The following is a 72,089-nucleotide window of genomic DNA, read 5'->3' on the forward strand; positions in this document are numbered from 1 at the left end:
TTTCCATGGTGATTGAACTTTCGTCCTACTTTGGAGGCATTTTTTGAATAGTGGTTAGCTTCAAGATGAGGCAAATTTGTCCTTAATCAGTTTTGGATGGCATGAAGCATTTTAAACTATGTTCCAATATTACCTGAATGTTTAATACGGGACAAATTTTAACGTGTCAAAATTCAAATAAGGATAAGCATGCGCGTTCCTTTCGATCCCTAAATGGGACAATTCTTTGTGACGCCACGCCTCAGTCGTCTCCACAGAAACTTTTGTCCCTGTAGCCAATGAGAAAGCCGATAACTCCGGGATAGAGGCTCTGTGCGGAACATTTTCAATATTTTATTGGTTTCCCTTGAAATATATGTTATTAAACGATATAGTATATAATCCGTTGAAGAATGTAGAGACCAAAGGCAGATCTCGCCGCTATAACCGGTCTATGATAGAACGGTTGCCGCGGTGACGGATTAACCAGAGTAGCCTTCAATATCACCATCATCAATGGCAATTACGTCTATAAAGATTTTTTTTGAAGAACAGTAAAACGGGAAATTCAATGACTGTACCAGCCAAATATACCGGCAAAGGAAAAGAAACCAAATAGGCCTAGGCTGTATCGAATTAGGACGCAACACGGAACTGAAACTGAACAGAACAGAAGCGAATTTGCCTTGACTCTAAAAATGAACTGAGCACAATTTAGAAAGGAATTAATAGAATCCGTGGCAGTTGCGTGGTGTTTGGGTGTCGTCATGTATCATTTCTCAAGAAGGATATGTTTCTGCTGGGATCACATTTATTTATGGACATGAGACGGTGTAGCCTATAGGCTACTACTCATTTAGCAACTGATTAGGTACGAAATTTAGTTAATTATAATTTTGGCCTGTACAATTTATGGTAAATACCTAATTAGTTTATAGCCTATTAATGTTTACGTTTTCCACATTAACATCGGCAATGTTCCCTTATGTAAGATAATAATAATTTAATCGAACTATCCGCAAATGCAGGTAATTTGTTCGGACTGGGTGCTTATTATTATGGTATAGCTATTATGTAGCCTATAATGTAAAGGTTCAGAGCATTCGGTTTTTCACATTGAGAAAACATATCTTTATTAAAAAACTATTGTCTTGTCTCAGATTTCATCCCACTCGAAGGCAGATGCACGAGGCAGGACAAAACAGCCACCTAGGAGAAGAAATTCGAATCTATAAATTCTTCAGCCTGTTTAATTACGTCGATGACAGGCAGTGAAAGCTGTTTTAGTGAAATACAATAGAAAAACAGAGGACGCATCTGCACGGATAACCTGACAGAACGGAAAAGCCTGAGGGAAGTGGTGGTCCTTTTAAAACCCCGTTATGCAGAGACGAGACAAAAAGGCAGTTATGCGATGAACTCAGAAGGTGAGACAGAAATCAATTCATACAAATTACGTACACATGACAAGAGTGAAGACGCTGGATCATGACATTGAGTTAATGCAACGTTTGCATATCATTTTTTATCCCAGTTGCATTTGGCATTAAGCCTCGTAAGATGATTTTTAAATCATTAATAACTAGCAAACAGGTGTCTACGGATTAATCGAATATCCAAATCACAAAAAGGTGAAGAGGACGACGTTAAGAAGCATTCCAGCACCCTGCTAAGGATAATGGAAGTAGATCGGGACATGTACCGGCAATTTCAGGACTGGTGTCTCAGGACATATGGGGATTCAGGGAAGACAAAGACCGTGACTCGTAAAAAATACGAAAGAATTGTCCAGCTCCTGAACGGGTCTGAGTCCAACTCATCAGACAATGCAAAGTTCAAATTTTGGGTAAAATCTAAAGGATTTCAGCTTGGCGTTCCAGATGATAACAGCGAAGAAAAACAAGTGCTCTACGTTCCAGTGAAAACAACGGTTAGTAAATTGATAGCGCTTTATCGAGTAAGAAAACGTGAAACTGTACCAGACTAAACCAGGCAATTCCCATTTAGGACGAGCTATCTAGAGTCTTGTGTGAACTCGTTTTCAAATGTAATTACCACATGAACGTTGGACTATGCATTTGTATTATATTATATAATATGATTAAATTACTCCAAAGGCTAGCAAAATGTAAGCGATGCATTAATTAAGAGGGGCGACAAAGCTTCCGTAAATGGATTAGCTTTTTATAGAGGAACGTCTAAATGATATTTGCTCGTTGATTCGGAAGCTAATGTTGGCTACATAATATGTTGTACTTGTGTCTTAAATGTTATAATGCAACATAACATAGTATTTTGATTATAACCAGCGTGTGGTTTTCAGTCCCACCATTGGTTTTTCTGCATGAAAATAATATTGACTCTTTAGATCCATAATGGGGACTGCAACAAAGGCGCCTTTATTACTACATTGAGTCTTTAGCGAAATAAACAAATCAACGAAGCATCTGAAATTTGTTCTTGGTCCAAAATAATTTGGTTGAAGCAGGTGTGCAATAGGCATAGCCTGCCCTACAGACACCAATAACTATTGGACATGATGGCGGAAGTCAAAGATAGAATTTTAAACAAAAATCACTCACATTTTGTACACGTTTGGGTATTACATGCCGCAGATAGCAGTGTTTTTGTTCCTGTACCTGTAGGCTATTCTGTTTTCAAAAGCTGATTTGTATTAGGCATTGTCAGCATCGATTGATAGCCTACTGCTCCACCTGCAGTGTCGCGTTTGATGACCCAAATTCTCTTTGGCTCGAAAGTTTACATAATTTCCCGAGCATTGTCCAAAACCGGAGTGAGGGAACTATACGAATCTGATTACTTTTACGCCGCTTTTTTCTTTTCTTTTTTATTATTATTTTTAATAAAGCCTGACATATGGGCATTTGGGGCTTACGATTGGTCAATCAGTTAGCTGTTCAGCTAAGCTACTCATAGGTTACCAGTCCTACAGTAGCCTATGTCTAGATAACGTCCTTCCAAAAAGTGTCACACAACAGGTTGAATGGTGGAACAATTAGTTTACATTTAACTGGTTCATGATCTGCCCACAAATTATAGGCAGGGTTATTTATATGTCATCAAAACATTTTCAACGAAGGCCTGATTTAACAGTTAGTTTTTATGCATTTACTAAATTCCCAAACCATTATGCTACACTGCCATAAAAAACACAAACATCAAGCTGTATTTTGAGGACATAAGGAGCAAATACATGTATAGAAAGGAAAGATTTATGGTTTGGTGTACAATTACGTTTTAAAATAAATGCCTAAATGGAGACAGATGTTGTAAATTTGGCTGAAAACTAGATGCAGCACAATTTTCTTGTATAAAAAAAAGTGTAACAATGCTAAATTGCATTGTCCACAGCAAATAAACAATTAAATGTGTTGCAAATGCATGGTGCTGTGAAATTTTTTGCAAATTTAAGGGTTAGAAAGTATCATCCACTAGAATTGAGGTATCATCAGAAGCTAGTGATGATATCATCAGAGTCCTTGGTAATAGCCCATTTGCCGAATATGATAATGGGGGCAGTCACACATAGATGGCCCTACAATAACGGCATATGTATAGCAATTACATAAAATCACATAACCATGTCCGAATATACACTACATGGCCAAAAGCATGTGGATACCTGACATCTCTTTCCAAAATTATGGGCATTAATATGGAGTTGATCCACCATTTGCTGCTATAACAGCCTCCACTCTTTTGGTAAGGCTGTATACTATATGTTGGAGCATTGCTGCCGGGATTTGCTTCCATTCAGCGAGAAGAGCATTAATGAGGTCTAGCACTGATTGGGCAATTCGGCCTGGCTCGCAGTTGGCTTTCCAATTGATCCCAGAGTTGTTGGATGGGGTTGAGGTCAGGGCTCTGGGCAGACCAGTCAAGTTTTTCTGCACTGATCTTGACAAAACCATTTATCTATGGATGTCACTGTGTGCCCAGGGGCATTGTCATGCAGTAACACGAAAGCGCCTTCCCCAAACTGTTGCCACAAAGTTGGAAGCACAGACCTATCTAAAATGTCATTGCATGAATATTTGCCTTCACTGCAATGAAGGGGCCTAGCCCAAACCATGAAAAAACAGCCTCAGACTATAACTGAACAGGTAATGTTGCTGCTGCTGCTGCTGATGCTTGGCTGCAGCTCTTGCTCGATTGCTTGTGTCTGACATGCAGTTCCTGTTAGTGGTGGAAAGAGCAAGGGTCTGGTGGTGTTTGGAAAAGTTTGATACAGGATTGGGCTTTCAAATGGATATTTAATATTAGTTTGAGTTTTTAAAAACCCATATTTATAAGTATGGTAAGATGATTTTGCTCCTAAAATTAAAATATTTTTTGCTGTCAGGGGACAGGGGAAATTTCCACTTTTTTCCTCCGTTAAGCACATGGCTAGCAAACTAGCCAGTTAGATAATTCGGTTACCTTCTGACTGACTAGTTTTTGTGGTTTTTCAACCCCCAGGAGCAAAATATCATTGTAGTTAGTTAGTTTTCTTTTATTGATATGTGCTAACATTGACTGTAGTTTATTATAATCTGATTCCAGGTAAATTTTGGTTGTATTCTTCTGAGATATAAATAAAATATTTCCTACTACAGTCATTGCTATTTTGTAAAAAGCTATCTTAAATGAGTTGATTATAACCAGAGGGATTCCGGGTAGTTACTGGGTTGTTCTTTTTTGTGTTATTTATTCAACGCTTAATGTTACATAGTTAAAAGTGCCTTATTTCCCTTATAGGGGAACATGAAAAGGGCCTTGCGGTAGGTGTGTGTGTCCGGCCACCAGCTTCGTACAGTAGTGTGAACTGCTCTTTGGAAACATAAAACAAGCTTGTCAGTAATATGAGTGTTATTATGGGTGACATCAATTACCTTGCTATTAATTTGGAATTGATTGAAAAAAGTGAGGAAGAATTTTTAGATGTTATAAATGACCTTTTTTGCCAGAGTATCAGTCAATCAGCCTACACGAGGGAAATCAATTCTGGATCTGGTGCTATGTAATGATCTGGACAGAATTTGTAGCATAGAGGCAATTGAGCCACTTGGGACTAGTGATGATTCTGCAGTTAGAATCGAAGTATTATGGCAAAAGCCCTCCTCTATGGCCAGAATTAAAAAATTTAGATGAGCCAATTTTAACAAGATGCAAGACAATTTAAGTAATATTGACTGGGTGCAACTTCTTAACTGCAAGACTGTGAATGAAAAGTGGGGTAGGTTCAAAAGGGTTATTCTTGAGGCCCAATGTATTCCAAAGGTAAAGAAAAGTAAGTTGAAGTAGTTTCCCATGTGGATGAACAAAGTCATACAGGAAAGTTTGAGGAAAAAACAAAACTGCTTAAGATACAAATGACAGCACCGAGAGTAATAAGGCTGAATATTGTATACGTTTCTTTCAATACTCTAGTAGGAAAAGAAAACAGGTGCATCAGAAAAGGAAGGAAAATTTCTTTTTAAAGGAGTACCATGGTGATTTTCACACTTTCTCGGTTTTATGTGCTATTTGCACAAGAGGCATTGAAGAAACACAATGAGCAAAGTATTAAATATGTCCGTTCTGTATTTTTGGAGAAATATGCGTTTTAAATTCATCGTCCTATTTTCAACCGGTTGAGAAAGTTGTCATTTTGCTACGTCACGAATACAGTAAGCACTCCCATTTCCAAGCCCCGTAAAGAAATCTGACAGGACACACCGTCCTGCTGTTCAGACAATGCAAGTATTTGACTTTCCAAATGTTAGCTAGCTAGGAGGTTTGCTTTCATAAGGCAATGTTATCGATAACGTTTGTAATCGATATACTTAGATTTCAAAACGGTATTTGATAAGGTACCACATGAGACTTGTTAGTAAAATGAAGACAGTAGGAATTAGAGGATATATTTCAGAGTGGATTTGGAACTGGATACAGGGTAGAACACAAAGAGCAGTAGTAGGAGGGATATTGACTGAACTGTTGGAAGTGGAGTCCTAGAAGGATTGGTGCTGGGACCACTGCTCTTCCTCATATATATCAATGACCTTGACAGGGACATAGAAAGTACATAAGTCAAATTTGCAGATGATACAATGCTGGGAGGCCCAGCTAATAGGTTGTAACCTACTAAAGTAATCCAAAAAATTGAAATAAAATCCAGAAGTGGGCAGAAACCTGGAAATGAAATTTAATATAGCCAAATGTAAAGTTCTGCATGTGGGAAATAAAAACATTAGACAGGACTACTTTAAGGGAGGAACAAAATTGGATCTGCTCAACATGAAAAATATTTGGCAGTAATGGTTGATCAAAGCCTTTCAGGTTCTAGGCACTGTGCTGTAGCACTAAAAAAATGGATGCTGTGATATATAGCCAAAAGTATTCACTATACATCCAAGAAAGTTATACCTATCATATACCATACATTTGTTAGACCACACTTGGAGTATTGTGTGCTGTTCTGGGGACCATACTACAAGAAATATAGAGAATCTCTGGAAAAGGTTCAAAGAAGAGCAACCAAATTGATTCCTGGCATGAAAGAGAAGAGCTATGAGGAAAGACCTAAGATGCTTAAGTTGGTCATAGCTATGTTTGATATTGTGTTATTATATATACGATATTTACACTTGTTGCACCATCTAAAAATATGACTAGGCGCAGCTAAGTCCAGCATAGACAATGCGTGTTCATGTTCACATATTGTATCGCGCGAATGCTGCAAGGTTCTGCACGTTGCTTGGCTACAATACTACTACTGCTTGATTTGTTCACATTAATCATATCCCCGAAAGTATTCTGAAGAGTTCCATTAGCATAAAATCTTATGAAATGTTTCAACACTATTCCGGTCAGAAACATGCTCTTATTGTGGTGAGAGCTCATCAGTCAATGCAAACAGCTCAACCCTGCTGAAACGAAAGCATTCAATCAACTCATATATTGAGAGGAATTGTCTTAATATTAATAATATTCTCTTGCTTCTGAAAGCATTCTGGTTGTGCAAACTATACATGAGATGTGCTGTATTCAGAGGTTGTTGTTTTTCATTTTTAATTTCTTCTGTCATCAACTGTAGAGATCTTCCTTGGTGTACTAGGCCCTTTGTGATTACTGAACTCACCAGTGCACTCTTTCTTCTTAATGAGGCTCCAAACTGTACATTTTGGTAAGCCTAAGTTATGACTTCCTCGACTTTCATTGGCACAACTCATGTTTTATTGGCAGGTCCTCATGTTGACAAACACAAATAAAATACTCCAAATTAATCAAAATAGGTGGACTAATCAGGAACATCTGTTCTGAAACATTATGACGTCCTGAAGTGGAAAATACCATGAAATAAAAGCAGAGACTGTGCACTTCAACCACATGCGAATTGTTTGATTACAAATCTAAAATTGTGGAGTACAGAGCCATCCATCCATTATCTATACCCGCTTATCCTGGGCAGGGTTGCATGGGGTGCTGGAGCCTATGCCAGTGTGCACTGGGTGAGAGGCAGGAATACACTCTGGACAGGCCACCATTCTATCACAGGGCACACACACCATTCAGTCGCACTCATACCTATGGGCAATTTAGGGTCTCCAATTAGCCTACCTGCATGTCTTTGGACTGTGGGAGGAAACCGGAGTACCCGGAGGAAACCCACGTGGACATGGGGAGAAAATGCAAACTCCACACAGAAAGGCCCAAGCTGAGATTTGAACCCACAACCTTTTTGCTGTGAGGCAACAGTGGTAACCACTGTAGAGCCAAATAAATAAAAAGTGTGTCTCTATCCCGAACATTATGGAGCTCATTGTATATACCTGCTATACCCACTGCTACTTCTGTTCTGGCCTTTCTTTACATGATTTCTCCACAATTTCAATTTGTGTTCAATTTCAGTAGTTTAATTTCTATAGTATTTAATTTAGTGCTCACCTTTATTTTATTAGCAAAAAATAAAGAAATTTACATTGATAAGATACAGTTGCTTTTGTTTTTATATCACTTTAAAGCATAGGTCAGTATAACTCAGTCATATTTTAGCAGTTCTTCCATAATTCATAAAAACCCCATAAAAGTTGTTAGTCTTGTTGAGGGCTTTAACAATAACTCAGGCACATGACATGGCATTGATTGGCCCTCATGGTGGCTCTATATAACAATGTCATTATTTATTTTATTTTATACATATTTTAAAAGTCTATTCAATCATACTATAACCTGTATGAATATTTAACCTGTAACCCATTAGAATAAGATCTGACCATTGGTATCCATGTTTTAATGGTTCCCGTTTGCCATCAGAGGGCAGCAAAGAACTCATCTAGTGGTTGTTCTGAATCTTCTGGATTATATAATTATTGTCTTCAACTATTCCTTATTTGGCTGTGTATTTAATTTGTCCCAGTTCTTCCCTTCCTATGGAGTCTCCAGCCTTGTGTTTGCTTGCCTGTGGTTGCTAGTACAGGTTGTCATTTGTTTTTCCAATTTCAGTCCTTTTGTAGTTTTCCTTGTGTCCATGCTTATTTTTGTACCTATTTTTATTTCAGTAGCTGCACTTATTTTTGTTTATTAAGACACCACTTTACTATTTATCCTGCATCCTGTGCTTGTTCTCTCTGCATTTTGGTCCACATCTTGGTCCTCATGTACCTCATCATTCTGCACAACTTTGCTAATTACATCCAGAATACTGCTTTTTAAGTAAATCTCCCGTCAACATTTGTATTGGCATTCACATTTCATTGACGTATACTTTGAATGCTTATCTTACTCAATAATGAAATGGACGATAGCTGTGCTAAGTGCTGTCATGCGTCAAGGGGAGCACTGTCGAGCTGCCTGGCAAATGTTTAACTTTTTGTGCAGCTCAACCAAACAGAGATTAACATTTGAGAACACTGTGTGCAGAGAAATGTACCTTTAATCTACACACTTATCCTATTTCCTATGTGGAGTCATCTCACATTGATATCCATAATTCCTAAGAGAACAGATTGACCAGTGATTCAGCTCCCCTAGAATTGAAGTTATGCTACAAGTATTTATCATTCCCACATTCTGTGTGTAGCATTTTTCTGCAGTGTTGTTGTGTCAGAGTTGTTTCATGGCATAGGCTCAGTTACAAGGTGGCAAAAATGCTACGTTATGCTACCATAAACCTGATTGCTTGATTTGTACTACCATGAACCACAAAATCTGTTTAATTTCTTCAGAATATCAGGAGGCATTCTTAAACACAATATGTGCTACGGTAAATGAGCATAGTTGAACCACACCCAGAACCAACCTCAACCAAACAGGGCCCTGCCCTGCTTGCAGTTGACATGCTTCCTTGCCACAGCGGATCTTCCTGTATGAGGGCTCCTGCTCATACAGTCTCAGCATTGCAGCAGCATGTGCCATGCTGCCCTGTCCTGTGGGGCCTGCAGAGACTACTGTGCCTGTCTGTCATGTGGTTGCCTCTAACCTTACCTAGAGGGTCTTCCAAATACCACTGCAGCTGCAATAGGAAGGGGCTGCATTTTCACTCGTTTTCATTAGGCCTGTTATAAATGCACAATTTGATGTGCCTTTAGGGAGGATTAAGGACTTTTTGAGGGATTAGAATGGACACAGACATGCTGTATAATTGTTGTTAATGGTTTATTTTTCACTGCTGCCCAGCTTGTTCTTTAGCACCTGCAGGGGTAAGTTTTTGGTTTCTTTTTATTTGCAATACACAAATAAAGGAATAAAATAGCCAATTCTTCATCCTGTTTTGATGTGTCCTGCATAATCATCACCCTCTACTTAGGCATTAAAAGTAGCAGTGTACAGTAAATGAACCACAAGATATTGCAGTGCAGAGTGTGCGTGACAGATCAAGTGTTGCCCGAGGCGGCCGCTTACCCTCTCCTTGGGACTGTGTGGTTGCTCTGGAGCAAGGGGCTGGGAATTCTATCTGGGTTGCCATGGAGACAATTTATTATGCTTGCCTGTGGTCGGTGTTCCATACCAACAGCTTCACAAGTAAAAAGGGGGGGGGGGCACAAAAGAGGATTACAGGCTGTGTAGCAACACCATACACATTAGGTTGAAAATGTTGTAATTATTCCGCAATTCTTGCTCACTCTGATTATACACAGTTAAATAGCCAATGCAAATCATTAGAGAAAGCGGACAATGTTTACTGACTGTTTTCCAGAATACTGCTGCAATAAACTAGAGCAGCTGGTAAATATATGTTGAGAACAATGGTGTCACAGCACAGGCAGAATAATGATGTATTAAAACATGAATGTTAATATTTTTAAATATTCAAGAGTAACAGAACAGCTTACTGAATATTAATGCCTTCAATTGAAAAGGAAAGCATGGTTCAGCCAACTGGCTCAGAAATTTCAGAATGCTGTCCGGAATTCTGACCCATAACAAGTTTGCAGTCTATAGAAAATCTCCCACTTGATTCTATACCAGGCTTGACCAACGGGTTAAGGAAATGGCCATATGTTTTCTAGTCAATTTCAAATTAGTATTCTGGAGGAAAATATTTCCAGTTAAACATGTAAGGTCAAATGCTACTTGTCAGTAATTATAAATTCGATTGATGTTTATGCACAGGTATTCACATCAATGTCAATACATGAAAGAGGAGACAGAAAAGAAACTGACTATGATCACATTTAACTACACCTTTCAGAGACTTTAACTTTCTCTTCCTTAAAAACAGAATAGACTGTGAAGGTTGCAAATTTATGTACATGTTCCTGCTGTGGACAGCTTGATTTATTTATTCATTTTTTGCCTACATTCAGGAAATATCCACACGTTGTGTTTTTAGTTAAGATGAGGCTATAGGATTCAAAGGTATTTGCATATTGCCTTCATCAGTGTACAGTAGTTCGCTGAAGGCTTATTTATATGCTTACTCCAATAGTGTTAATGAGTAGTTTAGTCATGGCAGCAACCAAAAAGTAATTGGATTCTACTCTTCTTGCATCCTTTGGGCAAAAAAAACAAACAAAAAAAACAGTGGTGTGTTAATCTATTGCCTTCTTCAGTGAAGACTGCCTCAGCATATAGAACCATTTCTTACGACACAACAACATACAATAGCCCTACAGACGAGCACATCACTTGCTGTAGCATAACAAAGGAAGGGAGAGTATTGTAATGTAGTCTAACACAATGAAGGTCCAACTTGGGTGGCTGATTACAGGAATGAAAATAAGATAAGTCTGATCCAAATGACAGGTGGTGCTGGTGTGGTTGAGGGCGAGTGCTCTGCTCTGTGACGTCTGGTTTTTCACTAGCTACATAAATGTACATTCCTTTTTATTTTACAGGATGGTGTAGGGATGGATGAAAAAGTGTCCTTGAGACAAGTTGCTGTGGTGGAGGATTTCTTTGACATCATTTACTCCATGCATGTTGAGCGCGGAACCAATGGGGAGAAAATACGGAAACACGCAGGGCAGAAAAGAACATACAAAGCGGTGAGTAGCCTGTACTGGTTCAGGATAACAGGTAACACACTTACTGAATTTGGTCATGTGGTTGAGTTCCAGCTTATGGGACCCTAGAATATATTGCATTATGCCAGATTGTGACCAGTGCAATTGCATTTAATGACACGGTTTGTGCACAGCTACTGTACAAAAGCAGGATGTACAATCAGTTGCAAAACAAGCCTCACAGTTTCAATATTCAATTTCCTTGTTAATTGATTCAGCCTAAGCTACTGGTGCACCCATTTGTCAGAATAAATTAGCATTTTAATAGAAGAATTTTCAGAGAGGCAAATTGCTGAGCTGAAAATTTATCTCAGATTCTCTGAGGGAGGAGAACGCTGTAAACACTCAGAAAAGGAGCCGTTGTTCTTAAAATGCAGGTTAAACATACATTTTCAGAATAAAAGACAAAGATAGATGTAAATACTAATACTAATAATTACCTAATAATTTTGTGTTTAAAACATTTGCATTGCTTAACTAGCAACAACAGGCCTTAGCTAGCAACATGTGCAGCGAACATAATTTACCGGAGTTCTTGGTAGAAACAATGGACAAAACGCGACCAAATTGCTCTCTCAGGTCAAAAATAAGGTCACTAATAATAGAGTTTCTTATTAGTAAGGAATAAAATGACTTAACCAAAGTTTCTTGTTTTTAACGATTATTTATTTTTAGGTTTACCCACGTTTTCTTGTCCAGGTTTATTCACACTGGACTAGTCATTTTTCTGTCTTTGTGCTTAATCAGAGAGTGGATGTATATAACATATATAGAGTATATAACAGGCCTTAGTATATCTGGCCCTTGGTGGCTAATGAAAAATGGAAATATCCTCTGGGATATAAGCATAAAATGCATGGCCCTGGCTATCCAGTTCCAGCATCTCAGAAATTCAAATAATTTAATGATAAATTTACTACTACTACTACCACTACTACTACTACTAGTACTAGTACTAGTACTACCACTACCACTATGACCACCACCACTACTTAGTGGTAGTTCAAATGGCCAATAAACTATTTTACTGCCAACAGGGCACTTGATGACTCTATGTTTAACCTTTAAAAGATCATACCCTTTTCCCTGTTTGTGGGGAATTCTTTGCAGGGCCTTTTTATTTTCTTTTGTTTTTAATACCCTACCATGGAATTGAAACCGTATGCAATGTCTTTTTCTAGATTTCAGAGACCTATGCATTTCTACCACGAGAAGCAGTTACAAGGTTTTTGATGAGCTGTTCTGAATGCCAGAAGAGAATGCATTTGAGCCAAGAAGGTGGAGAACATAAAGGTGAGTTTCCAAGATCAGTGTACAGTATTAGCATATCTCATTCCTTCTTAATTTTGAATTTATACTTGTTAGTCACTTAAATTCATGCACAGCGGCAGTCTGTATGTACTTACATATATTTTATTGCATCAGGCAAGTTCTTTAGTCCTGGATGTGTGGATATTATGCTTATGATAATTTATTTATGATAATGTATAGATGGCTGGATCTTCACATAGAATACAGTTTCAGGAAGAACATTTCTTTACAATGAAAATATTTTTGTTGAATAATGATTTACCCTGAAGCCTTGTGCCAATTGTCAAAAATCATCTGAATCTATAGCTATTAGGACCTGGTTTAAAATTGGAAAAATTTGTTTTGGTTTTTATACGAAATGACCAAACTGTGGTGTCGGTTAGCCCATCATAACATCCATAGTGTTATTAACATTATTTTCAATGCCTTCATCAAATGTTAAAAATGGCATTTATTTCCAAGAGTGGAGCTGTCTTTGAATTCAGTCTTTAAAAATATTTATAGTAATCCAACTGAATGTTAAGTTACTAGAAGTATTCCCGGTTCCCTTACTAAAGAGACACTCTACAGCAGGGGTGCCCAATACGTCTATTGCGATCGACCAATCGATCACAGAGGACATGCTGGTATATCATGTGTTATTTTTTTTTAAAATACATCACTTAAAATGCTAATTCTTCCAGTTTTCATCCCTCTTTTGTATGGCTTCTGCCTGACAGACAGCTATACTTGATTGATGTGAAATGTGGCCAATCTGCTGCTGTTGAGAACTTTGTGACATTCATGATATAGATACAATTGTGCACTCAAGATTTCACAGTATGGTCACGTAAATGTCCAATATTACGTGATAGCAGCACGATAACTTTACCAGTGCATTTTATATGGGGCAGGGCAGTTGTGGTGACATGATAAATCTGGTCCATTTAAGGCAGGGAATTTCGCTGTCTATCCGATGGATAATGGTGTGAATCTAAACCTGGGAATTTGTCCAGACATGACACTGGTCTAATGATTTTACTTGAATGCCCATACAGGTTTCTATACAATCTGGCTTATATTTTTTTACGTGATAGTAACTGATAATGCGAATGTCACGGGGCAATCGTGGTGATGATGTGATATGGTCCATTTTAGGTTTCACTTTCAATATCCAATGGATAATGGTGTTTTTAATCTAGACTGGGATTTTTCCTTGTTCAGATATGATGCTGGTCTACCACTTAATGCAGGTAGCCTACAACTGTACAGTACATGATTTTGGAAATACGAATATACACAAGCAAAACAAGTTTTTCTGGGGGAAATGTGAAGGGTGGGGAGTTGATTTGATTGACCTCAAGGAAGAGGAGGGGGAGAAATGCATGCTGCTGCATGAAAGGACATTGATTGAAGGGGAACGAAAAATTTAAAGACATTTGATTGACATACACAAACGCTGATACTCAATGACGTAAAATCACAATTAAAATATTCCAGGAAGTGTAGGAAAAAAAAGATTTGGAGTGAAAATACACAAGTATTAGAATTAAATTATTTTTTTGAATATGTACTTTTAGACCAGTGGCGGACTGGGAACAAAAATCACAGGCCAAATATTTGTCTCAATTAACACACCAAAATAATGAACGTCAATTAACGTCACCTAATATCATGTGTATTAAAAAACAGCAGCAAATATTGGGACTGTTGACAAATGCTATCAATTATTTATAATCAGATTACTGTAAAATTTCTGAAATCCTATGGGGCATTTTGTAAGGGTCAATAAGGTGCAGGTTTTAAGTTATTAGCTTATATACTGAATATAAAGACTATTTATTTAAGAACAATGACATAAGACTATTTTTTAGTATTGTAACATTCTGTCGTTTCAGAAAATGGAAAGCCACCTACTTTAGTCACCAGCATAATTGACTACAACATGCCAATTACCATGGCCTACATGAAGCACATGAAGCTGCAGCTGTTGAATTCCCATAATGATGAGGTAAAGATCTTGAAGTTTGATTAAGGGGCCTGCTACCCTAGGCCCCCTGCTGTTGTTGTTTGTATTTTTTCCTAACACTTACAAAAAGTGTAACACACTTGGTGCTTTGTTGAAAATTAAAACTTTGTTGGATTCGGGGGACATGGCAGTAGGCCATACACCAAGGACAAAATTTATTTGACTCTTTGGTGACTTATCATAGCTAGTACATTGTATGATGTTAAAAATGAGAGCTGTGCAGGCCACATACTACTCATTTTCTTATGAGTAATTGTTACTCATTAATACGACAGCACACATCTAAAAGGTGAGTACCAGCACTCAATAAGTATTCTCCAGTATAGGTTTTATTCCTTTAAAGAAAAGGTATTCAGGTAAAAGTAGCCCTGCTAAAAATTACTTGAATAAAGCCTTGATCACCCTGACACAAAGTCTATGGTCAAATTAAGTGAATATTACAAAATGCCCCCTACTATTTCTACTATAACACCAAATGGGGGGCAGTTCACAGTAGCAGTTTCTGAGAGCCCAGCTGTTTTTGATGCTTCCAATGACTTCCACTCAAATTTAAATGACAAAAACTGTGTGGAAGGTTGTTAGTAGTAATACCAGTTTAGTTAAATGTAAATTTTAATAGCTGTGTCTCCCTCACTAGATAAGTAGTTAATGCTAGCTAGCCTGCACCAACATTGGCACTTCTGGTATAAGACCGGACACCCATGCACTTGACAAATAACCAACAAACAAAGTCAGATTGTTGTAATTGCATACAATCATATTCTGTGTTAAGATGCATAATAATAATTTTTTTAAAAAGGCAAGTAAAAATGTTGTTCTTACTTATGTGAATTGGCCAGCCTGTCAGTACCACCATGTTGACTACTTGATGTAGAGCCTCAGCACAGTTATTCCACATATCTTGCAAAGCTCCCTAAATTTCATACTTCTGTGTGGTCAGGATCATGGAACAACACTGCCCACTCCAACTATCAATACAGTACAAAAAAAATGTTATTTTTAAAAAATTGTGTCATGACATGACACAATCCAGCAAGAACAGAACTTTTTACAGAATACTGGTGATGAGAGAAAATGAGGGAATGGAAACAAAGGTGTTAAGCCAGGCAAGAAGAAAAGTATGGTTGATATCATTGACAGTCCCCTCATAGGAGATTTGATATGGATGTTCTCCAAATCAATGTGAACACATTTCAATACATTATCGGACAAAAATACCACGTTTGTCTCATTTTTGTTGCTTATCTAAACAACACATCAACATAATAAAGAAATAAGTATGTGATTCGGAGAAATCAATTTGCAATATGTGCAGTTCTACAGCCAGTTTGAAATGAAATATTTTATTAACTTCATGTGCAGATACACAGTCTACAATGTTAGGGTCGAATACCTTGATTTGAATTCTGTTTGAATACTGCAAGCATGGACTTAAATGTTTTCCATAAACAGTTTGTCTCTGTGTTGATCTTTTTAAAAACATGCGTCTGACGCTTGAGAAACCATAACACAAAGCCTATAAATAGCTCAACATTTATTGTAGGCATGGGGTAGGTTATGTATGAACAAGGGTGTAGGGCTGTATCTCGGTGATACAGCTCGGCGCAAAGTAGCAGTAACCCAAACACAAGTGTCTTTACTAGTTTCAGACCAATGCAGTTGTCATTTTCCAATCTAGCACCCATGTTGTTTCAACAGTAAATGAAAATGAGGGTGGTACCCTCTGAAACCCCACAAACAAATATTCTTCATTTACCTTAGAAATAACTTAGAAATTCACTTAGAAACAATCAAACTTCTTGGTTTTAACCTTGCTGTGAGCTCTGACCAGTGCTCAGCTGCCAAGCTGCAGTAAGGCAGGCCTGTAAGTAGTATGTAGGCTTCTGTAATTTGCTGTGGCTGCATGAAATTAGGCAGAGCCTCCCAGCACCCCTTTTATTAGTTATCAAAGTTTATTGGAATTTCACAGGGAAGTGGAAGGGAGGGAAAGGAGGGAACTCATGTCTTTCACCAACAGTCTCACCCTCAGATACACACACACACACACACACACACGTACGCGAGCAGACAGTACTTTCTCTACAATATCAATTGATTTTACAGTTGACTGTGCAGACTTCTCACCTTAGACCTCACCCCACTGGTCCAGCTCATAGCGTCGAAGAGGTACACAAACAGTGTGAGCCTACAAGGAGGAAAATTTAATTAAAAAGGAATTATTTACAAAAATATAAAATCAAATCAACGATTTACAAAAAAATAATGCCCTTTTATCACAATCACAGTGCAGTGTCCTTTATGCAAGAATTTGCTGATAAACAAGCAAAGCTTCGATAAACATAAATAATATATTTATTTTGATTATTAGATTTTGGAAAATCCCTCCCATTGATTCCCAATAATTTGCACTTTGAGCTCCCCCTCTTGGTCATTCTGAGTGGCACATCTTCCCTTTAGAGGATTATTATTGTGTCATCCACTGCAGTGATCTTCTGTGGTCAACCAGGTTGTTTGCTATTGCTGACCTCACCAGTGTGTTCTTGCTTCTTAATGTATGGAACAGGTACATTGATTTTGACACATGCAGTGTTTTGGGTATGTCTATAATCGATTTATTCAGAATTTTCAGCCTCATGATGACCTGCTTTTCTGCAGTTGACACTTCTTTGGTCCTCATGTTGAGAGACAATGCCAAAATGCTCCAAATGCAAGTGCCTTGGAATCAATACTAGGTCTTTTGTTAGCTTTCTTGTGGATGAACTAATGATGCAACAACACATAGTTAGCCAAGAAACAGTTGAGCAGCCAACTGTCCAATTACTTTTAGCTATAATTCCTTCAGGGATTATGCAATATGCATGTAAATATCCTCAAATTAAAGCTGACAGCCTGCACATATTCATTGTTTCATTTCAAATCCAATGTGCTGGAGTACAGAGGCAAAACACAAATTCTGTCACTGTTCAGATACTTACGGGCCACAATCGGATATCACTCCCAGCAATCACAGAGCAGAAAGGATTTTTAAAGCATAATAAAGTATTTTGTAGTCCAAGGTTTTATGTAGAAGAAGATGGGGTAGATTATAAAATGGCCAATTTCTATTTGAATTAAATGGGGTTTGTAGTAGAAGGTGAGAGTGAAAATAAGAAACTAGATGCTGAATTTAACCTTAGCTGTCACGCTAGCACAATAGCTTTCTGTCTAGCCACTGCTGTACAGTACAGTGAGGTTACAATGCTACCTAGTGATCCCCTGTCTTGCCCAGTCATGCATAGGTAACTGTTAATATGTTAATAAGGTCCTGGGGCTTATAGCTTATAGTAATTTTAACAAACTACTGTTATTATACTATTCATTGCAATATGATTTTTTTCGAAATATATTTTACACCTCTTGAAGTACAGATGCAATGATTTATGCATATTTCTGTGTAAGTAAAAACTATCCATTATCTATACCAGCTTATCCTGGGCACGGTCGCAGGGAAGTAAAAACTATGCAAAAATAAAAATAAAGACATTATACTCTGCAACTTCACAATCTCCCAGAATGCATTTCTGTCTTGCATGTGGCAACATTAAAGCCATACATTGCAGTCTGGGAAAATGTGGCAGTTAGGAAAAGAAAATAATTGATCACTCTTCTCTTGGAAAAATGCAAAAAATATGGGCAGCCATCAAAGTGAACAAGCTCAACAACACCATTGTAATAGTTTGATGAATAATCATCCTTTGAATAAGTTTAGGATTTGGATTTTCCATGTTAGCTTATAACGGTGAGCCACACACCACAGCAAAAAAAATTTTTTGTCTGTGCAGAATAGTTAATACAATTCTGAAGTTGAAACAGAATCAACATTTCACATTTAATTTCAGCAAATATACTTTCATATTCGATTTCACTTCCAAATAAGAGGTTTAGATAAACAAGACTTATTTGAAATAAATTAAACTTGTATCTTGATATACCCCATAGATGCCGTTGAGAAGCTACTGACATGGAGAAAAAAAACTCTAAAAACCTTGACAGTGAAGCAGGTGCGTAAAATACTATCAGAACAGATAGGAATGATGGCTAATATTACGAAAATGACCCAGGTTGAAAAAAACAGAACAAAAACAAACAAAAAAAATTATCCTACAAGTACAGGAAATAATGAAATTAAATACATAGACATGGTATTTAGGATCTGTAAGTTAATATGCATCTTATCATAAAGAAACAATGATAAAACTGGGCAAAATAAGTGAGACTCCCAAAGCAATGTTTTCAATCTCCCACCCTCTCACTCACTGTTCATATTTGAATCTAATGAACTCCCCCCCCCCCCCATTTTTTTTCCTGCCCGCTTCCTCACTGTTGCCTCTTCAGCAAGCCCATTCCCAGTGAAAAATGCAGAACCATATAAGAACCTTGCCTTCAGACGTTTCATGAGCGAGCATTGTTTTCTTAGAAGGTTTTGATTTCTGTATAATTGGCTTTAAACAGCATGTTCTTTCTGGCCAGGCTTCCATTGCTGAGCAAGCAGATTCTTCTGATCACACCCTCATTTCTGAGCAAACATCTATTTCTCAGCAAACCTCTATTTCTCAGCATAGTCCTAATTCCAAGCAAGACACTTTTTTGGAGTTTTTTTAGCCTTAAATTCATCAAACATATCTACATTAGTAAAATGTAACAACAATTAACTTCCTGATACAAATTTGTGTTCATGTGTTTCTTATGCTTTGTGGGATGCTGATTGAAAAACAAGAACAGAACAATATGAACATGCTCATTTCTTATTTGGAAAGAAATTTAAAAAATGTGTGAAAATATTGGATGGCTCTGCACTGTAGCAGAGCATACAGCAGAGGGAGCCCTGTGGTACACTCTAGTGTGGGAGCTGTGTACTGTTGGCAATATGTAATTTGTTAGCAACTTCCTCATTCATGTATTTAACACCTTTGGATGAAACAAGGAGTGTATATTTGTTCAAGAACATAGGCAAATGTGGTTAGACCAGGAATGTATCAGTTTAAATGTATCATTTGTGACCAATTTTAGCAGCTTTATATGGTTTTTATGGCATAATGGTGTCAAACATGGACATGTATATATGCTTACGGTAAATCTGCAGATGATATAAGATAGCTTGTGGTTATTTTTATCTTTTATGAAAAGAAAAAATAAATGTCTGCAAAGTTCCATGGCAACATGCTGATGAGACAATCAAGCTTGTGATTCTCACTTCACCACTGGCATATTTTTTTTAGGACAGCTCTGTGGATAGCCATGAATTTGACATGAGTGACTCTACAAGGATGTCAGCGATGAACTCTGACCTGGGCTCCAATGGGGAGGACAGGATGAACAGTCCACAGACTCGGCAGTTGCATAAGGATGGTAAGCAGGAAGTAATCCTTTTTAGTACAGAGATACTCCTACCAGGGGTAGAACAAAACACAACCATGTTTTATAATAACTTTGACATGTCCTCTTCATGACATGGATGGCCGTATATTTTACAATTGTTCTATTGATATAGTTGCAATCTTGGTTCTCAGTGGGGTCTGGATGCTGTTGGTGTGGAAATCGATGCTATAATGCTGGATCAGCCTGATGCTGCTGGGCTTCAGTCTTGGCGGTAGAAGGTAGCAAAGAAAACACAGCCTTCCTGGTGTTAACCACATGAGAATTATTTAATTACAAATCTAAAATTGTGGAGTACAGAGCCAAATCAAGAAAAAAATAACATTTTTTGTCCCAAACACTATGGAGCTCACAATATAAGAACAAGTGAACAGTCCTCAGCTACCCCTAGACTGGGTTCTAGGAAGATGCATGGGCAGCATGTATGTCCCAAGGGTATTAATACCAACTGGAAAGAGCATGAAATTGCCATGGAGACAGGAGTCCCTTGGATTCCACTGCAGGGCGCAGTAGCAGTGAAAGCAGCATCACAAGACTGATCGCTTTAGTGATGTTGCATCTTTACTTGCAAGCTAGATAAATAATTACAAATGTTTCAGGACAAAATTGTTTAAGTTTACACCTGAGCTTACAGAACATCTGGGGAAAGCCACATACATTTTGAAATGGGAATCACCAGAAAGCAGGCAGCCTCATTAGATATCACAGAGATAAACAACACTACTAACCATCTCTGAGCCTGTCAGATAATGTACTGGCAGTAGGAAAACCAGGGCATTGATCCTTGTTCCTATTTTGTGTTCTTTGTAGTTCTTCAGCCTCAATGGGCTGTTTCCATGACAACCACCACCTCCTTGTTTCATATAGGGAAGATTAGTTCTTATTGTGTAACAAGGAGAATTTAAAGGAAGTTAGGCTAATCCCTGAGTGCACTTCCAGAGGAAGGTTGAACAGTGCCAGCGGAGTGCTGTGGCTGTACTGATTGTAGTGGCCTGCCACAGACAGTGTCAGCTTCAGCTGAATGGATAATTGCATGAGTTGCTGCTCTTCTCCTTTCTGAGGACCACCTTGTCCTCTTCCGTTACCGAACATCCAATAAGACCAACATGAAAAGTTAGAGAAGTTTAACTGCTTTAACCAGACCCTAATACAGCATTGTCAGCATTGGGTCAAGGTAGCTTTTTAGGATTGTACTTTTTCTGGTTCCGCAGTACAATTGGGAAAATTCAGAGAGATTAGCCTTTTGCAAATGTATGAATGACTATTTATATTGTTTCACTTGAATTGTGAATTGCATATATTGGGAATTATTAAGTATATGTTGTAAAAAAAACATAACCCTGCTTTTCAAATGTGTTTTTTGGACAATAATTTACCAGTTGCTTGGTAATATGGCTTGGCAACCATGTTGTGGTAAATAGGAGTTCTTTCAGTTAAAAGCTGTTTCTCGAAAGTCGGCACTTGTGTAGCCTTAAAACTTGCAGATAAGGTCAGCATATCATCTAATTCTATTAAAAAGTAGCACAAACAATACCTACAAAGGGATTCTAAACATGGCAACTGCAATTTCTAGTGTAGATCTTTATTTGTGATTTTTTGCATGAATCAAATCCCATGTTTTGTGGCCACTGTCCTGACCACCTCAGTTACATATGCATGAATGCTGACTTAAAACTAGATGCTGAGAGCTCTTATACCAGCATTAAGGAAGCAATTGAAGACACCTGACTAAGCAGAAACACCTGTGACGCCATTTGTCCCCAACATTATAATAGCCTGAAATGGGGGACTATTAAAAAGTGCTGTAATTTCACCATGGTGAAACCGAAATGTATAAAAGCACCCTTTGTCACAAACTGAGCTGTGCCGGAAGAGACGCCTGGCTAAACACTGTGCACAAATTTGTTAGGCAGTCTTAACATCTTGCCGGCATAGATTGTAAAACGTGTTTGTGTTACTGAGTGTTTGGGGAAGGAGTGCGTGGGATACGCTACCTGCATGTATGCAGACATATATTTTTTACATTACGTAATTAGGCTATATTAAGCTGTGCATTAAATTGTTTTAACGCTTTTGTTTTAATGAGGGAAAAATACGAAACTTACGCTTACGCTTGGATCAGCTGGAAACTAGAAAACGAAGTGCGGCCAGTACCAAACGGGGATTTGAGTTTGCCAGGAGGCGCAACCACTTATTAGAATGAAATAGGAGGATTTGCATCCTAATGTTTCGTATAGCTGGTGAAGTGAAATACCGTCTTATTTTCTGTTATGTGTTTATTGTCTTGTTTAATGTATAATATAGTAGTGTTGTATGTTCTGTTAAAATTGTTGCGTTTGTACTTTTACGTCCTTTATGTATTAATTTATTAAATGGGTTGTTGGTTTGTCTGGAGGGAGGGGCTACAGCTATTTAAGGGCTTGGTAGAGCCCTTCATGGGGATAGTACCTGCTGTAAATAAACCACTGGTGCTCCTCAACTGAGTCTTTGTTGTTTTTAAAAAGCCACCAGCTGCCGGTGCATCCTAACACTCTTAAATAAAAACTGAGAATGTGTGCTTGAATTGTTTTATTTCAAATCTAAAATTGTGGAGTACAGAGCCAAATCAAGAAAAAATGTCTTTGTCCTAAACATTAGGTCTTTGACTTTCAGCAAGTGCCCCACAGACATGTCATTAATAAAAACCTTAACCCTTGGTTTTGGTTATTTATATTTTTTATTTTTTATTTATAAATTTATTATGTTTTATACAAATCTTACATTTTCTGAAAACAATGAAATTATAACATACAATGTCTAATATCAAAGTAATAATATTTTGCTCTGTTGTTTGCACAGTTGTGCATACCTTCTGTCTGGAAAAAATTTAAAGAAAATCATGTTTGATTTCTTTAACAGATGACTCCATAGTTGACACAATCACTGGCAGTGAAAGCATGACTTGCATCCCAGCAATGGAAAAAGCAGACCACTGTCAGGAACATCCTAACAACAACTGCAGACCAGCGATGGACCAGCACAAGCAGCCTTTGAGTCACCATGACTGCCCCTTAGTGGCCACATGCTATACAGATGGCCATATTGCCAATGGAAGCAGCAAATTTAAGGTTATTTCTGTCGATGGCCAGGAGAATAAGACAACAGAAAATGGTAGTAAGGTAAGAGGCAAATCTGCTACCACAACACTTATATAATCAGGCTCATTTTAAAATGGAGAAATTACAAGTACTTTTATCTTTTTGACCTGCTTTGAGTAATCAGCATGGCCTAACAGATTGTGTGCAAGAGACAGTGGAGCAGTTAGTAGTGCTGTGCGTGCAGTTCATGGTCAGATATAGTAGTGCTCAGGTAATCAAAGTCTGAAATAAACAATGATTGGGACTAATCTGTCAGAGACAAAAAACAGAATTGAGTAGAATTGACTCAAATGTCATCCCAGACTTGACAGATGCATTTTTGAGTTCAAATTTTAAATAGGCATATAATAAATTGTGGAGAAATTTCCACAAACAACTTTGGCAGAAGTACATGTTGCAGGCTGCTGACTTACATAAAGAAAAGATAATTTCAGTTGAGTCAGATGGCACACACATATATATTATTTTAACACTGCTGCTGGATTCCAGAATCTGGCAAGTTCTGTTCTTTCAAACAAATTCATTACAAATTATTGGCAAATGAATAAGGCACTGCATGGTCGGACACTCAGGGATTCTGGGACAGAGGCAAAAAACTTGTTCAAAATTTTGTGCAGATGGTGAAATAAAACTTGTTTGTTCAGTTGATGCAGAATGATGCAGTGAACAAGTGTACATTAAGCACCACCAAAGAGTGTAAAAGAACAGCTGATCATGATCAAATTTAATCACAAAGTTTAAACCTTGTATTTTTCTTTCTTTTGATTTCATGTTTTAGCCTTTCATTTTTATAAGCCACTGCAAACTATGTCATTGATATGATTAGGATTATTTAACCATTTCTATTCAGGTAATAGCATTTTTTAAAAATCTATTGCTTAGAAAAAGCCTTTCCGCCTAACACTAATAAAAAATTCACCAGTTTTATGCATTGAAAGCAGCATGTGACAGTGTTAAAACATTGCTGTCAATCATCTGTGCTTAATTAGTGGAAATTGTGGTAGATTACTGGGGAGTTGAAATGTTTTCCTTGACTGACAAGAAGAAAGCTGCCCTAGATAAACTGGTGCCCCTATCAATGACTGATGAGTACTGACTGAAACCACCTTTACAATTGAACAGCAGTGCAGTGTCAGTAAAAATAGAGGAAGCATCCAATTGGAACACACCATGTGTTGACCATGTGTTTTTCAGTCTCCCACACACAGCCACTCTAGCTGTGACTTTGAGAAGTACGAGAATGGAGGAGAGCTGGCACCATCTCTCAACCAAAGAGTAGATGATGATGACTGTGAAGACCATGGCAACCAAGATGACTGTGATAAATCCATGGAGGCTGAGGGCCTGCAGGCAGAACAGCTTAAGATCTTCAATGTAAGTCAATCCAACAAACCAGCTGTATAATATGTATATGTCATTTTAACTTTGTATTATGATTCAATTGAATCAACCAAAAATAACATGGTTCCTGCCTCTTGCCCAATGCACACTGGGATAGGCTTGGGCACCCCTGCGACCCTGCCCAGGATAAGCGGGTGTAGATAATGGATGGAAAAATAACATGGTTCTCAAATTATATATTTATTTTCCAAAAACTGGTCATGGGTCCATCCACAAATATTCACACCACAGTTTTCAATACTTTATACACTTTCCCTTCGTTGGGGAGCTAAGTCACATTCAGTTTTTTTTTAGGGTTATAGGTGTATAAGGTTTGGACATATATGGGGGATCATTGTGGGGGAACTTTGAGCATTCTTCCATAGAGAAACTGTCAAGAGCCTTCAGTCTGCCCTCTTCAATTCAAAACACAAATTTCTGATGGAGCTCAGACTGAGATGACCAGAGTTATTTTGTGTTCATTTAACCACTTATCGGTTGATTTTGTGATATGCTTGGGATCACTGTCATGCTGAAAGATCCTCTGCAGCCAAGTTTGAGGTTCCTAGCAGAGGGAACCAGGACAATTATTTATCAGCATTGCATAAGCACCATTTCTGCCAGTTACTACACCACATGTAAGATTTTATTTTTTAAAAATACATTGGTGATTGTTCTGTCCTTACAGCTACAGCCAGTTCCTTCACATCCATCATCTGTGGCTGCAGAAAACATCCTGGTCACTGCTTGTGAGAGTGAAAGCAAGAAGATGCGACTCCAGGGACCACAGGTACTAACACCCGATGATCATGTGGTCAGTTTTTCTTGTTTTCTTGAAATAATTATATTTGATGAAGTATTTTAGATACTTTTCAATGTTTATGGCAGATGTATGAATCTGTGTGATACTTACCAAAAAGGTCAAAAGTTTGTTTTTGGATGATGTAATACACTGTGTTCACAAGACAGCAATATTTCAATTTCTCACAATCAGGGAGGGTTGAGTAAATGTTGCAGTATGCATTCACATGTTTGGAGAGGTCAGGTGATACACCTGAATGCATTGCATCTGCCAAGCAGGCATTGCACTTGCATCAATTTAATGATGTGTGACACGCCCTGAGATCTTCTGGGAGAAGATTTTATGGTGTGATGATACTATCATTGAGATTTTCATCCTAAAAGCAAATCGCTAGGTTGGTGCAAACCAAAAACTGTCCCTACCAACAATTGCAGATTTTTTGGCCTGTAAAAATGATCAGCCCTTTCAGACATTCTGCATTTCAGATAAGAATCATATGAAGAAGCCACCTGAAGGTGAAGAATGTCACACAGCTAATATGAATCTCAAGATGCAATACAAATTGGTTAATGGCTGAATGAACCATTTTGCACGTTTAATTTTCTCCCTTCTATGTATTGTCTCCATAGGATGAAGAGTTTTCTAATGAAAAACACAGTACAGAAGAAAAAGCCCCAGCTGATACCACTACACAGGAGGTGCTGTATATCAATGGTAATGGAACCTACTGTTGCCATAATTACAGCGGGTTAGGGGGAGGACCAATGAACCTCACTGAAGCTGCTTGCAGTGGTGAGTTCACTTATAGCATGGCATGAATCTTGGCAGCTTGGGATCAGCTTAACCCTTTTGGGGTTTGGGGGCACATTCAACTAATGAATGTCCATTTTTTCTAATTTCTATTTGGTTCTTTATGTCAGTTTTTGCTGTACTTGTTCAAAATAAGGATTTGGTTTTAAACCATTTGAGCGTAAAAGGCTGGTAAAAAGGAAGACAATGGCTGTCAAATTACATGACTTCAATCTTTTAAAGGAAGCCTCCTTTGTAAAAAACCATGAACTCATGAGATGAAGTAAGAACATGGAAGAATTATAAGGCTCAGTAAGATTTGAATTAAAGAACACATTGTATTTAACTGATTTAAAATTTTTAACAGTGAAATGAATACATTTTTAAAACTGTGAATTAATGACATTTTAATTATTCACTTAAAATTTTGAATTTGTTTGGTGTGAATTCAAATGTGAAAAAATTCAGGTTCTGAAAATACACATCTCAGAAATTTATCTCCAAGTTTCAATGCCCCAAGTTGAGTTTGAAAAATATATTCCATTAGTAAAAATCTCTCCAAACATGCACCGAGCGTCAGGGTTACTCAGGAAAAGGAGTAGAATGTGGATCCAATCGAATATACCTGTAACCAATCATCATCAGTCTCGTCAATGAATGAAAATTCCAGTTGAAAACCTGAGAGGTGAGCCACTTGCAGCAGACACATACAGCAACTCTCTACCAAGCGAGGCATAAATGGTGAAATCTACCAGTTGTATTAGTTGTATCTATCCATGTATCATACTCCTTTCTAACTAGTCTGTTTTCTAACACTTTTTCTAACTTCTCTAACTAGACATACGTTTTTATTGTACGTCAGTCGATTGCTAGAATGATATATTTATAAATTGTATAATGAGTAAGTCAGCAAATACCATTTTTAAGTGAGTTAGCTAGCTAGCTAACCAGACCCGCATTCAGAATAGTTACAAAAGTGCATGACTCGTGGATAGATAATACAATTGGCTGCATTCACCATTTATGCCTCGCATGGAAGACAGTTACTGTATAGTGTCTGCTGCAGGTGATGTAGGTTTCAGGTTATCAACTGGAATTTCCATTCGTTGCTATTTTTCACAGAGATTGATGGTGATTAAGGCTGGCTGTTAGTGACTTCCCCTGGTATGCCATTTCTGCGATTTCCCGTGTTTTTTGTGCTTTCTAGGATTTTTCAGCAGTGTGGGATGGTAACTGTCAACCTTAAAGGGTTAAGCCTTTTAACCATATTAGCAAATGCTGTGAGAAACAAAGTGTGACTGTGCACACACATTCTGGAATGTGCCGGGGCCAAGATTCCTATCTTTGTGTGTTGTTGCAGTTAGATGTTTGACGGTCACTGTGAACAGCGTTGGTGCTCCTTCTGCAGTTACGGTAACAGCAGTGACAACAGGCATTGTATCAAAGACTCAAACCTTGCAGTGTACAACATATTGTACTGAAGCAAACTTGAAATAAATAAAAATGGACACCCTGCAGCCCAGTTATATTATTTGAGTACGCTCTAATTGAGAACATTGTTACAACATTCTTTTAAAGGCAAAAAGGCATACTCTTTCTTTCAGCGATGGACTGAAGAGGTTAAACAGGCTATCAATGATTTTTACTCCTATTTGTTCTGAGCTTTAGACAACCGAGTAAATCATTAAAAAAAGATAAAATGTCCATTTGTAATATACTTACATTACTTTGACTTTCAGTATATCCAATAATTGTGTCTTTATGATTCTTTTGTCCATATAAATGTTTTTGTAATACAAAATTCCTCTTTTCATATTCATGATAAAGTAGTTTGCAAGGTCAGTAGCTATTTTCAAGTGTCTGCTTAGAACATGGCTAGCATAGCTGATCACCAATGTTCTCTTTAGTCCTTTTGTCATCAGATGTTTGGTTATCTGAACAGTTATAGGTTTGTTTTTTTAAGTCAATCAAGTTATAGGATTAATTAAACAAGACTGTAACCTTTCAAATGAGCCATAATTGGTGTCTATGAGTCTGGCAAATAATCTAGGTGCGTATCTGCCTCCCCCACCTTGTGTGTAGAGGGCTGACAAGCAGAGAGTGTGCACAGACTGAAGCCAGCTAGTTCTCAAAACATGGTATTGTGCTATAAAATATTGTTATAATTATGGCAGGTCAGAGAAAAAGGTTGTACACTGTGACAGAAGAAATTGAAGAGGATCTGAATTAGAGGCTTTATTTTCAGATTTGGAAAGTGCAGACTCGCTTGAAGAGGGTGCTCTAGACAGAAAGATAGGCCCGCTGTTGGGCATGTAAGTATATTGAAAAGGTTAATTTAGTGTTCTCCTTGTTATTTCATCTTACTCCACATCAATTTCCTGTATGCTACTCCCCCTGCACCTTTTCAGCAAGACCGGCTTGGCTAGTAAATTTACAGAGCTGCTTGTGCTTTTTGTGTCAACAGCTCCAACATTTTTTGAGATATTTATACCAAAACAATCAGTTTCCGATTGATTAACAGTGTTCAGATTCTGAACAACACACTTGCAGCTGACATCACTGTCAGCCACTGCAGCTGCCACAGATACAGATCATCATATACCGTAAATAATTCCTCACATATTTCCTACATTTTGATACTTTGTTCTGATGGTACTCTTGTGCCGGTCAAATAATGCCATGATCCGTATGTCTGCTGTGTGTTAGCACAAAGTTAAAAGGCTTTATTTAAGAGTAGTGCAAACCAGGAGGAAATGGCATTTTTAAGTGCTTGTGGTTATGAGGTTAAACTTCAAGCACTTGTTGCTACAGCGCATTTTATTTCAATCATTTCCCACTGCTGGGCATGAGATATTTTAATTTAATAATGAATATTTTTTTGAAAGCACTGCTGATTTTTGTGACCACTTTATGACTTTAGTCAATATTTTCCATGAGAAACACCCAGCTTTAAAGGATAAGTCCAACATAATTTCATTTTTTACACATTGTCAACATATTTAAAAACTGAAACCTACAATGCCATAGAATGACATTGTTGTCCAAATAACTATTAAAACAAGTCAAAGAGAGTGTTGCTTTGCTCAGCATAATACATCATGACGATGGACCTGGCCTTTTAATGAAACAGCTTTATGAAGTGACAGGTGATTTTTCGATATGCGGATAGTAATTTGGTGCGGCACGCATATAGTCCCCGTCAGAATGATCAAGTTCCTCAGTTTTGATGTAAATTTGGTAAAAACTACACTGGCCATGTTTTTCGTGATAATAGCGTTTCATTTTCACTTTCTGAGCTAAGCTTTTAGCATACAACTTGAATGAATAGTTTCCTGGTTTAATGCTAAATTGGGTAGGAGAATGTCAGTCTGTATTGAGAGTCAGACAGAAAAATTGTAGGTTTTTTCATAGGATGTATTGACAATACAAAGAAATTTAATTAAGTGGTACTTATTCTTATGCATTCTTATACAGGCAGGATCGATTGCATCCACATTCTATTCCTTTTCCTGAGTAACCCGAATGCTCTGTGCATGTTTGCGAACTGAATTGTTGCAAACTGAATTTTCAAAACTGAGTATGGGGCGTTGGAAAAATGAAACCTGAATTTTTAGGAGCCTGGTTTTTTTTAAAGATTTGATTTTGGGATGCTAAATTTTCGAGATGTGAATTTTGTGAACCTGGATTTAAAAGTGAATAAATTTAAATGTGTTGAATTCACAGTTAAAAATTCAAATGTATTAATTTCACAGTTTAAAATTTTAAATCAGTTAAATTCAATGTGTTCCTAAATAAAAAAAATTTTGAATCTTATTTTCTAACATATAAGAATCTCATTTGGGTCCCATTTCAGGATTGCATTTTTTTATGGCTATTTTTTTAAAAATAACAAAATAACAGTATGATCAAAACAATAATGGCGGTAACCCTAGGTCAAAGTTTAAAACTCTACATATTCTGATACAGCAGTTCTGTGCAGGCAACTCTCAGTGCAACTGTTTTCAGCATTGATGAGTCAATCACAGTCTCATACTTGGGTGTGCCTGTTTAAGCAGTTGCGCACTGTGACTAAACCAAACTGGAGTGAAATAAATCTTATATCTTCTTCTTGTGGGTGCCTGGAGAGTAATTAGTTCAATGTGAAGGAATTTTGGAGCTTAAAAGTAATATCCAAAATAATTTAATTTGGCCGAGGTAAATTCATAGTTTTGAATGGACTTCAATGGGGAAATTTGCACCAGAGGCTTACTAAAGTGCAATATCTCGAGTTACCACTGGAGTTTATGAGCTTCACGGAGAATGCCAATCCCTGGTCCCCTGATGCAACGGCACCCAAAACGACCTGTTCAGCTTGAAGGGTAAGAAACTCACTGGATTTATATATTTTTTTATAGGGGCAGTTCACCTCTAATGTATGTAAGCTAAAAATGTAACCGCTGATCAGTTTTATGTATTATATACCCTTATTTAAAAATTGCGTATTCAAAAACCACCTGTGAACACCCAGCACATGAAGAATAACACATGTGAACAATAAAAATAATCTCACTTAAAATGAGGGCGGTAACCTATGTTATTTTCAAGTAACATGTTTTGTTTTCACATGAAAAAATTCATAATTTATAAATTTATAGTTTGACAGGACATATTTATTCTGAAAAAAAAGTTTGGAGTGGATTGAACAAATCAGTAAAGTTTTACATGCATTTTCCAAAAAGTGGGCCCAATGTCCCAAAAACCTCTCCAAATGGCACCAAACCTCCAAATTGGAATATTGTCCATATCCTTTTTCCATTGAGGGTGGTACCCTCTGGAACCCCACAAAACAAATATTCTTTATTTACCCATTCCCTCTTTTTGACTGAGCCAAACCAATGGAGAGCTTCTAAGTACAAAATGTGTTCATAATTGTTAGTTATCACAAAAACTAAATTCACTTGCAAACAATCAAACCACTTGGTTTTACCTTGCTGTAATAACCAGTAATAACCATATGAAATTTGTCATACAACAATATACAGTATGTTGTCATTACTAGCTATGATAGTTTTATATACCTCATAACAGTGAGTGTTTTCATGTTTGATTAGATTCGATTCTGCTGCTACTCACCTGATCTACAAACTTCCCAGACTTAGCCATGTCACCCTCCTCCTCATCTTCCTTCCCTGGCAGTCGATATTGACTCAAATCGAATTCAAAACCTTAGTGCTAGCCTGTCAGCCAGATAAAGGGTTATGTTGCTTGTCTGTTCTGGCCCCACAAGCTTTGTGGTCAGGACAGCAGTAACCATGCCCATCTTCCAATGCAGAGTATTTTGGATTTACTTTTTCAATAGTACTGCTATAGGTATAGCTGTGTAAAAAATAGATTAGCTGTGTAGTTTTGTTTACTGTTGTTTACAATTAATTGTGGGTTATTTGTCTAACTTTACTTTTATTCATTACAAGCGGGCCTTCTGTGTCTCTCCATTATATTTTATTCCTGGCACTAAAACAGACAATCACTTTTCTAAGTCGCTCTGGAAAATAGTGCCTCAGTAATTGTAATGTAATTTAATTAGTACAGAAGCGCTGAAGTCTCTGTTGCAACAAAAGTATTACTGGTGTGATCCTTTCTGCAGGGCCCACAGATCTCAGCATGAAGAAACAACTGACACCCAGCCCTGGCTCATCCAGCAATGGCAGCCTTCAACCCCAGCTCAACTCCACTGAAATGAATACGGTCAGGCAGCTCATAGCTGGCTACCGGGAATCTGCAGCCTTCCTGCTCCGCTCAGCCGACGAACTTGAGAGTCTCATATTACAGCAAAACTGATGACTTTGGAAAAGAGGAATGACCTTCCGCATTTTCTGTTAGTGTCACTCGGTGCTTGATTATCTTGTCACTGTTTTTGCATAGTTTAATTTGTCTACCATAGCTAGCTGCTGGTTGGAAAAAAGAGTGTCTTGCCATGGGCTGTTTTGAACCGTTCAAACACATGGCAATCCATCAGGTAGGGTTAACATGTTTGACCATGATGCACTTCAAAAAGGTGTGGTATGCATGTGCAATATTTCTGAAGGGTGCTTTTGTGTTTTTTTCATTATGCCCTGATTTGCTAACCTTTTCCAATTGTTTGTGGTGCAATACTGGTGTAACAATATTTTCTATTGATTTATTTAATTTAAAAAAAAATTTTTTTTTTTTTTTTTAAGGAAATTACAGATTTACTGTCAGGGGGACCATTAACTATGTTGGATATTTTTGTAAAATTTGTTTTACAAAGGAAATTGCAAGGAGAAATTAACACTATTTAATACAAATACAATCATGTATTAACTACAGAGAACTATACTGATTTGTCTATTTTTAGTCCCATCTAATTTAATCTTTTGGAAAGAAAGGTGCAGAGAGATTTGGAAATTTTAAAAATTAACAATAATAACACTCCAGTAACCCAAACACTTACCAAGTGTTTCGATCTGAGATGCATTCTATGTCTATTAAAAACTTAACTACATACTTATTGATGTAGACTGAAACGATCAAAGGGGAGATTTACATACCAAGGAACTTAAAATATTTGAAATTACAAGTGTTCGAATCAACAAAAATAACAATTTATTAGGTCAGCTGATAACTGCAATCAGTTCCTCAGTTGCTGAACAAATGTAACTAATTGCATTCCCAGATTACTTTGGTAAAGTTAACAAACATGACTACTTTTGGAAACTGCCTGTTGACATTTTTTCCCGAAGCAGTGGTAAAGAAAACACTTTGAAGCACAAAAACCTGAAACTGGAAGAGGGGTTCCAGTCCCCTATTTTCATCTTCGGAACAGCTGCTGCTGAATTTAGACATATCATATTTATAGCTATGTATGTGTATATTTGTGAATGCATGTGTGCATGTGTGCTGTATTAAGCTGCATCTGTGGGCTTATTGAGATGAGCTCATTTATGTGCAATCTAGGATGAACCACTCTTTTCAATCACACAGGTGCAAATATTAGATCAAAAAGGGGTAATTAAGAGTTCTTAAAAAGCACTTACGTTCTTCAAGTCAGACTTGGGTCCTGTATCTATTTGACTACCAATCCATCCTTAAGGCTACATTCCTTACAGTGAAGGTTTTATATATATATATGGGTGTATCCTTAAAGACCCTGTGTAATCAAAATCAATATATTTTTTTAAATACAACTTAGGAAATAAATGTATCCATAGTTTGAAATGAAGCACCTGTTTATCCTAAAAGCAAAAAAAAAAAGTTCTTATACTGCCCACTGCTGGAGAACTTGGTATTGGTCATTGAATACCTTGTTTCTGACATCACTCAGTAGCTTTGGAAAACTAGCTCACTGTTTGAATATGTTCATGTGTTTGTTTATCGCTTTACCAGTACTGACTGTACCATAAGTACTGATTGCACCATACAGCATCATGGCTTGTTGTAAAAGTGACTGCATGGGCATGACAGTGTAAAAGTACGATATGGCTGCACACTGTGCAGGGAGGAACGCGTCATTGCTCGCTTTTGAGTATCTAGCTAGGTTAGCAGGCTAATGTTGTGCTGTATCAATACAGGGTGACCAACAAAATAACATCATCATCTATGTCATGATAGATGATATGGCAGGTTTTGTTCCTGGCTCAAAATAGGGCTTAAGTGGTGACTTTGCACAACAGCAACTTTAGTCAATCTGACTTTACTGCTACTGTCGATTCAATGTGTTGTATCCCCATATTTAGCTACATTTAGAGTGTAAAGTTCTGGAAACTCTTCAAGAGACCACCATAATGCACTGAGATGTAGACTATAAAAAATGAAACACGCAGAAATTTTTTTAATTTGAACAATTTAAATATTTATTGAAGGGTTACACTTTATAAGTGCCAGAATTGGAGGACATTACAGCCTATACTGAAGGATTAACACATTGTAAGGGGTCATTCTACAGGTATTACAGCTACTGTAATGCTTACAGCATTCGTTTTTGTTGTTGGTGCCTTGCAATAACACAAAAGGCTTTTCAGAATGTTATTTCTCAATTAAATCTGCACATACAGGCAAAAACGGTGTATATTAATGGTAATAGAGTAGAATACACTTAATTGCATAACAGATTATTGCATAATTTGGATATTTGCATAGAACTTCCAAATCCTGAACCAATTCCCATTCATTCCATTCACAGAAAATACCCTTTATATTATGACTTCATTATCAGAAAAAATGATGACTCGGTTGCCAGATATCAATAGTTTGCTAACCTAGATAGATAGCTACTCTGACAGTGAGACTTTGAAACCATTCAGATTTGCCAAACTGACAGCATCAGTTCCCACTTCTGTGGCACTTGCCTATCAGTTGCAGTACAGTTTTTTGTGTTGTGCAAGCTGCCAAACTAAAGACTAGTGTAAGTCCATTTGCTGACTGTTTAGCAAAAGCGAACTTTTTAATATTCACTACAGAAGGAACATGCTCCCTCAGTTCTCCAGCTGTCCTGTTCGGGGAAAAAAAGTGATCTAAGATCAAATGGAATTTTTAACATTATTTTCCTGTTTTAAACTTATAAAGGTGAGTATACATATTTTTCTAATAGCTGGGTGATCACTTTAAAAGTTAAAAGGTGATTGCACAGGGTATTAAAGGTTAAAGGGATAGTTCACTTTTTTTTCTTCAGTTTTTCAGTTGTATTTTTTATTTCTTGGCCCAGTTTTTTAAAATCTGTAATGAGGTATAACCTGCTGGCTTTACAACGACTGATTTTTTGGGCATTTGGGGGTTTGTTGTCTGAAGCAAAAAAATATACTTCAAGTAATTGTAAAGCAGTATGTTCAGCTGGACACATGAAGAGATTATTTTTATGTCGTGTTTATTTAATTACAAACAAAAATATCAGTTTTTGTTCATGTTCATTATGTTTTTATGTTATGTTCACTTGTTTGAATAATAAATAAATAAAACCTCTGCACATACACAGGCATACACATATTTTATACCGAAAACCTCTGGAGAATTAACGTCACTGTACAAACAGATTTGGAGTTGCTTTAAGATTTTTTCTTTAGACCTCAAACCTAAAGCCTTTTACCTCAAACCTCAAGTGCCCCTGCAGACATTGTAAAGCTGGCAAGTCATCAGAAACTTCTATGAATATATAAAATATCCTTCATTGCATACAAAAAACTATGGACCAATTAAAAACATACAATGGAAATAATATTAAAAACCAATAAAGTGAATTATCCTTTTAAGTCCATTGACAGCACACTAAACCCACTAAGTAGAGTTTTATTTTTATTATAGGAAGTAAACATTTTATGAATGCTAGGTTGCTCTCTTTGTAGACTTTGTAGAAAAAGTATAGATGTTTTACATGAGGTACAATGTGTTGAATCACAGAATAGTGACTGAGGAGGAATACAAATGCAACAATTTTAACGTGTTTACTGTTAAAACATCCATGTCCTCTCACTCACACATTTGAGACATTTGTGTGAAAGTATATATTTTTGCAGTGTGATTAATACTGCTTTATTTTGATAACAGTGTATGTATTTTCCTTGCTTGTGGTGTCATATACATTGTGTGAACAGGATGTAAAAAATAATGAATGTTGTAAGAATGCAGTTGACAATCTGAACACTTTGCACTGTATATTTTTAAAAGTTTTAAAACTGCAATTTCATGCTGACTGTTTTTACTACTTCTTGAAAACTGCTGTTTCCAAGCAAAATTTTGTTCATACATGTTGCAATTTGATGAAGTTCTGTTTTGTAGATTTTTTGGGCTGTGAGCATAATTTTGTAATACCATTTCAGTATTTATTGATACTAAATTTGAGTTGAGTATTAAGATGTAAGGTGTTGTGACAGTACTTTTGTTCTGCTTTTTGTGATGCAAAAGGTATGTTTTGAGAGCTTGATTTTAAAGTGATGCTAAATTGATTGTGCATATCAAATTTGCCTTATTACATGTTAAGAGCTATTCAATTTTTGTACAAATGTTTTTATGCTTTATATGACTAAATTTACTGTTTCCATTTATTCATACCTGACAATGATTGTGGGTACGTGCACTTACTATTGTTGTATTACACGTGTATTGCTCATACATTTTATAGTGTTTTCTTACATTTGTTGTTGTAATACTGTTGAACCCATTAAAATTAAGAAGATTCATGTGCTTGATTTAAAATACTCCTCTGAATACAAAAAAGTTTCAAGAAACTTGTCCCAAACCCATCCACATTGGGTGGTGTTGTTACTCATTGGTATGGGTCCATGAAGCCTTCATCCTGCTAATCTCAACCCAGGTATTAAATGGGTGGCTGTGTGTATAATGGGTTCGATTCCTGGGTATGACACTGCCACTGTACCCTTGAGCATACATACTTCAGCATATATCGATGCTGATGCTGTGTGTAAAAAAGTTTCTTAAGGCACTGGATTAGTCCTTCAATGTAATGTACATGCAATATACAAGTGCTTCCTATTTACAGTTATCCAGATCAATTTATACATTGAAATATGAAATCCTTAGTCTAACTAAAAATGTTTTCAACATTGAACATTTTTATTCCCAGATTTTTACTATGAATTCATGACAAATATCTACTTAATTGCTCATGTGATATTGACATATTTCATTCAGAGATGGAATAGATTGCAAATAAATCTTCCCTTATTTTTTTATAGATGTGTTCTTTGATATTTACTCTGAATAGTGTTAATTATATTGAGGATGTAAAAGACCAAATATTACCATTCAAATCATCAGACCACAAATCCAAATTCAGAATGTATGGGTTTAATGAGGGGGATTGTTTGATGCCTCCATTAGCCTAACTTCAAAATAACATATGCCAGGCTGTGTGTGACTTCTAGTCTTTGTCTTCTAAGGGTTTTAATGTCTTTAATTTTTAAGATGACTAGCTGTTTATTCACACGTGGCCATGTTCATAAAAATCACTTAAATGTCTTAGTTTAGCTAGTCAAGATTGAGGCCTACTCCTGATGCATGTACAAACACAGTTGGCAATAACTGAAATATCCTGAACTATAAATACCATCTGCATCCCTCACTTTACATGCAACACTCATACATACACACATGATGAAGGCCCCTACATGCAAGTTACTCACTGTGTGTACGGTCCTGCCGACCTTGAAATGGCCCCACACTTGCTGGCTTACAATAATGGTCTCCAACCCAGGTATGTGATCGCAATAATCTGTTGCACCCACCCCCCTGCCCCTGGTTGTCGATCTGCACCAAAAATAAGTAAGTTTTGATGGATTTTAATGAATCAATCACGGAAACAGGCAGCCCATCAGCCAATCACAGTGCTCGTGATACACATTAACAAAGAGAAACAAACACTCACAGGATGTCAAAAAATATTTTTGAATCAGGTGCTGAGAAAAGAAGGAAGCTTCAGGATGAGGCTCGGGCAATACAAGTAAGAAATGTTACCAATTTGTCAATAAATGTAATTGATTTGGTTTGAATGCTGTAGATAGAATTGCTGGCTTTCAATCAAACAGGGCTGTTATAGCTAGCTATAAGGAGCACCAGCTGTTCTTAATTTGGTTGAGTTGTAACATAAGTGTTCATAAGTTTATGAAGGTATAATAATAAATAAAACAGATAATTTCACATAACACTACGTAGAGCCTATGCTATAAAACAGGATCAAAGAGTTAGCCAGAACATTAAGTACAGAAACAAAGCAATGTCAAGATATAGCCTAATACAGGGGTGCAACAAATTCTTTTTTATTCACAATTTCTAAACATGTGAATATGAATTTTTCATATTCACATTTATAAACAGACAATTATACCAAGAAACATAATCATTTACACTACACTAGAGAAAGGGGCGTGTGGGTCAAGAAGGTCATTTTGCTGTTGATGTGTCGTTTAGAGAAGTAATGAAAAACGTCAATGAATGAACAAGTATGAAAAGTGTCAGATAATTTATTGAAATGTCTAGATATGGAGAATATCCATATCAGCTATTGCATCAGGGAATGTGAACCGTACTGTTCTCCATGCCTGGCTTAATGCCTTTGTCTGTTCTCCGCCATTCTCTCTATAAAAATGCCTGCTCTTGCCAGATTTTTATGATACCTAAATATTGCACAAGTTCGTGACCGTGTTTGAAATAATGGAGTCAACTGTATAAATCAGTTATTCAAATCGTGGTTGCCCCACAGAAGCAGTACTTTCTTTTTATTAGAACTTAAGCAGTAAAATAAACTGACCTGAACAAACAATAATAAACCTAGATTTTTTTCTTTAGTTGCTAGCTTGGTAGAGAGTAATATTACCTTTTCTTCAGGCAGTGGAGTAACACTCTGTGTGTTTTCAGTAGGAGTGCAAATCTGTGACTGGTGTTGTCTGATGCCTGCCCATGGACTGTAAGTACCCGCCTGTTGTAGTCTTTAGTAAAGCGGGTACCAGGAGCATGCTGGGTAGTTTGGGGCTATATCTCTGCACTGGCATGATATGACAGGGTGAGCAGTTTGTCTTTGAACAGAGGGAGACTGAAAATATGGTGCAATGCTGCCATCTGCAGTTATACAGTGAACTATAAATTACCCGTGTACATGTGAACCTCAGAACAATCCCATTTGGTAAAAATAAAGTTTTGGATTTGATCTAGAATGTAAACCAGACTTGCTACTGATTGAAACAAAACTTTCCCATTCATGCATTATAATTGCAGATATATAACTAAAGATTTTCACAGTATATCTTTCCATTTTTAAAATTCTATCCCATTTCCATCATGTAGAAGTATTTCCTCAATCTAGAGACCTTTTCTAAACTACACAGAACCATATTAGCAGATAGGAGATCATGAAGTATTTTATCTTCGTTTGTATGTATGTATGTACATTATTTATTTTACAATCAGTACTTGTACATTTTGTAAAGTGAACTTGACAACCAAGTATGAACATGTTTTTGTTATTTGACACTTTGATGTGATGCAAAGTTTGAATGATACGGGTGTTTGATAACCTTTAAATAAATTTAAAAAAAATTTTTTTAAATTGTTTTGTGTTTACTCAGTTTCCCTAATATACATTTTTTTCTAAAGACCTGAAACCATTCAGTGCGACAAATATGCAATAATAGAGGAAATCAGGTTCACTTTGTCCAATATTATATCTTGTCAAAGATATTGTCATATTTTTCTTTTTGTTAAAATTACAAGATCTGAAACCATTCGTTGTGACAAATATGCTAATAATAGAGAAATTCAGGAAGGGGGCAAATATTTTTTCACATCACTATATATTTCCTTGCTTGGCCTGTCTGTTTTACCAGCTGGTTTCATTTCTCAGACAGTCACCTGTCCAACCTATTTAATTATTTGCTCTGATAGATCCCTCATTACATTTATGTTACCATTCATTCCGTCTTAATTACACCGGGCCAGCCAGCGAATGATGGGCTTCACCTCTATAGCCAGGTTCCTCCAGAGATTTGCTTCCCATTGGGGAGTTTGGGGATCATGTTGCTATTCGAGTATTTTTCTTCACACTGTTTTTTGTGGATGCAGGGATTTTGCTCATTTTTTATTTCTGTTTCTGATTCCATCTTTGTGATGGTGTCTCTGTACAAACGACTACACAAATAAAACTGATTTGAATTCCACTGCCTTTTACATCAGACATAGATGAACATGCAATTTAGTGAAGCTTGCAATAAACACAGGCTACTTAACTTATGGCCTAGTTAATTGAGCAGTTGGCTTAATTTGAACTTTTTGCCAGTGCCATATTTAACTTGGAAATGCGTGCATGCAGACCAATCAAGTAGGCTAGCCTATTCAGACTAAAATTATTGAAAATAAAAAGGCATGTGTTTACAGCTAAAGATAAAGTATGTGATGATGCTGTAGGCCTATTTGACTTTGGAAGAGGATATAGCTACCCATGTCTTGGAAAGAGATTCAACTTACCTTCAGAGATGAAACAAACACATTTACAAATGGCTGGAAAACAAGTTGTTCATCAGATCTGTGTATCAGATTTGGTTCTTCCACAAAATATGCTATTATTTAAACTGTAGGGCTTAATTAAATCATTTTCCATCCCTAATAAATATTCTTTCTTTGTTAGAAGCTCTGTATAAAAGCACCTTTCAATGTTATGTAATGGGAGTGAATTCTTAGGAATGCCTGTTTGTTTTTTCAAACAGGCATTTTAAAATATAAAAATAAAGGTTTAGTATGAAAAGTTAAAAATAAACAAACATAAAATTCTATTTTCTGTAGCCTTTCTTTAAAAAGCCTCCCATGTGCAAGTCAAACAAATGGTAGCGTGTTCAAAAGTCTGGAGCATAAAAATAAAAAGCTACCTCTCCCCTATCTTTTATTTTCATTTTAACAGAGTAGGTTTTCATTCTTTCAGCATTTACATTCTGCTTTATGGTAGTTTATTTGCAGAAGATTCAAATTTGTGCTTCTTCCTGGTGTGATGCTTAGAGAAGACCTCCATTATTTTTACTGGAGCAAGGGAATCTAGGTTTGTTCTCAGTGTGCAGTTGAAGAAATCAACGGGTTTATCACAGGAGGGCAGATCAATTGAGTTCTTACAAATTAATTGTGGAATAGTGCAATTTTTTATGACAGAATAGGTTGTGAATCCGAAAAAAGCAAATAGTCTCAAAATTATGTTTACTTCACCAATGGAATAAGGAAACATGGAAACTGCAGTGCATGAAGGTGCTTTTCATGGTTACCAACTGAAAAGTACAATGTCATGCATACATAAATGATATTGCTGCTATTTCAAGTCATTTGTCAAAAATACTAATCTTGCTCAATCTGAAGTGGCTGAATTTACTGTGATTAAGGGTAAGGAAAAACCAATGACAATTTCTACAAACCTTTTATTTTAATAGATTAGTTTTAGAATGATAGTTAATCCTAATTACTTCGTAGAGGAAGACATTAATTCATAAATGAGTTCAGGTGTTGTGGCGCAGAGTCACATTTGATGCAGATAGCCATTAATACATAGGGGGAATGGTTTCATTCTACTGGTGAACAAAGTTCAGAATTGCATCCATCAGCTAAAATGCTATGGGAATACCAATAGCTTTTCAAAAGATCAGATGAGCTTAGAGTGGTATTCTAGTACCATGCAATTACATATTTAACCTGAGAAATGTGTAGTTTAATATAATTCACAACTTTTGCTTAAAATTTTCTGAGGAAGATGTATATCATTATACATCCAATGCTGAAGGAGATTCCTGCCCTCCTATAAGAGCATATATAATAGCATGCAGTGATACTTCTGCTCAGTGAACATAGTCTTGCGGGTTCTCTCTACTCAATGTCTCAGAGAACTGGAGTTACATCAATAACATATGGTTCTCTTTGATAATCTCATGTTCAAGATCCACCTATGGGGGAGACAATGCCTGCCACATTGGCGACTGACATATGATACTGCAGCCTTGTGTCACATGGTGTCCCCGTAGATGGGGAAGAAATTCTCAGAGAGCTACCCATATAGTTAGGAGCTCCAGATAATTGATGTGAGCTGAGACCATTTGAGATGGCCACGTCCCATTCATCATACATCCATCCTGAGCGACCCCCCACCCAGAGAGGAATGCATCTGTCATTACAACTTTCCCCTGAGAACAGTCCGGAGACAGGTTACTTGAGCATAAAAGTCTGTGTTTTCCCAATGAAGCAGAGCTGCAGTGCGTAACCCTGACATTGCGAGATCTGGGGCTGAAGTGGATGGATGAACCCGACCTCATAAAGCCCCTCATTCTCAACTGCCCCTGTGGCAGGACCAGTGAGGCACATGCCTTTAGCCCCTGTCTCATGGGGTATGTGCAGTACTGTACTCTCATGCCCAGTTAGAACCAAGAGAGGCATCTCCTGAGGGATAAAATGCTAAACAGTTGCTAACTCCAGGCCTAAGAACGTTACACTCTGGGAGGGGGAGACATTGCTCTTGTGGGGGTTTACTCTAAAACTGAGAGAAGACAGTTGGGCAATAACTCATTGTGTATCTTGCACATAGCTCATAGGGGCGACATAGCTCAGGAGGTAAGACCGATTGTCTGGCAGTCGGAGGGTTGCCGGTTCAAACCCCACCTTGGCCGTGTCGAAGCGTCCTTGAGCAAGACGCCTAACCCCTAACCCCTAACTGCTCTGGCGAATGAGAGGCATCAATTGTAAAGCGCTTTGGATAAAAGCGCTATATAAATGCAGTCCATTTACCATTTACACAAGTCTGACTTTCAAATTGGCAATGATAAGTCAATCATCCAAGTAAGTCAATATTCTGACAGAAAAGTTTGCAAGAGCATGTGATCAATGCTCACACAGACTATCTTCAAGTAAGAGAACAGCAGATTTGTGCATGAGAAAAGTATCTTTGATAGTGTTCGTATAGTTTTGTGCAAGAGCAGGGTAAATTTGATGTCGCATACATTTTTTCATTCAAGAAATGGAAGTCTGTGTGAGAGCTGAAGGAATCATGCTCTCGCATTTAATTACTCTGCTCTTGACAATTGGCAGTAAAATAACGCTATTTCCCTGGTATGGGATCATAATAATCAGATGGATTTATAATCAGCAAATTATGGCAAAAGGCAGCCAATCACCCAATCACTGTACTCATGGCACACACAAGAGAAATGAACATGTGAAGGATGGTGTCCAAAAGACAAATCAGGTGCTGAGAAAAAAAGATGGAAAAAACTTCAGGATGAGGCTTGGGCTATGTATGCAAGTAAGCAATGTTACCAATGTTGAATTTTTCAATAAATGTAATTAACTTGGTTTGGGTCAGATTGACTTTTTGGCTGTCCAACAAACAGGGCCTTTAGCTAGCTTTAGGGAGTATCAGCTGTTCTCAAATTTTGTCTAGTTGTAACATAAAGGATTGAAAAGGTGAAGTTTACTTGTAAATAAAAAACCCTACACTGTTATTATATATAGCCTAGGATACAAAGCAGGACCACACCGTTAACCAGACAACGTCCAAAAACATCAGGAAAAAACTACATTCTGAAGTACATATTCAAATCAATACCGAAATATAGCCTAATCCATAGGTGTAGGTTCCATTTCAACATTAGGAGAGACACAATGCAAGACCACCTAAACTTGTGTAGTCTTATGCCAAGTCTCACTAGCATACTAGCTAGTCTAGCAATTCATTAATTTGAAAATGTTGGTGGTGGCATGTCTCTCTGTCTCCAATAAAGTTTTAATGACACATTCTCATCACATGGCGAGATGAAAAAATACAGGGCCAAGTTACATTGAATACTTTAGGAAACACTGGGAAGCATTGCTTTGGAATAAAGCTGGTTTAAAATGCAAAATAAACTAGGTTTGGGGCTTTATTGTGTGGACATGTGAAGTTGTATCTGAATTCTGTGTGATTACATGAGATCAGAAGGTACAGAAGTTAATGTTCTTCAGGGCCAAAAGTGTACTTTGTACTTATTTCTGAAGGGAACCCTGAAAAGTTCCAAACTCTTGGTGCTGTATAGGTACGGTGCATTGGCGGATGGCATACCTGCCATCCTAATGTTGTCAATTTTATTTGTACATTATAATCTGCAGGTGCTGGATTATCAGTGGGAAGACAATTTAAATCCATGGGTTTGCTGTGCAATTGCACAGAACTTTTCAATTAATTCGTTATCTATTAGTAAGTCATAATCAAATCCAATGTCAAATTCACCTTTATCACACTTCTGATTTGCCCATTATACTCTCTCCCTCCCCCCCCCCCCTTATTTTGTTTATTTACTTGGTTACCACAAGAGACAATGTAGTTGCTCCCCTAAGAGAATAAAAATTCAGTTATTCTCATTTTGTGGTTGAACTTGTTTTTCAGAAGAATGAAAAAACAGTCAGAAAGGAGGACTTTGTGGTACTGATGGGAGTTTTGTCTATATGGAAGTCTTTTAATTTTCAAATGGTCACACTTCAATAACTTTTTTCAGTTGTTGCGCCAGGACGCCAAGTGTATTAAGCTCCATTGACTCTTCTTGTTTTGAGCTAATGTATTCTTGATCACCGTTTAATGAAACTATATACCACATGGAGATTTCACATTAGATAAGCCACGTGAGATCCTCATCAAACAAGATGCTTTGGTTGCGGTGGTAATCCTTTAGAAGAAAATTTCGAATGAAGCAGGTTTTCCAATTTAAATGATGCTCTTTAACAATAAATATTTGCCTGACAACTGAAGCCCTTTAAAAAAATTATAAACATTTTATCTTCTTTACAGTTCTCTGATTCATGGTGAAGTAATTTACCTAAATAGAAGTAAGAAATAAGCAGTCTCTAAAGAGCCATTTACAGCCCAGGGAGATGGCTCTTACAGCACACCCGAAACTAGCATTAACATGTTTGTTCAGGAGATGATGCAGGCTTCTGGTTTATTACTACCTCAAAATGTTAATGATGATGCAATATCAGTGCTGGCCACATTGCTTAAGCATTTCAACAAATTACTTTCATCGGGCTACATTTTCTAGACAAGATGAAAAAACACTGGGCCAAGTTACATGAACTAATATAAGAAACTCGGGAAGCATTTCTTTTGAGTTGTACTAGTTTGGACCCTGTGAAACATGGATACACTTGTTTATTGTAAGTCGTTGTCCTTTTTTATATTAATAATATACTTCATACTGACCAAAAGACTGATTTTAATGTTTGCACATGTTTATGCTTGTTTTTTTTATATGTGACTAACTTGACTTGTTTTTACACTGAAAACAAATTTGTTGACTTTTTGAGTTGACTTTAAATAAGGCTGGCTATCATGTGTGCTCAAGGTGTAGGAAATCATAGGAGTATTACTTAGGGATATTGCTTATTTAGTTTCTGTAACTACCTGTAACTACTATTACTTAACTTGTGGCAGCAAATGTGACAAATAATACACATTTCAAATAGAAATGGATTGCACTCTTATCTCTGGCCATTAGATTAAAACAGTGGTATGTAGATATAAAAAACTCAGTATATTCATTAACACTCAACATTGTATCAACAATTTAGTACATAAAAGGACTTTTTGGGTTTTTGTTTTATATCAGTGTTTAATTTGTGTATGTGAACATCTTGGCTTTTTTACATTAAAAGTATCGTTGTTGAGTACAAACATAACAATTGATGTCTTAAACTGAAGACTAATGAAAATTATTTGAATTAATTCATTTGAAATGTTTCAGCAAAGAATGTCATTCAACCATATCCAATTATTTCTGCTGGCAGATAAAGTAAAACTTATAGGCAGTAATCTAATGTGAATTTCAATGTTTTCTCCTGTTTATGAGCATGGGATTGGGGGATAATAAAATGATATCAGATCCATGCCTATGGTCAAAATAGACTACAGTTTCCTATTATGACGTTGATGGGACTGACATGCTCTTTGTAGTTCTCAGCATGCAATTACCTACGTAAACTGTCTTGTACCCTGTTCATTTTTAAACAAACTGCTTCAGTTTATAAATCTGTTCAACATTTAACAGTGCAGATTAATTACTGAACTGGCATATCAATGAACTGTTACATTCAAATTTTATAAATTACTAATCTTGAAAAACAGGTGGCAAAATTTTATGATAAAGTCTTTTCTGGAGCCCTAGGAGCAGAGCAATGAACACAACACCTAGTCATTTTTCATGAAGAAGTCTGCTCAATCACAGAATACCAAAAGGCACAGTTTATCGGGTCTTCATATTAACAGAGCTAGTGCCGCCATTTTGGATACCAAGCAACATATAAATTAGTGCATTTACATTATAAATTTTGTAGTTATTTAATTGCTACACTTACATTGCATAATCATCATCACATCTAGCCCATTTCATGTGGTCATTGCAAAGAACCTACTAGCTTTCAGATCAGCAAAAATTACAATCCAGCAAGCAAATCTTTACAAAATTAGTTAGCTAACAAGAGTTAAAGTTGCACCACTGAACAAGAGCAATGCCTTGTCCTCACTGGACCAGAGCAATGGACCAGGAGACCCATGCAACCATTCGACGTCACTACCCAGAGTGCATTGCAACATTTTCATGTCTTGTTTGTCTATTAATACACTTATTTTATAGAATATTAAATTTGATGTAGAGTTAATATTGATCTGTTGAATGATAGCACCAGTTTACTGTTTGGCTAATCTGGAGATTTAAATTGGGGTTATTATTTTTATGAGACAAAACCATCTACGCTGGCGCAACAGTGCTGCTGCCATGTAATCTGGCTATAGTTTTAGTCTTGCTTCACAGCCTCCCAGCCAAGTTGACAGCTGCATTACAAATTTTATTTGTGCAACTGGCTGCCTAAAAACACTTTTACCAAAAATATTTGTGGAACCCCGTAACAATTAGCAGATACTGAAAATTGTTTCATGGAAATTAACAACGTTGGAATATTTACTTGCAGTGACGTCACCCTCACTGCCATTGTACTGAAAGGACGGCATTGCCAAGTCTTCTCAGTGGTTTACAATAATGAGAGTATTTTACAATATGTTACGCATATTCATGTGGGTATTGGGAAAAACCATGAGAAAATGAGACTTTCAACTCTCACTGATATTCTTATGCAGCTCATGTATACTGTAACTGTTAATGAACTGGATGGATGAGAGATCACTTGTGAAATGGAGGGAAGAGGAAGAAAGAGACTAAGAGAATACTTTGGGACATACTTGCAAAATATCACTACTAGTCAGTTCTGTGCATTGAAAACAAACTTTCCTTTATTATTAGATCTGATTATGTCAGACATTTAAAACCCATTTTACAATCAGTGCATTGACATCAGTAGGATCCAGACATTTTTTCAGTGAGCTGATTGGACAGGGGGTGGTGTCTTTATATAGGCTGAACACTCTGGATCACAGGGTAGGTCTGCAGCATATGTCATCGTGGCGATTTAGCCGGATCAAAAGAGCCAAACATTGTAGTTTGCTGGCTAGTCCACTTAGCCTGCTTCAGGATACAAACCCAAGATCTTGCCTGTATTTTTGTCTCATGGTGGTAGTCTGTGTAGATGGAGACCTCGCCCCTCCCCATTGTATATTGCTGCAGATGGCCTACTGTTTTATGGCTCTAGCTGCAGGCCCACAGGCAGCTCATGAAAGTGTGGGCTGTTCCAAGTAGCGAAGGCTTGGCTGGAATGTGTCTGCTTGGATTTTCTAGTGATTTTTTTTTCTTTCAAAATGTATATATTGACCAATGGAAATATGACTGCTAGTGCAGTTCTAAAGGCTGGTGCCTACTTATAGCCACTAGTTGGTGCACCAGGCAAAAATTTATTTTTCTAAAAATATCAAAATGTTACTATTAGGATGTTTGTATGTGCAGTATTCTAATTGTCACAGGAAATTGTTCATGTGTTAGGATACAGTGTTACTTCTCTTAGAATACTGGTATTTCAAAATAATTTAAAAAAATTATTATTCTGTTCTCTATTTAGTCTGTCAATATTTTTTAACTTGTAATTTTTTAACATTTAACTTGTTTATTGGCATAGTTACAAAGTGTCAACATGTTTCCCACCTGAGCCAACAGGGGTCACATTTTATCCTAGACTCTACTTTAGGAACAAGTTGGGCAGGGAAAATCAAGAAAAGGCAGTGCAACATTTGTACAGTACATGCTTAAGACCCACAAAAGCATTTTGGACTTTTGAACTTTGAAACATTAAGGCTGTACTACCAGCCCCTTTAATTCCGCTTGCTGTCTTTGAAGAACCTTTCTGTTGAGATAAAACACAAAACTCATTTCATTCAAGAAGAAAAGAAAATCTCCTCTAAGGAAGAGGAATTGAAATCTCTGGACATGTACATGCCTATATTCTTTGTCCCATGGCGCGCAGGCATGGGCTATGCATGGCAAATTGTAGTCACTCACTCACTCATGGACGACCTTTGAGAGACGTTTTGTGGGACGCATGCGCAGGTGGTGCTTCGTTTAGTAGGACGTTTAGTAGGACGCATGCGTAGGTTGGTACGGAATGACATTTTTAAGCACAGCTTTATCGCCTAACGTTACTTTAGCTAACCCTAACATGTTCACGTTTCACCTACTTTAGTTAACCTAGCTAGCGCGTATGGACCGCCTACTTTAGTTAACCTAGTTAGCGCGTACGGATGCTATCCTGCACGCATGAGTAGGAGCTAAGGACACACGGCTACAACCACCGATACAGATGTATGGACACACGGAGGACAACAAATAACGTTACAGAGGTGAGGACATGCCGTAGCTAACTAGCTATATAGTTAGTACAGGTGCGCCGTGGGTCTGGACGGTTTTGTGCTTGTTATATTCTGTTGATAGGAGAGTACTTGCAAACTGAATTATTGGCACAGTGTATATATATATATGTTTATAGAAACATTTAGGTCAGTAAAGATGAAAGTTAAAAAAAAAAAAATTTTTCAGGAAAAAATTTTTTATAAAGGCAAATTACATTTGAAACTGATTTAAAACTTGAGCCTAGACTCACTTAAGGAGAATCATATGAATTGTATATGAATTGTAACAACACTGTCTGCAATAGACTGTTTTGAAGGTAAGCAGCATCTGTTAATTTGACCATGGCTGAAAGCTGAGTAAAAAGTAAACAATGCAAAGTGCAGACACCATCAGTTTCCTATGGGCAGCGAAGTGTAGTCTGTTCCGTTTATACTTCACAACAGCATCAGACAGACTTTGTCAGTGCAGCGCAGAGTAATTAAACCTGAAATCAATAGCAGGCATTTGTCATGTTTACAGCCACTCTTTCTGCTGGGTTAAACTCATCAGTTTAGTGCGGTTCGGTTTTACTGCAAAGTCACGCTCCATTATTTCTTCAGGTACTGTTGAGAAATTCAGTGGCATGTCCAATAGTTTGAAATTGTACTGAGAGGAACAGGGGCAGGCAGAATGGACAGTAATTTATTGTAATTTATTTACTTGCTGTTCTGAATAGTACCTGATTTGCAGTGTCTGTCTTTACACCATTTCCCCACCACAGATATATTCAACTAAATAAAACAAAATGGGCTTTGAACATCAAACTAAATCTGGCACTCAGAAGCAGATTCAAAAAATTATTTGGTTAGAAAGGGATGGAAAATTAGTAAAATTAGCTTTTTGTCGAATTCTCAATTAATAGTTTTTACATGTTCACTAACTCTGTGCACCTCTGGATTTCTGTGAAGAATATGCTGTAACACAGAAGATATTTAAAATGGGATTGGAGTACTGCAGTTAAACTGCATGGAAATTGAGATGCTCAGAGACCAGCTAATCAAAAAAGCTTACTTACCAGCTTTAAAAGCTCGACTTTTACTTCAATCACAATTTCAAATCAGGCAAGTCAAGCACTAAAGAACTATACTTTCTGACAGTGCTGCATTGCATTACATTTATTTGGCAGATGTTTTTATACAAAGCAATGTACAATAAGCACATACCGAAGGTCATTGGAACTACAAAACACAGGCCCAATAAGGTACAATACTCATTATGTAACAGTTATCCATAGCCATGAACACATTTCACACAGTATAGGCTAGGTCAGAGAGTAATGTTACATCAAACTAGGAGGCATGACAACAAACTAGAACATCAAGATAATAATACAAGTGCAATATAAATTCTGGATGGAGGTACATGCAATATGAAAGTGGTACAGGCGGTACATGTGTGACATGAAAGTGCTACAGGAACAAAGTAGAAGGACATAAAGCCGCGTTTCCACCAAAAGTACTTTTTAGTCCCAGGAACTACTTTTCAAGGAACTAAAAGGTTCCGTCAGCCCATGGTTGTCTGCGTTTCCACCGCGGTCTAAAGTCCCGCGAAGATTAGGCAAATTAGCCCACTGACGTATGAAAAAGCGACGTTATCGTCGGTCCATCTGTCCTATGATTTCTTCTGTAACCCCATACTACCACCGAAGTAGCCTACATTATTTTCTAATAACCGGGACAGCCCGGAGGAGTTTATTCGACTTACATACAACGGGTTACCAACAATGATTATATATGGTTACTTTTGTATTTTTTTTTTATTTTTATCGATTTAATCACCTGGAATTGAAATATTCTTCTTCAGCCGTTTGGGCATATTTTACCGTTGTCAAGCAAAACTGTCATTGGTAGTTGAACTTGGACCGTTGTTATGATACAAATAGGATATAACAGGCCAATAGTCAGATTGTAACTGTTTTATATATCCTCTCAAACACATTCATTATGTTTTTATGCGAACATTCGCTTTCATGTCTTGACATCCGAAGTGACAGAATGCATTCACATTTATATGTATAACTGGCAACAACAGCAGAAAACATGCACACGTTGTAAACAATTTGCTGTTTGATTACTTTCTCATCGTCAATTCCATATAGGCTAATCGCAAAATGACAAGAATAGAACGAAAACTCGGACTTGCGTGAAAATTTAAATTAGTAGTGGTACAGCCACCGTTTGCTTTCCTTCGAAGTTACTGCTAGCCGAGCAGCGAAGTGTGCCCTCCAGATGCGAACCATGCACCATAAATTAGTCCATAGTCTTCCTGGTCTTTTTGTGGAATTGAAGAATGGCAGAGTAAAATTACGGCAGTCTGAAAAAGCTAAAGGGACGATTACTAGAATTAACCTGTTATTTTACCCTGACAAAAAGTGCGCAAGGTGATTTCCAGTTTGCTTTTACTGTATCACCAATGTGAATTACGCAGAACTACCGCATACCTCACATAACTATATCAAACATTTTGAGTCAATTACAACGGGCTAACAAGGAAAATCCGGAAGAAAATATTCAGCAACCGAATTAATCCGTTTGAATGTTTTGGTACGTAATATGCTGTCCCAGCACGAATGCTTAGCATTTTATAAAACGAATACTAAAGCAAGAAAAGAACAGAAGAGCACACATTATAATTCCAAGACATTGGCAGGCTATAACCAAAACTAGGCTACTGCGCCGCATAACATACAAGTTTGATTTGAAGTTATTATGAAAATAAATTGGTTTGCGGCTGCGAGTACTCGACCAATCAGAAATGTTCAGCGCTGCAAGCTCCACCCAAAAGGTTCCTGTACTTTCGAAAAGTACTACCCCCCGAGCAGGAACTTTTTTGGGGGTAAAATAAAGCCCCCGGAACTAAATTTAGACCCTAGTTCCTGCGGTGGAGTTCCTCAAAAGGTTCCTAGTTCCGGGGTAAAGTTCCTGCGGTGGAAACGCGGCTTAAGTGGTAAGAGTGATCCTAGATTGGGAGTTCCCTTCAGAGTGATGATAGTTAGTCCACATGCGTCTTCAGACGACATCTGAAGATGGGCAATGACTGAGTGGTCTGTGGAGAAACAGTGAGTTTGTTCCACCACTGGGGAGCTAGGGTGGAGAAGCCCTGAGACGAGTGAGAATCATTCACCCGAAATACAAGTAAAATACAAACATGTTCCCATTCCATTTGAATCAATGAAATTATTTATAATTTTTGAATCAATACTATGAATATTTTAGGCTGTTCTGCAGGCAAAAGGGGGTCCTACCTGATAGTGGATAGGTGTACCTAATAAAGTGGTGTGTATACAAACTCTATCAAGGGACACTTAATTATCAGCTTAATCCTGAACTTTTCCGAAACACTATTTTGGTAACCATATCCTAAGATTGCCTAACACATCTTAATTAAAATTGTGAAAGCCCTGTATCAGACAAGAGGCTAAATACTATCCAAAAATACATTATAATTCACTTTAATTCAAAGTCCAAAATCTTGTATAGAATCACCCATTTATCCAACGAACAATGCAAGTATCGGTTACTATCTATTCAGCAAACACAACCTCTTCTGCTAGCTGCAAAATCTTTCACTCCAATATAATATAGAAACTGTTTTTGATCAATTACTAAAAATAATCATGTTTCATTTCAGCATTTTTATTATAATTCATTTTTATCACGTTATAACAAGTCTGTGGTGGTCTTTCCTTTCTCGTACACATCAACTATCCTTTCTTCCTCCCAGAATCAGCATGTGCCCAGTGAATGTGAAACAGTTCCTTTTCGCCTCATATGAGAATAATCCTTCTGAGTTTATTCTGTTCCTAGCCATTGACTACGACAGTGATGAAACACTCATCCAAGTGTACTGAATCATTTCATCCAAACATGGAAAATATGTTTTGTAAAAGGAAAAACAAATTAAATTAATTTCAAAATAATTTAAGAATCAAAATCTGCTAATGTTTTAAAAACATAGGAATATGCAAGTACGTCAAGGTGTTTGCAAAATGTTAACAAAGGTCCTGTATATTTCAGACAAGCTCTTGAAGATTTGTATATATATATATATATATATATATATATAGAAGGATCATTCAGGGGCTGTTGATGTTGTTGAGATGAATAATTGTACTAATAAAAAGGGTGGTGCACAGCTTCCCTGAAAAGGAAGTGGATGCAGTGGTGGTAATAGAAGGTGCTAAACAGCAGTCGCGCTCTGTTTCCTTTGTCACTGCTTTGGGCACTGTGCCAACCTCATTGCAAATAACTGCACTGCTCAAGTGTATCAGAATTATTATAGCATGAAAACCACCTCAGCTGAAACATTCTCAGAGAACACAGATTCTAACATGCAGTATGTGTTTTACGGGCATGTGTGGGAATACTAGCATGTTTTGGGACCATTAATAAAGAATTATATTTTTTTATTATTATTAAGCAATAATAATAAGCTTTACCATTTTAAGTCAAGTGTTCACAAACATTCACATCATAAACGTATAAAGAAAACAACAAAAAGGTCAACAACAACAACAACAACAACAACAAAATCACTCCAATCAATAAATGAAATGCAGGTTTTTGTATTATTAAATGATGCTACGAATGCCAATCCAATAGGTTTTCCTTTGTCAGTCAGAGGAGGTTGACTGGATTCTTTAGTGAAGCATTTTGGCAGTTTACCTTGTATCTTATATTTCCTGGATGTGAGCAAGAGAATGCAGCATCCATTTGTATGTAAATTAATCTCTGTTTACTTGTTAATCAGTTAAATACACTATAATATCACAGCCACTAGTCGTGTCACAGCTGAAGTGTTAAAATGCTGATTTTCATGTTGACAGAGTTCCAACTAGAGGTGGCGATTCATGCTAACCAGTGACTTATAAAATAATGCTAGCTGAACAGTTAAAACCAATTAAATTGCAGGAAACGAATCTCACAAACCATGATCTCTCTGTAAAAACACTAGCAAGGGAGAATCTGCAGTTGAGACAAGCTCACTGGGAACCATATACATTTTAGAACAAACCAGTGATATTTGTAACAGGGTTACGTGATTACGCTTAAATCCCCTAGTTGCTTCACAGTTTCATCATGTGACAATGATTAACCTCATACTAACTGTCGTTTTGTCTCCAAACCACCCAACTACATAGGTTAGCTAGCCTACAGCTAACTAGCTAGCTAGCTCATGTTAGCGAACAATCATACAGTTTGCTAGCTTAACTAGCTAATGGGAATTGCTAATGTGTTGTCATTTTGTGCATAACAGCAACATGCTTTAAAAAGCTGTGATATGTGTTCTATTTCTGAGGACAAACTTCACATCTCAAGTATTGTTACGTTAGACTATGTAGCATACAACAATGAAAAGTACCATATTGATATTTTTTACTTTAGGGGACACAATGTCTAACTTGTTGGCTAAATAGATTGAGTCCCTGCCGCTGCTCACATAGCTTATATGACCATGTAATGGCAAGCTATGTATCCTAATGTTAACTAATTAAACAGCTTAGTTATTCCAGCAACTATACAGTTTTCATCTGTATTTCATCTTGGTTATTTCTAGCAAGACAGTCAACTAATGCGGCCACCTTTTTGCTGATGGGAGGTTTTTGTTATTTTTCACCCTCACAGGAGCAAACCTAACTGTAATTAATAGTTCACCTCCATTATTAACTAGCCAACTGTAGTTTATAATAATCTAATCATGGCTAAATGTGGGTGTATTTTGTCCTGAGATATTACCAAGCACAAGGATTTTTTTTTGTTGTCATTCAGTAAACGCTAGTTAATTATAACCTGACTGCTTCCACATCTGGTCCTTCACAAAGTCTCATATGGTGCATTGCCTACCTGGTGCCTAGGTAGGAGATCACCAAAGAGCATGCAGACAAGCTCCTGGCCAGAATGTGAAGGGATCCACTGGTCGTGGTCCTTGTTGGAGCCAATGACATATATAGGGGTAGGTTTGAAGTCCAGCAGTACATATTAGTACTATTAGCAGGAATGATTAGGACCAGAACCTCCATGGTAGTCTTCTCTGGAATTCTACTGGTACTATGTGCAAGTAGAGGGAAGCAAAGCTTTATTTTTAGGTTTAACATTTGGCTACAAGCCAGGTGTAGGAAAGACAAGTACAGGTTTATGGGGCACTGGGCTCCTTTTTGGACAACGGTGACCTGTACATGTGGGCTGCACCTAAACCGGTACTGCTGCATCGGGCCAACATATGCTTATGGTAGCACCAGATTATTTAAACTCTTCATGCAAGCCCACTAGTGGCCAGAATGCCGGTGTCCTGGGTTTCTCAACTCAGCCATTCAGTGCTCCCAAACCAAACTATGCACCAAACTATGAGTGGAAATGACAAACGTCATACACAGTTCTAGCTTTAATTGTAGAGACACACTCGCGCTTCAGCCAGCTTCTTCAGAATCCCAGTGTTCTCAGTAATAGACATACAGATCAGCAAAGACAGTTCTAGCTTTATTAGTAGACGATACATGGCAGCTATGCAAATACAGAGCTTCAATGGGCCACTAGTGTCATGAAGTTAGTCATTTAACAAGCACCCCCCCCCCCCACCCAGATTTATCTGCGACTAATGTGACACACTGAATAATAGCATCTATCTGGGAGTTCAAAAAAATATTATTTCACCACCAAAAATTTGTATTCCGTCATAGCAAGACTAAAAGCCAAGAGCCCAAAGGTATACCAGCATAGCAGTGAAAAACGCTGCTCACTGAAAAGCAAAATAAGCCAGAGGAATTCTTGGATAATTATACCATGTCATTCTTCTATCAATATCTGTGATTAAATATGGAACATACAATCTTACCATTAATTGTACACATAAAGATGTCTTTTTCAAGATTCAGTGGTCATTTATTATCTGGAGCAATCCGTTTGAGAAATAAACATGCAAATAGATAAATGTGCTGAGATAGACGAAAACTGTAGTTGGTTAATGCCACTGCTGTTTCCGGATAAGACAGTTTGTGTATTAATATTTATTAGAAATCATTGTGAATCATTACTGTTGTTGATTGTACAGTTTCATGTATTTCTGTCATTGAAGTGAGTCAAATAGGTGCATTGGAGCATATATTGGGAATCAGCAATAACTTTGAAAAGCATGTTATTACTATTGAACATTTAGAGATATCAGAACAAAATTGGCCTTATTAACTCCAGCAATATTGTTGACTTTTAATAGAATTTGGATATACAAGCATAAATGATAAGACAAAGGGTACAAAACTGGTCTTCTGTGGGGAAAACATTACTGCAGTTGGTAGGATGACTTTGATCAAAAGCGTGGAAAATCCTCTCCAGAGGACATTTGCATGTGCTTTTCTGGTTGACACACTTTATTTAGTCAAACAAGGAATTTTAGAATTTAGCAGCAAGCCCTGGTCAAATAACATAAAATGAATATCAACTGCATTTTTCAAGTTAAAAATGTATGTTTCCATATTCAATTACAATCTTTTTTATTTAATGCTTTTCTCATTTTTTCCTCCCAATTTGCTATGCCCAGTTATATTATTCGATCAACACTCATACCTACCACCTATTCTACCTTTCAAGAGAGTGAAGACAAGTGTGTGTTCTCCAAAGCAGGTTAAGTCAGCCACTGCTTATCGCATCACAGTTTGCCAGTTTGGCTTGCACAGACATGAGTTGGAGGAAAACTTTATGTGCAACTGAAAAGACAGGCTTGCAGGTGACAAGGGGGAGTTCCTGGTGCTCGATGAGGCAGGTCATCCGGGACGACTGAAAACCCCTTTTCACTAAGCTACGCCACTGCCAATTGTGTATCGCCCCATACTCAAAGTCAACTTAAAACCAAAATTATGCACCTCAGCAGTTTAAGTGTGCCCCATGTTAAACCAAGATGGGCACATTCAAATTGCTACCATGTAGATTTTAAACGCAAGAAAGGTGTAATATATAGAATACTCCATAAGGGAATGTTGCATAACTGTAAGTGGGTTCAATAAAATGTGTTTATCCTAGTGGAAGTCTTAATTAATGATACACTGTATATTTCTAAATATGAATGAAAGCATAGATTATGTTGACATAGTTCAATTCCAAAATTATTTCCATCAGCTACTAATTAGTTTTAGTTTAAATAATAACGTTCTTTTGAAGATTTGACGTCATATCCATTTAGTGTATAGGACTACATAATGTTCTTTCAATCTACGATAAATGAAGTGACACAAGAAAAAATATATTCACCCAGCTCCATGCTAAAGCCTTATGTTTTCTTCCCTCCACCATCCCTGTCATTTGTTCTTTTGAACTAATATTGGCAGGTAGTAAAGGGAATTTGTTTGACCACTACTATCAAATGATAGGATTCAGTTTATTTATTTATTTTATTTAAACATAACTAACCATTTAGAATAATTAGATTGTATAAGAATCTGTTGTAGAATGCCAGGATAATTCAAAGTAGCTGTTTTATAAGCTTCAGTCAACTAAACTCAAGAAATAACTAGCTAAATAAAAAGCTAAACTCTTATCACCAAGATAATTAAATTATTTTCTTTGGAGTAAATATAACTTTATATATCTGTCAACTAAAATATGACAACAAACACAACAGTCTTAACTTTATTTTAGTTGCAATATCAGAACCATCTCGTTAACTAGGGAGCTGTTTTGGTAGGTATTGCTGATGACGTCAGCTAGACTCACTAGTGGGATGGGGGAATATGTCTTATTGAAGTGCTATGTGCTTTTGCTTTGAGCTCATTTTGAAAACAAGTCATTTTATCCAGCCTGATAGCTAAGCAATCTATACCTACAACAGCATTCCCCAAACTGTTTTTCACCCTATACATTTAGAAAAAACATATGAAATCTCATGGTACAGCAGTTTCTTAAAATTCTAAAAATTTTGCAATATCAGCAAACATTAACTGTGTACTTATTGAATTTTTTGACAGCCCTGTTGCAACTATAGCAAACTATATAACTGTAACCATGTCTGCTATACTCTCACAACAGTAAGTGACCTTGATGTTAGCATTCATACCTGTCATTGCAGCAATTAAGCATATATGTCCTTAAAACAGTCACCAGCCTGACCATAACTATACTTACCCTTGGTTTTGAAGGCAAAGTGTAAGAAAATGAGAATTCAGAAAGGACTGAATCTTCCAGTAAACTTAAATAGATGTCCGCTGATTCATCAAAAAAGGACAAGGGACAATAAAGATGGTGATTAGAGAAAATTTCCCATTGACAAGAATGTACCTGTGTTTGAATTCTTACCTTGTATAACATTTAGGGTAATATTCACAGCTAATGTATACATTTATCTTGAATTACATTTAAAAAATAAAATGTAAATATATGAATGGTAATTGGAAGACACAAATGGGATTTTCCATTCACGCTGGAAGGTCATTCTCACATCACCCACCAGATGGCACCTGAATTCACAACAACTTTTTATGAATCAATAGTTCTCATACAGTATATAGTACAACAGACACCGTGCTGTAACTATGTTGAAACAGCTCTGTTTCTATCGATCTAAAATGATATTATAGTGACTTTCATGTGAGTATGGAATCAGATTCACCTGGGCGAAATCTCATTTGGGACACAGAGTGCTGCTGTATGAGCTGGTGAGTTTAAATGTACATAAATTGCAAGACATGTTTAACTGCCAATGTGACAAAAATCTTTTTTGTTTGGCTCAGAAAAACATTTCAATGTACTGTGTTATTACAACCTTCAAATGAATTAAAAGGCAAGACAAGACACATTTTTGTCATTCCGCTGAACAAGTCATTGTTAATCTTGCTCGTATACTCGTGTTTCACTGAGGTGATCTTTTATTTTATGTTAAAGCATTGCAATGTTCATATTCATATTCATTCAATGGAGTAGATTGATTTTAGTAGATTAAAACCTCTTGATAAGTGAAATACTTCTTAATGTGTACTTTGTGTATGTGCCTTTGTGTACGTGCACTTAGTCTGATCTGGTTTTATTAATAATGATGAACTGATCAGATCAGTATGGGCCTGATAATCATATCAAATCCATTTTTTTAATAGCGCTTTTTATAGAAAACTGTCAGAAAGCTATTTTACAGGGTAGTATCAAAAGAACAAAAACCAGGCCTGAATCCCCAAATAGCAAGCACATGAGATAGAAAAAAACCCAGTGGGGAGAAAAACCCTGAAATGGTGGTGAGAAAAAACTCCCCAATGGGAGATAAAAAATCTCGGGAGGAACCCGGCTATAGAGGGGGAGCCCATCCTCTACCGGCCGGCCTGGTGTAAAGTAGCGGTAGAATGGATGTAACAGATGTTTTACTGTTGCAGCTTGTAGAAGTTTCTGTACAAAGTATAAAATAATAAATCATTTTTGGATCTTTTATTTTGTACATTTCCTTCCAGTTTAGAATTTGCTATTGTATTTGCAGGCCCATCACATCATTACAACAACCTCTGTCAATTTGGTGGAAGGCTATGAGGCTAAAATGGATCCTTTTAAAGTGGTCCTGAAATACTATTGATTAAAGGAAATCTCAGAAATTACTTGAGCACACACAGACACATTCATATAAAAAGTTCATTTTTAACTTCTGCAGCACTGATAATAATTTGAAGAGATATAAGATAAAGAGATCAAGTCAAAAGGCTCCCCTATAGTCTGAAAACCCTGGAGCTCTGAGCCTCTAACAACAATGGTAGAGTGTGTGAATGACGTGTTAGTGTATGACTGAAGTTCCAGTTCCTGTCTAGAAGGGCAACACTGAAGCATTTACCAAGTGGGAAAATGCCAAGTGGCCACTTAATTGACAGGTCCCCTCATTTTGGATGTGTAACAATGTCATGGTTCCCAGTTAGATGGGTAGATGAGTACACACACACACACACCCACACACACACACACACAAACATGCACGCACACACACACATGCACACACAAACACACACACACATTTCAAAGCACTGTCACTGTAAGGACCCCAACTAAAAATTTTAAATAATTCAAGGCTGTGAAATGAAAAGGCACAGCTACATCCAGCTTGCTTGTTAAATAAATAAATGAATGCAAAGGTGAAGCACTGGAACAAAAATCTGGATCATCATCTGCATGGCAATCTCATGACTTTTTTTTAAGAAATGAAAATGCAATGTGCAGTTTGTTTGGAAATAACTGGGCATTAACATTAGATTAGTATGGGATATAGTACTATATACTATATTATATAATACTATTATATAGTATTATTCCACAGGGTGGTGCAACCCAATTCGCAGGACCAAAGGATATTACCAAAATCTTTTTCCTAGACAGTGCTATTCCACAGAATGGTGGTGCCTATATCATAAACAATGATTTAATGATCTCATTGAAAATCTTGTTTGAAATGTTTGCCACTCAGACTCAAATGCATAGTTACATTAAATAACATAACATTATTTATAACATTGTTCATTTCACTATTAGTGAATTTAAAGCTGTTGTCAAAAGGTTGGAAATTGGAAGTCTATTGGAAATTGCAAATGTTTTAGCTGTAATCTATTTCCTTTTTAAACTTAGTATTTCTGCACATTTTGCTTGTCTTTGATGTTGTTGTATGCTTTTATGTTGCATTGTCTGAAACTAAACGTGTTACCCCTTGGGGGTGAAATTGGGAGGTTAATTTGCTCATTTTCATTTGCCTGTCCACATGTGTAAACAGATTGAGTTCAAAGTAAATGGCATATACTCCAGATCTGGCACTGATTAATATAATAATGATTGAGATTTACTCATTTGCATATGAACACAAGTATTTGCAAAGAAATGTTTTTCAAAAGAGAAGTCAAAGAAAGTTTTATCCCCAATAGAATAATAATTTATGAGATGAAGCAAATTGCTCAAATTCAATAATTCAATGCCCTCAAACTCATTGGATGGCTCTTCATCCTACAACAAGAGAATGATTCCAAACATACTGCTAAAGAAACAAAAGAGTTTTTGAAAGCCAAAAACTAGAAGATTCTAGATTGGCCAAGTCATTCAACAGAACTAAATCCAATTGAACATGCATTTATTACGCTGAAGAGAAATTATTAGGCAACCTGGTAGAGAACCTTAGGTTGAGAAGAATTCAATTAATATGTATATATGCATTTATTGAATAACAATTTATATATTTTTTTACAATTTCTACTGACAATAACACTACAATAAAATATGAGTTTTATCTATTTTTAGAAAAATAGGTATATTTTTAGAATAATAATTTAAGACAACACTGCCAAAATAGCCTCCTTTGACTTTAATTACAATTAATCAAATTGTTGGAAGTCTATCCAATCCTTTTTGTAAATGGGGAGTGGGAGGGAGGTGGGGCATAGTTAAATTGACTGAAACCTTATCTACCCTACGTTTTTCTTAAAACCACAAGTAGCCTAATACAATTGGCCTGTAGTGTAAAGGGCTTTTCACAGCTGACTGAAGAAGCACAGAATGGTGACAGGACTGGATGTTGTCTGTAACTGTCTTCTACCAGAAACAAGGGAGGAAATCCATAGATAGCAAAGCTGAAAGAGTGAGGACAAGAGAGCTTGCCTGCAATTGAATGGCTTGGCTGAGTAATACGGAAACATTGTTAGCCAAGTTGAAAATTAGTCATGCAATCATTTTCTCAGTTGTATGACTTGCTTACAGAAAATTGACAAAAATCCAAGCAACGGTTGAAACTAAAATGTAGTGTCAGTGGATAAATGAGAAAACAGATGCTACAAAGAAGAATCACCTTGCAGCTATGTGCAGATTAACATGAGCTCCTTTGCATGTTGAAGCAGAAGCCACAGACGTTGACGCACTATTCATGTGTAATGAAACTGCAAGTGCAGACTCAGCACAAACAAGCAGCACAATTATTTGTCACAAATGCTTCTCTACCATGCAGACAAGCATGTGTGCAGTCTAATCTCATCAGAATAACCTGCTCTGACCACCAAAACAGGAGCTGTTCAAACACTTCTCAGTATTTGTGTTTTTCATTAGAAGTAGGTGGGTTTCCTGGCCAGCACCACAATTGCCACATTCGTCCCTCTTTTTATAAATTGGTACAGGAAAATCTCTTATGGTGAGCATGACAGGCTAAAAAACCGAACAGAATTATACTATTCTGTATAATTAGCCAAACTGTACACTTGTCTTTTTGAGCATGGTTTGCTTAACTTACAGCCCCATGCTTTGTTCAGAAATCTGGGGCACACAAAGAAAAATGTTATAAAGAAAATATAAAGGCATTCAGCAGACAATATGTCCAAATTAAAATAAATAAATAAATAAATGATATAACAAATAATGAATCGGGTGATTGAGGAAGGACTGAGCTACAGCTATTCTGCATAGTGCAAGAGACGTGAAATTTCTGACTAGCAATTTTTTAATATATGAGCTATAGGCAACAAAATGAAAGATAAATGGGATTGATTTACTAGCCTGAGTGTTACTGTTTGTTTTTGTATTATACACCCATTTAGAGATGAGAGAAAAATGTGGAGGTATTGGCTTAGGCTGATTTTGCAAAGTGTATTTATTTATTCTTTTGGGGGGGAGGTGGGGCCCCAAATGTAAAGACCTGTCCCAGGATTCCAACATCTGAATTCAGAGTTTTGAGGATATTGCAGGGACCTTTGTTATTGCTTGTGACATGATTGTTGCTACTGCTACAAAAAGAAGCAGGAAGTGTTCTTTGTCAGGTGTTGAAAAGAGCAGTCCAATGTGACATTGACCTGACATAAAATGCAATACATGCACCTCTAAAACTATTCCTCCAAAAAGGTGTGGCATGGCAGCATGGCAAGAATTAAAAAGGCAAGCACCTCACTGCTGAAATTCATCAACCCTACTGAAGAGATTAAGATTCAAACTGGTGTTTGTAAGAGAAGCCATAGAGCCTCCCAGAAGCAAGGTGAACGACCGTCTAAAGTCATCTATGCATCCACGGCACTCAGAGGAAGAACAGGATTAAAACAAGGAGTACTAAAAAGTGCTTGCACAGAAAACATTCTGTGAAATGTGTAGAACACTACTGTCTGTGTTCAGTCTGATCATAAACCCCTTGAAGGTGTTATTTCAAAGCCAGCTGGGTAGGCTCCAGCACATCTTGAAAGGATGCGTCTGAAAATTCAACTGTATAGTATTCCTATTGCAGGGAAACAATCTTAATAGCAGGCAAGCTATCCAGTGTCATTCCCCAGATGGATTAAATAGAAGAATGTGATCTCGGTGATGAAAAGGTACGGCATGCAGCCAATGTACATTAACCTCTACACGGAAGAATGTAGATACATCAGTGTTAATGCTGATGCATTATTATTAATATATATTTTTTGTTTTCGGTAGTGTATTTTTTTTTAACCATTTTCAAATGTTTTTCGTTCAAAGACAGCATTTAATTTGCTTCATAGTCTTCATGAATAGTTGAAGTGCACAGTGCACATTTCTATAACTTGGATCTGAAATCAATTCTGTAAATCTGGATGAGCATGTTGTGCAGATCAGCACTTCACATACCCCTGTTGTAAATCTGAACATCTGCAGGCTATGGTAGTTGGACGCAAGACTTTTGGGCAGCTGACCATCTTCTCACTGTCTGTACTGGTGTGCAACCTGTCATAGAGGAGATGCCCAACCTTGTCATACCATTGCAGAAAGGTTACATATTTTTGATCTCAGTTCTGAAATCAAAACTTTTTTGCCTTGCTTTCCTTTTCAGGTTCTTATCAACAGTTTGGGCACCCTTGTTCAAAATTTTATGTTTTCTTGATTTTCTTGATTAAAGTGAAAAGAATTTATCAAACAACCTCTGAGAGGAAAAACGTTTTTGTAAATTTTAATGCACAATTGCTTTTTATTTGCTGAATTTAACAGATTGAAAAAATAAAACTGTGAATGTGGCATGTGCAAAAGTTTGGACATGGCACCATTATATACTTAATAACACCTCCTTTGGCAAAACTCACTGCATCCAAATGTTTAACAGTCATTTTTTATTGCTTTTTTCCCATGCTTCCTTGGAGAACTCATCTAGTTCAGAAATATTCTTAGATCTTCTTATGTAAGAAACCCCTCAGATACACCAAACAGCAAAAGTACCTAAGTGTTGAAGGAACCTGTGTAGCCTTACCCAGTGCTACTGAAACCTGATTAATTTAATGTTATCTCAGTTATCTGACTCCAAAATATTGTTTTAACCTTTCCTCTGTGCTAACAGTTATGCACAGACAGAGGAGACTGCTGTCCACCAGTAGTGTGGCTTTATACGAATAGCTATCTAACCTGGTAGGTGCGGACATGCGGTCTTTGTCTGGCATAGCCTGCATAAATACAATTGTGTATCCTGCTATGACACTAGTGTATAGGCCAGTGACTATGGGTGCAGACAAGTTCTATGTGTATAAGTTCTAGGACCTTAAAACTGCTTGGTGTGCATTGGTAAGAGTCAAAGTGGAATGCCAGGTTAAAATGAATGCAATTTATTTTTTAGTGTCTAGTAATAATGACAACATACAATGGTGCAAAATGTGAGTGGCGAAATGGCTATACACGTAAATGGCTAATACGTGTAGGAGATGTTGACAAGTCTCCCTGAACCACTGCACGTTTCCCCTTATAAGGAAAACCCCAAGTCATCAAATAAAGACACAATCATAACCAAACAGTACAGTACATCAATGATCCTGCTTGAGCTATCTCTGTTAGCATACCACAACAGGTTAACCTTTGTTTCTGGCTGGGCGCTGACCCATAGGTATCAAGATCTTTAGTCAGCACCCCACCATCAAAGACACCAACTTGTTCCCCAAAACATCAGTTTTCCAACAATACCAAACATGATTACATTGTATAAGGGAGAACCTAAAGTTCACATAATGCTGATCCAATCGAATGTTGCAACTGAGCACTGTCTCTTCATCACAATTGCTGATTCCCTGTCAGCAGAGTAAATAGTCTGTTTTACTTTGGGGGTCTGATAAGAGGCAGACTTCTGTGAACTGCCCTACACTTACTGTACATGCACTGCTTGTTTGGGAGGTCCTCACAAATTGTCAATAATATTAATCTGAAGACTGTAAAGGCCATTTCAAAACATTTAGCTTTCAGTTTTTTCAGCAGTACATGGTTGATTTTCATGTATGTTTCAGATGATTGTTTAGTTGAAACATTCAACATCTTTTCAGCTTCAATTTCTTCACTGACTGTGGAATATAGTTGAATCCATGCTTCCGTCCACACAATATTTTCTGTGCCACTGGTGGCATAATAGATCCCCCCTTGCTTAATGGCTGGAATAGTTCTTTTCTGCAAATAGTTCCTGTTTTTTTCCAAGGGAATCTTCGATGCCAACAAATTCAATTTTTGTTTCATCAGTCCACAGCACTTTGTTACAAAATGTCTGTGGCTTATCCAAGTGTTGTGTTGCATACTTCATATGCTGACATCTCTGATGAGATCACAGGATCAGCATTATGCAAAACTTAGGTTCTCTATAATATGGTGTAATCACATTTGGTATTGTTGGAAAGCATATGTCATGCTTACAGAGACAGCACAAGCAGGATCATTGATGTCCTCTTTTGTTATGATTGTGTCCTTATTTGATGACTTGGGGTGTTCCTTTGATCTTTGGGTATATAAGGGGAAAGGTACAATGGTTCGAGAAGACTCGTCAATATGACCTATGCGCCACTCGCGTATAGTCATTTCACTACACACACTTTTACACAATTGTATATTGCCATTATTGAACACACTGTACAATAACCTGAATTCACTTTAATATGTCATACATTTTTGACTGTCACCATTGCACACCTAGCAGGTTAAGGGTCCTAACATAAACATAGAACTCAGGATATCTGCAACTCGTCATCAGTCGCCTATACTCTAGAGCTGTAGCAAGACATACAATTGTCTTTATGTAGGCTACACACGCCAGAGGCATGTCCGCCTCTACCAAGATAGATAGTGATCCATATAGAGCCACACTAGTGGAGGGTCTGCAGTCTCCTTAAAGGTTACAGGAGTCAGATAACTAAGATCATTAAATGAATCCCACTCCAGTAGTACTGGGTAAAGACTACACATGGCCGTCGCCCCTCAGATACTGTCGCTTTTTCGTTTATCTGTGGGTTTTCTTAACCCTGCCTTAATTTAAGACCTAACAAGTCCTAATTTTGAAACCTTAAAAAATTATTAATGAATCAACTGGAAGGATGCCTAAGCTTTTGCACATGCTACGTTTATTGCTTTATTTTTTCAGATAAAATATATCTCTCAGGGTGTTACAGAGCATCACTGGGGTAAATACTAGAGGTGCATCAATCATGAATTCTTATGGCCGATCCTGGTTTTTTTTAAAGCCAAATAAACCGATTCCGATAGCCAGTTTTTAAAGTTTCTTTTATTTTATTTATTTTTATTTATTTTAAAGCAACAGGTAACATTAAATTATGTATTTGCTCTATATGTTACTAATACATTCAGATACTTTCATTATTATAATTATTATCCTTAACAGCATTATTGTCATACTGTTGTAGCCACATAGTGAAGGAGCTCTGATTCAATGTGGCTGAATCCTTTCTCAACTGCTTACAGAAGAGTGCATTTGGTTTGGCTTTACACCATAATCTGGGCCAGTGCTTTATTTTAGGAGACGTTTCAGTGTAACGATGGACAGAATGACATCTGCCGTTGTCGCTGCGGAAGAGTCCATTTCTCTAGTAAGCTCCTCAAAATGAGAAAGTGAAGCCAACATGTTTTACCTTTAACATGGATTACCTATAAAATAATGTTGAAAATCCAAATCCTGAACATGTTGCACTAGCTAATTATTTATCAGACTATTACGAGGATGTTGTTGAGCCTCTTCGCTTTTATGGCCAACTATATTTATTTGAACTGGAATACATAGACGAATTAAGGGTACAGAATAGCGTAGTTTACGGTCAATCCTGCAAGTTCAGACTGAATTATTTTTAGACAAATAAATTTCAACATTCACATTCATTTCCCCTTCCAAATAATAAGTTTAGATAAACTGGACTTGCTTGAAGGTTCATTTCTAGCATCATAAAACCAGAATATAGATCGCCTGAAATAAAAATAAACCTGCCGGTCACTGATCACGTGTTATGGAGCGAAAACCGGCCTGTTCCGATCCATGGCCGATCGATCCGTGCACCCCTAGTAGACACCCAGCATCTGGTGATGTCTAAGGGTCGCAGCCTTCAGACAGTCATTGAATGCAAAGGATTTTCAACCAAGTACTAACTATGATGACTTTATTTAAGACTATGTTCATTTGCCAATTACATTTGGTCCCCTAAAATGGGGGAACATATATAGAAAGGGCTGTAATTGCTACGTGGATCATCCAATATCATAATACGGATGTAAACACCCTGACAGTAACTGACAGTCTGCCGTTTAACTTCATATTCATTGTTTCATTTCATATCCTATGTGATGGGATTACAGAGCTAAGCCAACAAAAATGGACTCTGTCCAAATGCTTACAGACTGCACTGTATGTTGTATATGTTCTGCTCTGATGTAATATATTTTACATTACATTTAGGACATTTAATACCCCCATTCAAATGCTTTAGCTAAGCATATTAAAAGGGTGTTCTTCAGAACATTTTTTTCCTTTTGATGATGGCAGTGGCAGTTTTTAATGCTCTGGAGCACACGTCTCCATGGCTATGATAAGCTGTATAAGGGGAGAGGAGAAAGAGAAAAAAGCAGGAATGTCTATGAAGAGTTTAAACCTTTGCTTGAAACCATGTTCAAATAATGAAGTTAGCTGCATGTTGTTTTGATGGACCTGGAATAATTTCTTGTTACAGTGGGGGTTCATGACTCTTTGTGTATGTATAAAACAGAGAGAGAAGTGCAATATGTCCTGAGGCGATTGGTATAAAGTTAAACTGGGTGAAGTAGAAATATTTTACTCATCAGCTTTGCAGTCACAGAGTTTGCCTCAGCTAGAACAAAACTGCTGAAGCATTTAGAGAAAATTAACCCCCCATCCTGGCAGCCAGATGTGCCTGGATTCTGATGAATGCACATGAGTGGGCGGAAAAACCAAGAGACTGTGAAATTCCTGTCAGGTCCGTGCACTGCAGAATGGGCTATTGACTGCTTTCTCTATTTCCCTCTATCATTCTTCTTGAACACTGCCATTAATTTCCTCTCCTGCCCTTCCGACTCCTTTTTTCTCTCCTTCTCTTTTACCCTCAGCTTGCTTTATTGCAGAAGAGGAGACACAAAGCTCTCATGAAATACCTCAAACACTGTGGCCCATACAGCCAAGATGGACTGGCTAAGTTCCAGTCCCTCTCTAATCAGAAAATAACAAAATAAACCTGCAAATTTGCATTTTATTGAGCCTTCAAAGAACATTCTAGTCTTCTTTTTTTCTTATTTTGATGAGTTGTACAATGCCCTGAAATTCCTCAGAAGGACTATTACATTTGAGAATACATATAAAACTGTGATATGCTTTCATGTGCAAACTGCACAGTATTTTCCATGGAAAGCTGCCAGGCTGTTACTCTGCTGTGCATGTTGTATGATTGCATGGGGACTGCTACATGTAGACAGGAGCATTCCCTTGAATGACACCCCTCTCTCCAATAAACTTTTAATTTTTTTCTAAATAACAATGTCCTAACATTGAAGGGTTCTGGTGTTTCTGCAATGGTGTGGGGCATATTTTCTTTGTGTGGTCCGGATGCACTCATATCTTTGGAAGGCAAGGTCGATGTCAATTACTGCTTATTCATACTGAGTGATTATCTTCACCCAGTGTTAAAGCATATCCGTCCTGAAAAGAGGGCTGTCTTTCAAGATAACGCCTGCATATAATTCTCCTGTCTAGTACAGAGCACAAGTAGTCACCCAGCATTTTGAGGAGCATGGCATTAATGTTATTCCTACATCCTGGACTCATCACCGCTTCAGAACCCGTTTGAGTATTTATGGGATATTATGGAACTACACCTGAGATTTCCTATTCTGTCTTTTAAGATTGAGTGTAATGAATATTTCTGTGTACATCAGTACAACAGTAAGTAAGCAAATGGGTCAGCAAATTTCTCCTTCTGTAAATATTGGCTGATGATGAGTTCAACATTTAATCCATGCACCTTGCCGTCTTCATGCTATACTTTTATAGTTAACAGTAGATGTGCCACCTAGGGAGCTTTTCCTTGCCATTGGCACCCTAAACTTGCCTTTGTGGGGGCTCCAGGCCAGGGTATGCTCTGAACCATATTATGACAAATGTTTAAAAAAATATATATAAACATTTCCTGATTTGATAAAGCCCTGTATGTTATGTTATAATAATGAGTCCACTGCTACTGTGGAGCCAAAGAAGAATGACACTGAATTGTCCCTTTGGGAGTAGTCTCTAAGGATTTGAGATAGGAGCAGCAGCGAGTTGGCTACTGGAACAACTGACCCAGACAGAGGAGGATCTGTATGGAAGGAGTGATGAGCAGGAGGAGTACAGTGAGGCTGTGGATGGGCAGGGAGGAGCCATGAGGGACTGGCGGAGTGTGAAGGACAAAAGAGCTACAATGCTTTTACAGTGGCTGGGAAGCACAGAAAATAGCCTGAGAAAATGTCTACCTTCAACACAATCGAGTTTGTGGTTTTAGCTCACAGTGAGCATGTGGTGTCAGTTCACACTGTGCACACAGATTCAGTTCACACTTAGCATATGGCTTAAGTTCAAAGTGAGTGTGGAGCACACTATTGAAATAGAGCATACGGTTTCAACTCACTCACTGAATAGGGGGCACTAGCTTCTGATTATTGAAAAGTGCATTTGTTTGCTATGTTTTCTTCCACCCACCCCATAATGATCATTTTAAAGCCGCATGAAAGCACCTGGAAAAACTTACGTGCATTTACAAAAAAAAAAAAAAAACACACACACACAAATCTGCCAAAATTTGGCATAAAGTATGACAAGCAATACAAAAAAATGGAAACAGACTTATCTATGTAATCTGAATAGACGCTTGAATTACAAAATAATAATAATAATTTGGACCTTTAACTAGCTAGCAATATTACTGCCCATATTATTTTACTAAAAAACAAATGATCAAGCATTGCCTAGAGGTCATTCATGCCAATTTTTTGCCAACATCAACACCAAAGTGGATACAAAGTTACTTATATTTTTAGCCAGGGAGTTTTTGTTTACAGTTCACATAGTATGACTACACTACTATTTATATTATATAAATAGTTGGGATACACTGATAAAAACATCACAACCATATATTTGTGACAATTAATGACACAAAACAAAACAAAACAAAACAAAAACAGATGCACTGGAATACGTCTTACTCACCACTAGGTTTAAGCAGCTTTATAAATAACTCCTACCGCCAACCAAGCTAGGAATTTTCTTTGCCTCAAAAGGCAGAGGTGGAAAATCCATGTTAAGAATGTAAAACTCCTCTCCAGTATTTTGTTCCAATCACCTGGATTTGCTAATTAGCACAATTCGTCGGTCAGCAGAACTAATTAGTGATATCAGAACAGGAAGAACTAATTACTGAAATCAGCTGGCTGAGTTCATGGGTGGAAGAAACACACCGAGACTTTTACTTTCTGACCCCTGGACTTTCCATCCCTACAAAAAGAGCTTTGAGCAGAATTTATTCTAAGATAATTTATAAATATGGTTTCTGTAGTACGAAAATAACCATTTGCTTTTTTCTATCTTATGACCTGGTGACATGAAATTCTTACCCAAGCCCTCATTCGATTAAACTTTCAAGTTTCAAGCATCACTATTGGGTTCAACTGAAGACTTTGACAGGGCCACTCTACAACTTTAATTTTGTTTCTCTTCAACCATTCAGATGTGGACCTTCATTGTGTTTTAGATCATTGTTTTTCAGCATAACCAAATTATGGTGCAGTGTCAGCTCACAGACGGATGACTGGATATTCTCCTTCAGAATTTAAGTATGCCTGGGATGTTAGTCAGTCTTACTGATGTCCTTCAATGTGCATAGCATCTCCAGTGGTCGCTGTGAAGCCTTTGGGAGGGGAGTCGGAACTTTGGAGGTTTCCAGTGGAGATCTGCGCAAGCTGGAGTCCTTTGCTGTGTGCATGCCGAATTGCCGATGTTTCCTCTGGTCATCTGCAGAAGTCCCTTTTGTTGGTCGTAAAACTTAATTAGCTACTGGGTAAGGTTTGTTTCTACATTGTTACTACTTAGTCACCATAAGGTGGACTAAATCTGCAATGCCTGATTACTCTAAAAAGCGGGTTATCTGTTTGTACAGATAAGTTACCGTAGCAAAGAGTTTCACAGAGTTGTAAGAACTTCGGGGTAGGCCTGGAAGCTTCACTGGGTACGAGTGCTCAAATGGCGTAGCACCATCCTAAGAGGGCAGGAAGACCAAGAGGTAAGAAAGAAAAAGGCCGAGAGAGAGGTAGAAGATTGTCACTCCGTTTTATTACCTCGGTTTTAAGATTTATGGCCTGTTACACAGTTCTGGGTTACACGATTAGTTCACTGTAACCAAGATGTGGGGTGCCATTGTTCATATCACTTGCATTTCCTGTGGAATTTAAGGAAATATAGTTCCACTACAACAGTATCCCAAAAAGCTTGGGGATCATCTAGGTCCTTTTTTGCAAATGTGAGATGAACATGATTGCTGCTCTTGGTTAACAGTGATTTCTGGTCTCTGCTTTCCCATGAAAGCCATTTTTGCCCAGTGTGAAGTCATGAATACAGACCTTAGCTTAGGCTAGAGAGGCCTGCAATTCTTCGGATGTTCTTCTGAGATCTTTTGTGACTTCCTGGGTGAGTTGTGTCTGTGCCCTTGGATATATTTTGGAAGGCTAGCCACTGTTCCAAGCATTCTCCATTTGGAGATAATGGCTCTCACTGTGGTTTGGTGGAGTCCCAAATTCTTATGAAAGGCTTTGAATTTCCATTGATCATGGCACAGTGTGCTTGTAGAAACTTTGTGGTGATTTCTTCACTCTTATGGCAAGGTTCAATACGAGTGAGGTTTACATTCAACAGGACTGGCAGCAATCAACCCTGGCTGTGTTCAGCTGAATACAATTATCGATTAAATTTGGTTGATTGGTTGACAGAGTAACTAAGGGGGCAATTACTTTTCACATGGGGGAAATGAGTGTTTGGTAACTTTTTTTTTATTAAATCGATGAAATAATAAAATAATAATAAAATAATAATAAAATTATTTTGTGTTTACTCACTTTCCCTCACATTGTTTTATATTACATCTGACATTTACATTTACATTTACATTATAGGCATTTAGCTGACGCTCTTATCCAGAGCGACTTACAACAGTGTAACCAAACTCAGGATCAAGTCCACTTAAGTCCATTGAATAAAATG

The 72,089-nt window shown here is 37.2% G+C and overlaps 1 protein-coding gene across 3 annotated transcripts; it reads left to right on the forward strand.

Annotated features, from left to right (window-relative positions):
* Positions 1–295: 295 nt before the first annotated feature.
* On the forward strand, positions 296–36,479 carry LOC118233223 (nucleolar protein 4-like). 3 transcript variants are annotated; one of them, XM_035428690.1, is made up of 11 exons: positions 296–850; positions 1,140–1,909; positions 11,301–11,450; positions 12,650–12,761; positions 14,657–14,769; positions 20,046–20,175; positions 23,101–23,360; positions 24,534–24,713; positions 25,408–25,509; positions 26,151–26,313; positions 31,934–36,479. In XM_035428690.1, exons 2-11 carry the CDS (start codon positions 1,658–1,660, stop codon positions 32,125–32,127), a joined length of 1,656 nt encoding a protein of 551 aa, XP_035284581.1. In that variant the 5' UTR covers positions 296–850; positions 1,140–1,657; the 3' UTR covers positions 32,128–36,479. The 3 variants fall into 3 exon arrangements, with proteins under 3 accessions (XP_035284581.1, XP_035284580.1, XP_035284582.1); XM_035428689.1 differs by having other exon boundaries at positions 296–1,909; XM_035428691.1 differs by having other exon boundaries at positions 296–1,909; positions 26,151–26,235.
* The last annotated feature ends 35,610 nt before the right edge of the window (positions 36,480–72,089 follow it).

Source organism: Anguilla anguilla, chromosome 8 (genome assembly GCF_013347855.1).
Source record: "Anguilla anguilla isolate fAngAng1 chromosome 8, fAngAng1.pri, whole genome shotgun sequence".
Taxonomy (NCBI): domain Eukaryota; kingdom Metazoa; phylum Chordata; class Actinopteri; order Anguilliformes; family Anguillidae; genus Anguilla; species Anguilla anguilla.

Excerpts from the sequence above, each read along its gene's own strand:
- LOC118233223 (XM_035428689.1), top strand. The coding sequence starts at position 1,658 with ATGGAAGTAGATCGGGACATGTACCGGCAATTTCAGGACTGGTGTCTC. Across the intron at positions 14,770-20,045 it reads TGAATTCCCATAATGATGAG|GACAGCTCTGTGGATAGCCA; the intron begins GTAAAGATCTTG and ends TATTTTTTTTAG. Across the intron at positions 25,510-26,150 it reads TGCGACTCCAGGGACCACAG|GATGAAGAGTTTTCTAATGA; the intron begins GTACTAACACCC and ends TTGTCTCCATAG.